Source organism: Microcaecilia unicolor, chromosome 11 (genome assembly GCF_901765095.1).
Source record: "Microcaecilia unicolor chromosome 11, aMicUni1.1, whole genome shotgun sequence".
Taxonomy (NCBI): domain Eukaryota; kingdom Metazoa; phylum Chordata; class Amphibia; order Gymnophiona; family Siphonopidae; genus Microcaecilia; species Microcaecilia unicolor.
In genome coordinates, this window is record NC_044041.1 from 192,382,301 (window position 1) to 192,435,196 (window position 52,896).

The 52,896-nt window shown below is 42.4% G+C and overlaps 1 protein-coding gene across 2 annotated transcripts; it reads right to left on the minus strand.

The window, feature by feature from the left end:
* Positions 1-1,377: 1,377 nt before the first annotated feature.
* SESN2 (sestrin 2) lies at positions 1,378-52,616 on the minus strand. 2 transcript variants are annotated; one of them, XM_030217697.1, is made up of 10 exons: positions 52,127-52,616; positions 14,136-14,201; positions 12,259-12,456; positions 11,592-11,774; positions 10,921-11,136; positions 10,136-10,283; positions 8,710-8,825; positions 8,005-8,195; positions 4,141-4,285; positions 1,378-3,722 (listed from the first exon to the last, which is right to left on the minus strand). In XM_030217697.1, exons 1-10 carry the CDS (start codon positions 52,469-52,471, stop codon positions 3,636-3,638), a joined length of 1,695 nt encoding a protein of 564 aa, XP_030073557.1. In that variant the 5' UTR covers positions 52,472-52,616; the 3' UTR covers positions 1,378-3,635. The 2 variants fall into 2 exon arrangements, with proteins under 2 accessions (XP_030073557.1, XP_030073558.1); XM_030217698.1 differs by lacking the exon at positions 52,127-52,616 and adding an exon at positions 34,289-34,450.
* Between the last annotated feature and the right edge of the window lie 280 nt (positions 52,617-52,896).

Here is a 52,896-nt window from a genome sequence, read left to right on the forward strand (position 1 = left end):
ACAGCCCTCCCATTAGCCTTGTAATAAAATGAGTCCACACTGGTGCACTAGCTGGGTATATCCTGAGGACTGGGTTGAGAACCACTGCCTTAGGCTAATGGTTTGCTCATACCATGACAGTAATAGGATTAACAGCTGTGTTCCATCACACTATCTTCTATTACTGCCATTCACGACTTTGACCTGGTATGTCTCCATGATTCTCCATCCACTATAGCTACAGGCCTTCAACCACCTCCTCCCCTCCCCCAATTTCTTCTGCATTTGGCTAGCAGCACACTAGGTCATGTCAATAGGGAGTTTAGCTCCAGGAAAAAAAAAAAAAAAAAAAAAGTTACCCCTTTTCCTCAAGGTGGCACAGTAACCACTTTTGCTGTGAAACTGGAATCTTTGGGACTTTTCTATGTTGTTCCTCTAGGTCTTACAGGGAGAAGTTACATAGAAAAGTTTGATTTAGCTTCAAAACTAAAAGCTAAATGTTAAAGATCATTCCTTTTTCAGGTAGAGCCCTTTTGTCTTCACTTCCAGACAAATGAATCTCTCTCAGGTGAGATATTTGCACACAATTGCAATGATATCCTTAAAAGTGTCTCTCATTGGAAGTAAGACCAATGCCTTGATCTGCATGCTCCAAGAGACTGACTCCTTCATGGAGATGCTGGTTTTGTTTATATTCTTACTTGCAGGATGAAAAACTGGCACATTAAGCCCAGTGTTAAGTGACCCAGAAATCAAAAAGTAGTAGTACTGGAGAACAGGGAGCTCCAACGTATATCAAGACCCATTACTTTAAGAAAAAATCTCAACCTTGTGGAAAAAACCCGAAAAGCAAAACCTTTATTTTTTCATTGAACAGAATTAGTACAAATTCATACACATACACACAACCCTCCTAAACTTCCTCGGTGTTTCCAACAGCTACAAAAGAGTGAGGGCGTAAGAGAATACACACAAAAATTAAAAATAAATTAAAGAGAACTGAGTCCAGAAACACTTAGTCATAGTGTAAATCCAATGGGTGGAGTGGGTTCCTCTCAAGAGGCTTATGCCCTTCAGCTCTGTAGTTAAAGAGTATCATCCTGGCTGAAACATGGATACTCAGCTGTACCTAAGGCCACAAGCAACTCTCTTCCCACCACCAAATAGCACTTATTCCCCCCTCCCTTAAAAAAAAAAAAAAAAAAGGAGGCGTTCTTTGATAGGTTATGGTAAAACACTATAAAAAGTTTGTACTGAAACAGTCTGCAATACATGAGACTGTTCAGTACCAGCTTATAAACTCAATTTTTCACATCTTCAGCTTGTAAACTCAACAGTGTCCTTGGTGAAATCAGGCCTTCCTCTTTCCTGCTCAGTTCATATTATACTTCAAGTACCTTTTTTTTTTAAACAGCCAACCTGGCTGAAAGATATATCAGCTTTTCCATCTTCCAAAGAGGCAGGATTCCTAAAGGCCAGATACAAATGAGGTTGCTGAAGACAGTTTGTATGCAGGGATTTCCGGTGTTGTACTTACAGAACTGCATTTAGAACAGGACAGGTGCAAAATTTACAGTTAAGAAAAATAGAATTCACTTTCAAAGTTACTTTTATCAGGCTAGCAAGGGCCTATAGTCCCTGCTTTCCAGTGCAGCAGAAAAGAACACTTAGAGAACCCGAGAACACAAGGTAAGATGACCACATTCTCCACCCCCCCCCCCCCCACCAATATGAATCCAGCCAGCCTCGTTCCAGCACAACCTGTAGCTACAAGGCATTCCCTATTTAGTTTTGGCAAGTATCAGGCTACATAATGCAGCCAAATGTAAGACTCTTCTTAGAGAAAAGGGATCTGAAATATGACACAAACAGGTAAACAAAGAGATCCTCCTTCCCTTTTTCCTAAACCTACTGAGCGGGGAAGACAGCGCTAGCTGATGTTTTAAACTCAGAAAGCCCACCTGAAAATTGTCATGGTTTTTAAAAACTCCATGGAAATAGGCTCACTCTAGGATTCGTATAAATATGCATTAAAATATTTATTTGTGAATGCTGGAGAGAGACAGCTCCTCCCTCTTCATCCTCAATCCTCAACTATCAAGAACAGCATCTGGTAATCTTAATCATGCTTTGTAATCAAGGGGTTTATAAGCAGCCTATAAAATCAGCTGCCAACCTCAGACAGCCACACACATAAAATTCAGTAGCTTTCTGTGATCCCTGGCCACAATCATTCATCAAGCAGCAGTCAGGGGTGGGGCTGATGAAGTAGCTTATGAAGACAAAACTGTGCTCCCCTAAACCAGATTTAACATTCATCCCTTCTCCACAGCACCAATCTTACCCCTTCCTCCCCAACAGCATAAAGGCAACTTGCAGCTGCATCACTGTGCAAAACTGGCCTGGCTTTGTGATTTCAGTAAAGGGAGTGTGCACAACAAAGCCTGGCCTATGGGTCACGTGCCAACTATATAGGACAGCCTCTCTCTACTGGCAGTTAGGTAGAGGAGTCACGGGTGAAGGCACAGAGACAAGGTCTGTGAACGCAGCCATGAAGTCTCACCCTCGTCTGCTGGCGAGATATTTAAGAAGTGTTAACTGAATACATTATAGCTGGGGTATGACTGCAGCTCCATGCAAGAAAGACAGCAGCTGCTATTAGTAACCATAAAAAAAAAAAAATTAGATTTGTCCACCCAGAAGCTGGATAGGAGCATCTTCTATTGATCTGCTGCAGATGCATCCCCAGGTGCTAGAAGAGGAGCCCAAACTGGGAATGAGTCCCAGGTTTCCCACCACTGGTCAACTCATCTGGCACTAAGTTGGGTTATTCTCAACATGAAGGGGCAACAGAACCTTTTCTCAGAGAATTAGTCACATTGTGCCTTCAAAGAAGAGACTGTGGAAGGAACTCTGGGCTGGACCATAAGCCTTCCCAATCCCCAGCGTACAAATAGACACATACCAGTGTGTTTTAACTTTTTTTACACTTAAGATTATTTCCTCTTTAGGCAGTTAATTATCTCCTAGTACCAACGTACCTGCCTCATTGCTGGACACTGCCCACTGTTTCTAGTATGTCAAACAGAATGGTTTAATTAGAATCCAAAAATCGAGAGACTAGGCCAAGTAAAGCATCAAACACTGTCTTTGGTGTGGAGAAGTCCCTCATGAATACGAGTTGGAGGTAGGGGGTGTGGATTTGGTGGTGGTGGGGGGACAACTTCTTCTTTGGTCCAAAATGCCATGGGAGAAAACGGGAGGGATAACAGCGGGTCACAAAATGTTGTAGTCCAGTCCTTTTCACACAATACTCTTCATATCAAAAACAAGTAGCAAGATGGATACTCCCTGCTAGGTCCTCCTCCAGCATTTAAAAAGGCAGTGGGCACAATCCCATATTAAGGCTTTCCCTATAAATGCCAGCCAGCCAGCAGTAGACTCTAACATCAGGGAAGGGAGGGCCCCAGGCCAACCTGTCTAGACAAAACTAGGAATACTGGTACAGAGTGAAGAGCAAGCTTTGTGAGGCAGGCCTAGATTTTGGCACGATTTATCTCCACTGCTGTCCGATACATCGAGAGTCCCATGAGGCAACAGCATAGCAACTGAGAAAACTCAGGCTCCACAAGGCATCCTCTGTCTCCCATGCTCCCTCAAGTCATGTAGCGGGTGATGGCTCGTAAGGCATAAAGCAGGGCTGCCTGCATACGGGCTTCCAGCAGCAGTAGATTCACATGCACCTAATACCAGAGACAGAAAGAGTCACATAACAGATCATTTCCCACTGAACACACTAGCATAATTTTCACCCAGCTGTGAGCCAGCAACATCCTCTCCTCTAGAAAAGATGGGACTAGGGAGAGAACCTTGAGAAGGAGAGCAGTGGGGGACCCTCAGCCAGTCAGATTTTCAGGAAATCCACAATAAATATTCACTAGAGAAATCTGCATGCAGTGGAGGCAGTGCTTGCAGATCTCTTGTGAATATTCATTGTGAACATCCTGAAAATCTGACTGGCGGAGGAGCCTACAGGACAGGTTTGGGAATCACTCTTTTGGAGCATAAAAGGCAGCAGTTGTATGCACAAAGACTTTGGGCAACAACGGTGTGCTCAATTGAGAAGAATAAAGGTACACTATGTAACACTTATTTACACACCTTTTCTGAGTGCCTAAAGTGTCTCCAGAAGCCAGTGTACATTCTCTTAGTTGTTTTCTCAGGGTAGCAGGCCACTGTTTTTATGTAGATTTTCAGGCTGCGCTCCAGGAGTTGGTTCACCTCTCCGTAATCGTAGTCATCATATCTGCAAGAATGGGCAGCACCCTGTTAATACAAAGGTTCCTTCGGAATTCCTAACACGATCTTTACCACCAGCATCCTGCATGGAGGCTCTGATGCTGGATTCACAAGGACACTAAACCACACTAATGTCAACCAGGTGGGCCAGTAACACTGTTTTCAGCAGAACTAGATAGAAAAAAACATTTTGGTTCATGTGTTTTACTGATGAATTATTTGCTTTTTCCTCAGTGATGCAAACGGCCTACTGCTAAGTCAGATCACATCAATGCTATACCGATCGGGAATTTGTTTTGGTTTTACTATTGCAACTTGCACTCAGTTCTCTCAGCACATCCCTTCTTTCTAGCAAATGTTATAAAACTTAATTTTTAGGCGCATTCTGCCACCTAGCAATAGCTTCTTTTGGAGAGGTTTAATTCGTCTGGCTGTAACCATAGGAACAGAGACACCCCTCATACAGCCCATATCCCCCTAATGAGACACTTTTACCATGTCTTTTCACACCCAGTCCCTAAACAGACACATGTAATGAAGTGTCTCAAAAACAGCATATTTCCCTTCTTGCATCTTGGCAAAGATGTCAATTTAAGACAACTCACATAAAAAAAAAAAAAAAAAACACCCTACAACAGCCAATCACACATCCAAGATAAAAATCTATTTTCTTTTAAATTGTCCAATATTAAGCAGTTTTTTTGCTGCATTTTGTTGGGGAGAATGGGATGTTGGGTTAGGACTTTATGTGTCATTCATATTAATACCTGATTGAAGTGATACACACACTGCACTCAGCAGAGAAAAAAACATTTTTACACACATTAGCTACCCCTTGAGAAATGGGCTAAGATTTTACAACAGTGAAATGTGTAATTCTATGCAGAATGAGCCATTTTAAAAGTTAGTAAACCAGAATAAAGTGTTTTCGTAAACATTTCTTGGACATTTGGGAAGACTATATACAAGCACTATCCCCTAGGGCTCGAAGCCAAAGTCTGAATGCTGGGGTGTTGGTGGGGGGGGAAGGAAGACTACCTAGGCATTTATAGGTTGCATATTGGCATGATAAAGGATGGACAGTAGACAGGTTCTTGAATATTAAGGGATGGAGGGAAGAGGGGGAGTTGGGTAGGAGGGTTATGAGTTTGGGGTTAGGACAGGAATGGAAATGTTTTCTTGGGGGGGGGGTAGTGTTTTATGATTGATTATAGACGACTTGGTAAAGTCATATATTCTGAAGGGTTTATGGGACAGTGTTATTTGGAAGGTGTTACACAATCTGTACACTGAATTTAATACTTCTGTACAATATATAGAAAGGGGTGGGGGGGTAAGTCTGTAGGTAGGAGGGCGGGGTGGGGATAAAATCTGAAAAATAAATGGAGGAATTTTCCATTACTATTTTCGTATAAAACATGACACTTTACCAATGTATAGCAAAAATGTGTTGGGCAAGTTCTCTTATTTTTTGTCATCAAAAAACGTTGGAAATAAAAGAGTATTTTCACAGGTGACTTACTCTAACTGCTCAAATGGACAAACAGTGGAGATGGCCAGAGATGACCCGTGTCAAGTCCTACCTATGTTTGGTTATATACTTCACACGTTTTTTTATGCACGATTGTTTCTTAAAGTCAAACTTTCTTGGCTACACCCTGCTACTCGGTAACTGCTCAGCATCAAACATATAAACAGCGAGTGACCGACTCACTCGCAAATGCGCAGTAGAGACTTCCTTCTCTGTCCCGCCCCCGCGTCAATACGTGATGACGGAGGGCGGGACAGAGAGGGAAACTGCACCGCTGAGGTTGATACCGCTCCCCCCCACCCGAGGTTGCCACTACCGTTACCCCCCCCACACACACACGCACACCCAGCCCCTCTCTCTGCTACTAAACTTACACATCCATTCGCCGGAACGCAGCACACACATCAGCTGAGCTGCCGTCGTCCTTCCTTCCCTGCCTGTGTCCCGCCCTCGCCGACATTACGTCACAGGAGGGCGGGACACAGGCAGAGAAGGAAGGGCCGACGGCAGCTCAGCTGATGTGAGTGCTGCGTTCCGGCGAATGGATGTGTAAGTTTAGTAGCGGAGAGAGAGAGGGCCCAGGCCGGGTAGAGGGATGGCGGCGGTGGTGACCTCGCGGGGAGGGAGGGGGAAGGAAGGAAAACCCTAATACCAGCCCGTTTTTACGGGCTCAATGGCTAGTTTAATATAAGCCAGACACATATGCCACGTACTATAAAGGAAGAGTTCTTTCCTTTTTCACTCTCCCATCAGCCACATCAATCTTTACTTCTCGATAACAGAAGGCTGATGCAATCCTGGACTTGTAGGAATCATCAGGACTGGAGCAGAAGGTGACTGAAAAAGGAAAAGTGTGAAGAAGCTCACCAAAGAGAGCAGGGCTGGCAACAGAGACTGGGACTGGAATGCAAGTGTGGCATCATGATTGAACAGTGTCTGCTCTGTACCCTTTTGGAAGTGGACATCTGTGGCAGACCTTCAAGCCTAGAAGCAGCAGTATCTGCACTGCTGAAATGCTGCAATGAATGTGATTGAAACCACCTAAACACCATTCTAAACGACAGCACAGGTTATTGAGCCCACTATTGGGCCAAATGGCTCTCAGTTGGCAATGTCTGTTCACCATTAACCCAAGTGGTCCCCATCTCATCTGCCCGCAACCTCGGAGTCATCTTTGACTCCTCCCTCTCCTCCACGCATATCCTGTCGCTTCTTCCTCTATAACATTAGCAAAATTCGTCCTTTCCTCTCTGAGCACACCACCTGAACTCTCATCCATTCTCTCATGACCTCTCGCCTTGACTACTGCAACCTACTCCTCACTGGCCTCCCACTTAGCCATCTATCCCCTCTTCAGTCCGTTCAGAACTCTGCTGCACATCTTATCTTCCGCCTGGACCGATATATTCATATCAGCCCCCTCCTCAAGTCACTTCACTGGCTTCCGATTAGGCACCGCATACAGTTCAAGCTTCTCCTACTAACCTACAAATGCACTCGATCTGCAGCCCCTCCCTACCCTCATCTCCCCCTACGTTCCTACCCGTAACCTCCGCTCTCAAGACAAATCCCTCCTTTCAGTACCCTTCTCCACCACCGCCAACTCCAGGCTCCACCCTTTCTGCCTCGCCTCACCCCATGCTTGGAATAAACTCCCTGAGCCCATTCGCCAGGCCCCCTTCCCTGCCCATCTTCAAATCCTTGCTTAAAGCCCACCTCTTCAATGTCGCCTTCAGCACCTAACCATCATACCTCTATTCAGGAAATCTAGACTGCCCCAACTTGACATTTCGTCCTTTAGATTGTAAGCTCCTTTGAGCAGGGACTGTCCTTTGTTAAACTGTACAGCGCTGCGTAACCCTAGTAGCGCTCTAGAAATGTTTAGTGGTGGTTTTGAAATGACTTATGTCAGACAAGCTCATGGTCATCTAGTTAGTACATCACACAGATTCCACTGTTTGTGCCAGAGGGCAGTCTACACAGAACAGGTAATGACTGCGCTGGATAACTCATATCCTTACAGATGAGCCATTATGACTGCCTAGGTTATCCATTCTGAACAAAAGGAAAAGGGGTTGGTTTGCAGAACTGTCACCACAGTACCTTTTGAGCAGAGATAAAATGGGTAAAACAAAAACACATTTTTGGGAAGGCAGACACGGAGAACAGATTACCTGGACTTGAGCATGACCTACCTGATGCCGAAGACACAGTGGATGTAGTTCCAGATGGCTCGACGCAGCATGGAGGTATCTACACCACTGTGCATGGCCATAGTGTGGTAAGTTAAGTTGTATACCACTTGGAACTTCTCATCCAGGAGTTGGCCCACATCTGGATATAAGCGATTTATTAGGGAGTAGCCATGGTCCTCCCATGTGTAATCCTTTAAAAAAAAAAAAAAAAAAAAAAAAAAAATACCCACCATGAAGTGAAAACAAGACATGTATTAATCCAAGAACTTCCAGGTCTGCACTGACAGACAAGACCAACCAATCTTTCATACACTGCAGACCAAACAAATTAATGCAAAGTGCAGTCTTCACCCTCAATATGAAACCCTCTTATAAGATCTCTCTTGCACAACGTAATAGTGTATGTTGCATCTAGATGACAGGGAAAAGAGGGTTCTAATAGCTTAGCTGAAGTCTTCACTACAATGTAGGTGATTACAGGTTCAAACCAAACACAATCAACTAGAATACAGGTATGTCCTGATTGACCACCTTATGTTTTAAGAGGAGTATGTGGGGCAGTGATCATGGTCTTCCATGCCTGCACTGCTGGCAAACCATGCTGATCTGGGGTGTTCTTACATCAGAAACAGAACAAGACTATGTTTGCAAAAGGGCCTGCACAGTTAATACACCAAGTGCTAGAGCACCTAGAGAGGAAGATACCTGGGCTCGAAAGGTAGGTGGAGTTTGCTCTCCTCGCCGAGTGAAGTCCTTGTATCCAAACTCTGGGTCTTCCACAAAACGCATGATGTTTGGTGAAAGAGTGTGTTCTATGATATCTGTTGGACAACAGAACAAAATGCTAATTAGCAAAGAGCGGAGAAGAATTGAGTGGCTACAACACAAGCTCTTCATTCCCCACCTCTTGCCCCAGCACATAGTCCTGCAGGAACAAATTCTTCTGATCCTAACTCCTCCCTAGCAAGGATCCATTTTTGAACAGACTATGTTTATATACTTATCCCCAGGTTCTCAGTCCACAGCACTAACCATAAGGCTCTTCTGATCCTAAGTCTTACTCTGATGGAAAGCGCTCTCTCTTGTATACAGTACCTGAGACTGAGATTTATCCACCCAACCCAAGGGAACTAGACGACTAAGGCTGCTGACTGAACTTCCAGCAGGGAAGCTATTACCGTGTCCAATACATCTCTGCAAGAAAAAGGTAATGCTAGAAATGCTGCCTGTTGCCAAACCACAGTAGAATGTTACCAATTTCCACATAATACAAAAGAAAATTAAAAGAACCACAGCTGTTCTGACCCCTCCACCAGGTTTAATGCAGTGCTTCTCAACCAACCCCTTCCCTTGTCAGTTAAGATTTCAAGACTATCACAATAAATATGCATGAAAATCTGCATACAAAACTGACCCATTATATGCAAATTTACCACTTACATATTCATTATGGTGGCCCCCAACAACCCAGCAGTGGTTTATTGGACTAGACTAGGGATGGGCAACTACAGTCCAAGGGGCACAACCTAATTGGGTTAAGATTTCTACAACGAATATACATGAGATCTATTTGCATACAATGAAAGCAGTACATGCAAATCAATCTCATGCAGTCAATGTGGAAATCTTGAAAACTCAATTAGGTTGTGCACCTTGGACTGTAGTTGCCCATCCCTGAACGAAGCTATATATCAGCCTCCAAAGAAAGTTGGTGGGGGGGGGGGGGGGGATTTGTGGAGCAGGGTTTAGATGTCTGAAGAGAATTTCACCCTTTAGACCTGGTGAATCAGACAGGGCCAGCCTACCATTGAGTGACTATTTTGAACACAGGGCTCCACTTTCCTGTCCCTACTAACTTATACAAATTAGGCTTCACATCTCTACATATCCCAGAGGTTGCTCCTGGAAACAGGACTTAGGTTTCACCTTTTTCTGCAGTAGCTCAAGGCGAGTTACATTCAGATAAACTGGGCATTCTGCCGTCCCTGGAGCTCACAGTTTAACGCAATGGAGGGTTAAGAGACACCCCCTTTCCCCCACCAAATCAGTCTTAAAGGCTTGTCAACACAAACTCTTCATAGCCTCTTCAGTGGCCATACTTGCCATTTTCTGTCTCGTACCATGCACTCACCTGAGGGGGCAACCAGTAAACTCTCGCTCTTCTCCTTTTCAAAACGAGTCTCCATCTCCTCCTGGCTGGCTTCCTCCTCCAGCCGGCACTCCTGCAACAGCTTCATCCGCTGCATTAGCGCCTCCACCTCCTGCATGGCTTCTAGGCCCTGGAAACCCACAGACAAGAGAGTCAATACTGCTGTGCAGGCCTACACAACACTTCCAAACTGCCGGCTGTCACATGTTGCCAACACTCTCGTGCTACCAGACATCTTAGTGGAAACACTGCCATGAAAGGACGAGTTATGTGGGTCTGACTCAGAGTCCGGGTGTGCATTTTAAACCTTAGCAAAAAGGTACAGATGAAAAAAAAAATAGAGGGACTGTACGCCTAGGTAGCTCAATCTCCCCTCCCCCTAAATTTTACATATTTGAAAAGAAATGGAGTACTTAAAAGCTAGATGTAGAAGTTCTCTAAAATACAGACAGGCATGGGGTTGTGTAAGATCTGGCGCAAAATGTGACCTCCAGGCTGGGAGTCATTGTGCATCTTTACCGTAGTTGTGTAGTTTTGCTTTTATTATACTGTACTTATTTTTTAAATGTATAAACTGTCTGAAGTTTCCTTTGGTCAATAAAACAAATCTGAACTCGTTTATATCACTGCCTTATCCAAAAAGATTCTAAGCAGCTTCAAGTCCTCCCTTATTTGGAAGGCCCTTCCCCCACCCCTCTAAAAAAAAAAAAAAAAAAAAAAAAAAAAAAGATCAGAGGCCGTCCTAACCCCATCAGTCACACACTTACACTGTTGCTGCCGCTGATGCTATCCTCAGAAGCTGGGCTGCTATCACAGCTGTGGGGAGAAGGTGGACGGAAAGCATGCCCTCCTTCCTGGTCAATCTCTGGGTTGATGCTGCAGCCAAAGACAAAGGATGCCAGCGAATGATAATGCGTGAGCAGAACCAGTGCATGGATCAACTCTGCCAGGGACCAGCTGTTCTCACCTGTCTTCAGCAACACCTGGGGAGATGAGACGAATGACTTAATGCTAGCTGCCGCTGAAAGTGAGTCAACCACAGTGCTGGTGTGGCTCTGCTGCTGCACTATGTATAAGGGAGCAGACCGCAGAAAACACAAGCTTCCCATGGCTTTAACATGTGGTGGTGGCAGGAGCAGCACTGAAAAATGGCTGTGACAGTTTGGGGTTCTTTATATCACAGCAGTAACTGTACTAAAGGGTGTTAAACATACAAACAACAAAACAAATGGGTAGAAAGGGTTAAAAGATCTGTAAGCATACGATACAAGGATAATTACAACTATTAAAATTAATTCTAGGGCCCATCTGTTGGCTCAGTATTAATGCCACATATTGCTCTGTGGAACAGCTGGGTTCAGTTTCTGGGCCAGAACTTTGGAGAAAGCGCCCACAGTAAAATGAATACCAGCACAATATACAGTACATCCCCCCTCACCTTGATATGCTCTTTGGTTATAAGCCATGGTTGATGTGCCAGAATCTTGTTGATCTCATTCAGGTTCCTCAGTTTTTGCGGTGCACATTGCAGCCCATGCAGCCAAACAGGATTTCCACCCACCTGCAGGAACTCAGTTATGTGAAGACTCACTAGGTAAGAACACTGGTGTCTAGCAGCCGCCTAACAAAAAAAAAAAAGTGGGGGTCAGTTTCAAAAAGCAGACAGGATTTATTACATTCAAAAAAAAAAAAAATTACTTGGTGTCTGAAGCCGTTTTGGCAGACATCAGAACCTGCAACACTCATGCGTCGTAACTTTGAAATTATTCCAACCTCGACTGCTCAAGTCCAACTGCCTCCAACAGAAAGCAGAATATGAACATATAAACAGGGACAGGTGAAAAAAAGGCCCACTCGGCTGAAAACAAGTTAGGGCTTAGAACAAAGCTCTCTCAACACCCAAAGAAATCTCTTCACAGCATTTGTAACGTGCCAATCCTGCTAATCAAGTTGACTTCTGTGGCAGACTTGCAGATGGGCAAGGGGAAGGTGCTGTACACAAACCCCAGGACAAAATTGGGAGAGATCAGCCCAATAATCCCTCCCCATACTACTTGTAGGGGGGAAAAAAAAAAAAAAAGTTCTCCCTCTCCAAAATTACTTACCATAATGGCTACATAGTGGCGTTCTGGGAATGGTAATGGGCCATCCATCTGCAGCAGGTGGTACTGGGTCTTCCAGAAGGTGCTGAGGTACTCTGGGTGCAGCCCCATCACCATAGTAATATTGTCCACTCGGCCTGTTGCCACAAATGCCTCAATGAAAATCCGTCTGTCAGAGCTCTCTGCCCCCTCCTGCAAAATCTGAACACACATACACAAAGGTGGGTCACAGGTATTACCAGGGACCAGGTCACTTATATACTTAAATTTTGGCACCTAGAACCAGGTGGAAGAGCAGCTATCAACCACTCACCAGCAGAGCAGAGGCTGGAGATGAAGCACAAGTATTCAAGCAAAGAATAAAAAGCAAGCCAAAAAGGTTAAAAGTAACAAAAAACCCACACCCCTAAACAAATACACTGTGGCACAAGTTTACAAACACGTATTCACACCAACATGAGCACAAGGGATCGGCTACTGGTTCTCCATTTTAACCAAGGGGAAAGGATAACACACACAAAGCCACAAATGCAAACTTCTAGAAGGAGAATCCAAACAGATTTTTGTATTCATACTCTGGGAACTGCATCCTCTGAAACACTAAACCAGAATTGGATTATAACACAAGATCCCACCTTCATCTTCTACCTGTAAGAATCCTGTGAAATGTATGGAAAGGAGGGGACCTAACCAATGTACACAAGGTATGCAACCACATACATCTAAAAATTAAAAGGAATTATTCATCTTCCTGAGATATACTGATAAGTATCTAAATCATATCAAAACCAAAGAACTCAAGTTCCTCTTGAAAAATACTTCTGGTCTGAATAGCCAAATCCCTGCGTCAGAATTTATCATGTTTATTTCTCTGTTTATTACCCTCCTCTCACCTACCAACACCCATTCTGTTAGAATATCAATGAAATGCTTTGATGCCCCATGCATACCCACACCCTCCCACTCTGTCAGACTGTCAAAGTAATGCTTTGATGTTTCTCTTATATATACTATCTGCTACCTCATTTGCTTATTTCTGACTGAGGAAGAAGGGCAACCTTCGAAAGCTAATCAAGAAATGTATTAAGTTATGTCCAATAAAAAAGGTATCATCTTATTTTCTTTTCCATGTTTTATTTTGTTTGATTTCTATTGATAACCTCATAGGAGGATGAGAAGAGGAACACAGCCCAACATGCTTCTCCCACACATCTCTACATAAATATACAGGCCACTGTGGTCCCAATTTCCTAACATTTATAATTAAAAAAAAGCACAATTCTACAGTTAACAGCACCCGATATTCCAGTATAATCCATCCGGTACACAAATCCAATTTTGAAGCAAAATTACCTACTGTACCTGAATATATTTCCCTGTTCTCAGGTTTACAATACAAGTCTGCAGCTGAGGTAATGAAGAGTTAGCGGTGGGATTTGAACTGGGCTTCCTCCGATTCTCAGTCCTGGCTGCTTTTAACTAGTCTACTCTGCTATTTTTGAAGATGCCCCTCCCTCATTTCAGTAAGAGTTCAGCGGTTTCTATCTCAATTTTACCCATCAGAGCTTTAGGGTCCCCCAGAGCTTAAGTTACTACTTAAAAGACATAAAAAAATCTGAGAACATGAATCAAAAGAAAATGTTCTATTCCAGGATCCGCAGCTTTCTGCTTCCAAGTAATGCCACACAAACTTTCTTTTTAAATTATTTTTAAAACATTTTTTTTTAAAACAAAGGCGTTTGACTTCCATCTCAAATCTCCAAACAAGATTTTAAGTAAGGCGGGGGTGGGAGAAAGGTACCGCACACATTATACTACCAGTACAAAAGACAAAGTGAGACAGACTGGTTTAAGAAAGTTTTAAATAGTTTATGTCTTACCTCCTCAACAGGAATAAAGGCACTCGGGCCCCGGGCTAGTTGCTGGGGGACCTTCACTCTCCTCTCCTGAAAATGATAGAGAACAATTCAATACCAGGAGAAGGCAGCTGCTTGGGTTTTTTTTGTTTCTAATGCCTGGCTTGTAAATGCAGATGTTTTTCCCGAGGAGACTGGGCATGTTCAGCATTGCTCTTGTTATACAGAGAACAACTGGAAAGCAGACAGCCAACTTATGAAGCAACGTAGAGAAAAGAGCTCAATACTGCTGCTATCTTTATACCTCAGCCTGCTGACTAGGCAGGCCCCCACCTTTCAAAAAGTCTGACTTCACTTGTAGCAATTTCCCTGCCTGAGTTGCATCAACCACAGGACGGTGAAGAAGATTGGTGTGTGTGGAGGGGACCCGCCTACCCAGGAACCTGATAGCATTCCATGCAGATCTGTCAGCTGGTTTCTCATACCGCCCCAAGCATGGGTGAAACACCAAAAAAAACACAAAAAAAAAACCCCATACAACTTCTCACTGAAGGCATGGGGAAGTCAGATAGCATTTGACAGGCATTCAGAGTCCTCCCCTGTAACAAACAAGTGAGCAATGTCAAATGAACCCATTCCTAGCCAAATACTGGACTAGCCACCCTAGTGTTTAGAATGAACCTGGCACTGCAGGGTTCTAAGGCTTCAGGACATCAAAGTTCTACCATAAAAACTGGTCTCAAATGTCAGTGTTCACGGTACAAGCTGATATTTGTCAGATACTGAGCTCCTGGGGTATCAAGCCACAGATTGATAGTCATATAGGGATGTTATTCCTTTAGTATATTTTAAAAAACAAGGGATTAAAAAAAAAAAAAAAACTCAAAAACTTCACCTTGGGTTTACCTACCCCTCGTCCCCTGAAGGTGAATTATCAAATTTGCAATATAAAAATCAGCTGATCCAGTTAGTGCCATGTCCTAGACCAGACACTAGATTAAACAATTTGACTGCCCCTATCGGACCGACCGTTCACTTGTCTATTAGATTGTAAGCTCTTTGAGCAGGGACTGTCTCTCTTTGTTAAATTGTACAGCGCTGCGTAACCCTAGTAGCGCTCTAGAAATGTTAAGTAGTAGTAGTAGTAGACACTAGATTAAACACACTAATTTCTCAATGTGTAGCAACATTCTGGTCTTCCACTTTGCTTACTAAAATGTCAGCACATCTGCCCTATGAAATCGCCCTCACTGCAGGTAGAAATGGAAGCATCCAGAAGCTTGCAATCTGCTATCACTTTAGTCAAGAGATCTCATCTTAAAGTAGAACTCAGGAAGGTTCCATCTACCAAGCACCAGGAATGTATTCCTGTACAGGTTGTAAGCTTGGAATGGATAGGCTATGATAATCAGATTCCTTCCATTCTAAATTCTGCAACAGGTTCTGAATAAGGACAGCAAAAAAAAAAAGAGACTCCACTCCCACTCGTGATTCCTGAATCAATGAACTGCACTCAATATACAGCTCTTTAATAGGAAACTGCAAGGTTTCTTATTCAGAACCTATGAAGGGCAATAGTAGGGGGCAATACACAATACAGTTAATGGAGTTTGTAAGAGGCAAGTGGGGTAGCAGGCATGTGAGGGCTGGTAGTTGAAAAGTTAAAACTGATCCATGGCAGCGCTGAACACGGGAAGGAACAACATGTTTTGGGGAGAGACAGGGCACCTAAAGCCCGACACTTGCATAACTGGGTTATGCGGCAAGACAGTACTAACCCCATGCTAAAAGCCAATTTCTTTACATTTCTACATATAGAGATCCAAAAATCAGTCCATGCATGATGCATATAGATAGGCAAATCTTAGTATTTAAAAAAGAAAAAAAATAGTCGCTGTTTGAAGCTCAGCTTTGATTTCTAACCCTGCAAATTCTGAGCATATTACACTAGGCCAGACTCAAGTTGATACGCCCTAAACATCTGAACTGAGGTATACACTAAGAGATGCTCTTATTTCAACAAATCCACAGCATCCCAATTATAACTAGGGGCAAGTGGAATGCATAATACAATGATACAGATCAGCTCTTTGGGGAGGGACCCCTGAAAGCAGATGACTGTACAATATAGCAAGATGCTTTCTTTATACTAGTGCTTGATAATAAAACACTCCTCGTTACTAAACAGGAAATGCCAGCACAGTCTAAATGCTAGCAAAGTCCTTTATGGACACCATCACATTTTGATTAAATATACTTAAAGGTGTCCTAAGTACTTGAGACAGCAATGGTTTTGACGTTAGGTTATGCTTCTGCACATTTGCTTACACTTCATGCAATAAAATGAAGTTACACAGAAATGTACACTGTGTCCAGAGAAAAGTGACTCTCTAAATATTTGCAACAGCTGCAAACCTGCATGAAATTATAAATTTTACATGCACAATGTCGTGTGGTTTCCTAGATATCCATCTTAATGTTACTGAGATGTCAAATTTTAAACAACACTACCCATAAGTTTCACAGAAGAGCATTTTTTTCTCAGAACTTCAGCCATTAACCTTTTAGCACCATATCCTTTTTTTTTTCAACTGCATATTTTAATTAAAACTCATTCTTTTGACAACAGTTTTTTTTCTTATCAATGTGCAGAGACATCACAGATGACATCAGCAAGTAATTAAGTCATGTGGGAAACAGATTTGTGACTTTGAAAAAATTAACTCTTAAATGGGAAGAAGTATTCCTATGTAATTTGGTGTTGGTAACGCAAATAGATGTCACATTATGCATGTAAAATTTTATTCATTTGGTACAGGTTCGAGGCTGTTAATGCAAAATGTTTAGGGGCTTGCTTTTTTCTGGACACAGTGTAGAACATAACAGTAGAAAGACCAAGTGGAACAAGTTTGGACATTGGAATTGGTTCTCCCATGTCATTTGCTAGACGAGGATTCAATAAAAAGTGAATTTGCAACAGTGTATGTGCATGGCATGTTTTTAGGCAAAGTTCATAGCATTAACTAGTAACACCATTTCAGTTGCTATAGTTTTGGGGCAACTGTCATTAATATATTTTACATCAAGACAGTTTTGTGTTTTGTGAGGTGGCTGTGTTAAATTCAACATTCTCTAGCCAAAAACATCACTACTGTTCAGTACTTTTCACCTGTTTGTGGCATAAAGTAAACATGTTTACCATGGCTGGATGCATACAGCCATACATACTCAGGACAGGTTTGTCCAAAGACATCTTCCATCAGGTAGTAGTTTCAAGTTTCACAGGCTGGAAATTAACAGGTTAGAAGGAAACCCATAAAACCCTGCTCTTACTGCCCCCAAAAGTGCAGGAAGAAATAAGCCCGGCGGGGAATATTAGCCTAGCAAAATTTGGTCTCTTTAAAATCCCGGATATGCTACTTTGCTTATAAAATGTCTAAGCAGAAAGTTGAAACATCCACCCACCTCTTACACATCAAAAATGCATCACCACCACCTACTGTCATCCAAGGCTGGACAGGAGTTAGGACTGACAGATGGTTTAAGGTTAGTCACTGAATACACACACATACTGCCTCCGAATTCAGGAAGTACACAAATCTGAATCTTTGTAAGCTCCCATTTGTTTTTATTGTCTAATAAAAAATGAGCTTTCAAGACCCATCAGATCTCATCTTCAGAAGCAAACATACAACTACCAGCGCTGCAAAGTTTCATATACTGGCGCTATCTTCCCTATCACACAAGAGAGAAGGCAAAATACCTCAAGAATAAAGCAGAACAAAAATTAGAGCTTAAAAAAAAAAGTAAAGGAAACAGACGCCCCTCAACTTCTTTCTAGTGATCTACTACATCTATATCTGATGAAAAGGTAGCACAACCTACAAATATCTGTTAAATCTAGGACAGACAAGACCGCTAGAATGCTGGGATGCAGATAAGACCTCCAAAATTTGAAAACTCCAAATCCCTGAAACAAAGTCTTTACTGCTCAGGCTTCCTCTATACCAGCCTGATGTCTGTCTCCTGCAGATTTCACAGATCAGAAGCAGGATTGCATCAGACAGGCTTATATTGTAACAAAGCCCACACATGTCACTGAGTTTTATAAAAAAAAGTGTTACACTTCAGGAACCTAAAGTTAGAAAGGCAGTATAAAGTTACTGGAGCCAGGCAGCTATATATAAATGCATTCTCTGGAAACTGTACAATATCTGAGCATCCATCACTACAACCAAGTCACATGGAATTTGCTTTGTCCCAAACATCCCTATGATCTATTAACTAGGTCCAAATTTTTAAGTCAAATCACCTCTGGTAAGTATACAGGTTTCTATTACCACTTCTCAAAAAAAGACCTCCATTATAACCAATGTGGCATTTACTATGCAATTAAATTGTGGTGTTAACATTATGTCATAAATCAAAAATGAGTGCTACAATTTCACGAGAGTACAGACCAAGCAAATCTGTCCTGCATTAATAATTAAGAAACAGAACCCCTAAAAACAAAAGCAGCATGAACGATATAAGAAAACATCTCAAATTGCTGAAGAGCAAGCACACTGAAGGGAATAAAAGTATTTCACAAAATCCAAGGGCAGGTGCTAGACCATATTAATATTAAAAGGAAACCTACTACTCGCACCAATCCCAAAAGACAAAAAAAAAAAACACAACATGAGATATACCACCAACTACAGACCCATAGCAGCAATACCCCTTACTGAACAAAATAATGGAAGGACTTGAAGCCAACCAACTAACCAATCACCTCAACAAATTCTCAATACTACATGAATCTCAATCAGGTTTCAGGCCCCACCACAGCACAGAAATGGTACTAATCACAAGACAATTCAAAAACGAAATCTCAACCGGGAAAAAAGTTCTTTTACTACAATTCGACATGTCGAGTGCCTTCAACATGGTAGACCACACTAATCTACAAAGAATCCTCAACAAAACAGGAATAGGAGGAAAAGTACTCAAATGGCTCAAATGATTTCTAACCACCAGATCCTATCAAATGAATTCAAACTCCTCGATCTCCAACCCATGGAAATCGGAATGCACAGTCCCCCAGGGCTCCCCAATTTTCTTCAACATAATAATGATCCCTGTTGTACTTTCATTACCCAATAAAGACTTCAACCCCTTCATATATGCTGATGACAACCATATTCATCCCCTTCAAGACATATCAGGTATCACCACCAAAATTACGGATAGCATAAACACCCTGGAAACCTGGGCATCAACCTTCAAACTAATGCTAAACGGGGGGGGGGGGAGACAATACCTAGTACTAATATCACCAAACACCACCAAATGATTCACACTCATCAACATCATTGGAATGACACTGCCAATAAGACCACCTGAAAATCCTGGGCACCCTAAAGAAAACATGTCTCATCTTTTCCCTATATGCCTCTGAATCTGTAAACTGCTATTCTCTTTAATAACTAAGCCACATTGAACCTACCACTAGGAAGGAAAATGTGGGGTGCAATAAATACAAATAAAATAATGATTTTCAATTTAAGGGATTCCTTGTAAACATCACAGCTCCCCTACAGGCAGGAATCAGAAGAGACTCTTAAGTGATAATTTTTCACACCTGAAAGAGGATGTGTTTTCAAGACTCAAGGCAGTATAGAGGAGGAAGAGAGTAATAAGCTGAGAGAGACTACACCCCAGATGACACCTTCTCACAGATCATAGGACAGGCTAAATGAAATCCTTGGCCCCTTTGCCACATTTTAGAAAGGTTAACTATGTCCTTAGTATAAGATCAGAGCTATGAACTGAGCAATGCCCTTTGGCCAAGGCTGAGAACAATATGGTGCAAGGAGAGGTTTAAAAATACCTGCTATACAAATCCTTTGGAAACATTAAACTTACATTTGCCAATGCAAGGGAAGTAAACCTTCTGCTCAAACAAAAGGAGTGGAGTGGCCTAGTCAGTGGTGTGCTGGAGCCGGCTCGCACGAGCCGCTTGTTAAATTTTGACAGCTCTTGCGAGCCGGTTGTTGTTGGGGGCGAGCCGGCTCCATTGCGGGAGGTAAGCATGGCAGGAGGGCGCCATCACAGGCCATGCTTACCTCCCCTGCCGCTCCGAAGCATGTCCAAAGATGTCCTTCGCTCCCACCCGTCCCTCCCCTCCGTCTTTTTTTTAATTACCTCCGTCAAAGCGCGCGCCATTTAAAGCCCCGCTGCGTGCTGGCCGTCTCCAGGCTTCCCCTGCTTGATTTGGATGATGTCCGTGCCTTAGTCCCGCCTTCACGAAAAAAGGAAATGTCAGAATGAAGGCGGGACTAAGGCACGAACATCATCCAAATCAAGCAGGGGAAGCCTGGAGACGGCCAGCACGCAGCAGGGCTTTAAATGGGTAAAGAGGGAGAAGATTTAGGGCCCTTGATACAGCATTGGAGTGCTTGTGCCTGGCTTCTGGTCTCAGGGTGGTAACTGAAGTGGGTCTAGTAAAAAGGGAAAAACATTCCTGGAGAGTTGTGAATGAAAGGACCATAACAAAAATCACTGCACTCATTTCAACTTAAGAACGAAGAAAAAAAAAAACTGAGCTCCCTGCCCCCCCAATCCGATTCTGAAGAGGAACACTGCCACAATTCCACAAATCCAGGAACAACATGTATAGAATGTTTGTACGTTTGGGAAGCTTGCCAGGTGCCCTTGGCCTGGATTGGCCGCTGTCGTGGATAGGATGCTGGGCTCGATGGACCCTTGGTCTTTTCCCAGTGTGGCATTACTTATGTAAAGAAGGGCTTAAAAGTTGTGTTAGCACTTCTAGCACCTTTCAATTATGGGGATTTAGCTCACACCTTTTCACGGGAAACTCAAGGTGAGTTATGGTCAGGTACACAACTTATTTCCCTGTCCCTGGAGAGGCTTATAGTCAAAGCCCGTACCTAAAGCATCAAAGAGTGAAGTGAATTGTCCAGGTATCAATAGGAGGAAGATATGAACCAAGCTTTCCTGGTTCTCAGCTTCCTGCTTTAACCACTAGGCTACTCATTTGTTCAGCACTAAAATGAGGAAGAGTATCCTAATGGTTGAGCACACCAGGCTCATATTCATGGAAGCCCGATTCAAATCCCGCTGTTGCTCCTTGTTGTTTTGGGCACATAATTCAAAGAATAAGATGAACAGAAATAAGTTAGTTAATGTGGTGATCTAGAACAGTGCTTGGCAGACTTGTACGGTCTGTGCCCTGAGAAAGGCAAGGACAAATCAAACTCGGGTATAAACTTATCACATACCATGTAAAATGAGTTTTATCTTGTTGGGCAGACTGGATGGACCATACCGGTCTTTATCTGCCGTCATTTACTATGTAATACAAAGTATATTGGGCTGAACTAGTATCTCAGTGGCAGCTACAATTCACAAGCATATTGGGGTGAGTTCGATAATTTTCTGCTCCCCAGGCTAAATGAAAATGCCACAGTATTCATGTCCACATATAAAAGGGGACGTCCCAGCCATCGCAATCACTAGCACCTAGCAGCCAGATTTGGACCAGACTGTAGGCTATGAGCTGGGGTTTCCGCCAACATTTCTTGGCTGAGTATTACTGGTGCAATGGCAAAGCTGAGTTGGTAAGGGATATAAAAGAGGGAATGAGGATGGATCATGGCACAACAGAAGCTGGATCCAATTGATTTTAAAGCCTTTAAAAATAAAATTCCCAGTCCAACACACAACCATTAACTGCAAGCTATTTTTTGCCTTCAGAAAGTCTGTAATTGGAGATACTTGTTTAGATAACAGGCAACTCTATAATTTTGGACACCACACAGAGTTCATGTTCCTGCAATTGTGGTTGCTTAATAGTAGCTGTTTACAACAACAAACAAGGCTAAAACTCAAGATCCCTCTAGTCATTTATTTACTAACAAAGCTGAATTGGCCAAGTTAACCACAACAAGAATTGGACAAATCTAATCCTTTTTCCTGTTTAGCTTGATTCCCTCTGCTGGTCTTTTCCTATGTATTTGTCCTTTTTGTTCAGAAGCTTTTTTTTTTTTTTTTTTTTTTTAATCCTCTTATATAGCCACTCCCTTATTTCAATAAAAATTAGACCACTAAGCTGTGTGTTAAAACAACACTTTCAATGTGCCAGAAGATACAGGCATAGCTCTCGGATGATAGAGCAGGCAGCAGGAATGGATTAGAACTAGTAGTGCTCCTAAAATAATTCTGAACTTATTTACACAAGTATTGCCATACTGGAACAGACCAAAAGGTCCATCAAGCCCTGCATCCTGTTTTCAACAGTGGACAATCCAGGTCACAAGTACCTGGCAGAAAAACAGAGTAGCAAAATTCCATGTAGAACCCCAAAGAGTAGCAAGATTCTAGAATTCTAAACAAGATTCCATGCAGAATTTCAAAGTGTAGCAACATTCCATGTAGAACCCCAAAGAGTAGCAAGATTCCATTCAGAATCCCAAGTACATAAGTATTGCTACACTGGGACAGACCAAAAGGTCCATCAAGCCCAGCATCCTGTTTCCAACAGTGGCCAATCCAGGCCACATGCCCCCTAGTCCTAGTATTTTTGGAAAGCGTAAACGCACGCTTCACGTCTACCCGTTCCACCGCACTCATTTTATAGACCTCTATCATATCTCCCCTCAGCCACTTTAGCCTTTCCTCATAGGGAAGTCGTCCCATCCCCTTTATCATTTTCGTCGCCCTTCTCTGTACCTTTTCTAAATTCCACTATATCTTTTTTGAGATGCAGCGACCAGAGATTCTGGATCAGGTACTTTAGGTAAGAACCTCCTCTCTTCTACTGGGTGTTTAGGTATTTGAAAACAAAGACATCAGAAGAGACACTACAACAATGAGCTTTATGTAACAAGGTTATCTTATTGCTAATAAGTTAATATTTTTGAAATGTTGAGGTTTGCACAGAATATGCAAAGTCTAGCCTTTGAAACATCAGCACAAACATGTTCCTCAAATTATTGGCTTGTTTTGTGTTTTTACTTCTATTATTACTTCCTGTTTGGGTCTTTGCTCAGATATCTGTTTTTGAAATCTAAGGTCCCATTTTACTAAACTACAGTAAAATTTGTAGAAACCACAGCTAACACAGGAATATATTGTAAAGCAGCTACAAGTTTTGTGCAGTGCCGAGTAACCAGCATTTTCTAATGCTGGTCCTGCATTAAAGTAGCAATTAGCACACAGTACACCTGGCCACAGTTAAGAGGCAGTAACTTCCATGTTAACTGTGCAAACCAGTTAGCAAGTTACTAACAGTGCACTAATACTTCCATACCCATTCTGCCCATGCTACGCTCCCAACAGAAAAATGCACAATCACATGGTTCAGAACACAGAAAAACAGGCAAACTACCACAAAACACTTCAATGCAGTTCTGTGGTAGCCTGTTTCCGCATGTTAAGTGCTTAAACACACTAATAGAAAAAGGGCCCCTTAAGTTTCCTTGAAATGAAAAAAATAGGTCATGCACCATTTAAGCCCTCTAAAGGGAGGGACAATGGACAGAGTGCCGTGCCTCTGCCTCCCAGATATTGCAGTTGTAGCAGCGGGGTACCAAGCCAGAAAGTACTGTGTTTGGTTCTGGTCACTGTATCTCAAAAGAGATATAGCGGAATTAGAAAAGGTTCAAAGAAGAGTGACCAAATGATAAAGGGGATGGAACTCCTCTCGTATGAGGAAAAGCTAAAGAGGTTAGGGCTCTTCAGCTTGGAAAACAGACTGCTAAGGGGGGATATGATTGAGTGGTGTAGAACAAGTAGAAGTAAATTGATTTTTATTTGTTCCAAAAGTACAAACACTAGGGGACACTCAATGAAGTTACATGGAAACACTTTAAAACAAATAGGAGGAAATATTTTTTCACTCAATGAATAGTTAAGGCTCTGGAACTCTTTGCTGGAGGATGTGGTTTATTTTTTGTCTATTAGATTGTAAGCTCTTTGAGCAGGGACTGTCTTTCTTCTATGTTTGTGCAGTGCTGCGTACACCTTGTAGCGCTACAGAAATGCTAAATAGTAGTAGTAGTAATGTGGTTAACACCGGTTAACATGTCTCGGTTTAAAAAAAAAAAAAGAGGCTTGGACAAGTTCCTGGAGGAAAAGTCCATAGTTTGCTATTGAGACAGACATGGGGAAGGAACTGCTTGCCCTAGGATTTGTAGCATGAAGTGTTGCCACAATTTGGGTTTCTGCCAGGTATTTGTGACCTGGCTTGGCCACTGTTGGAAACAGGATACTGGGCTAGATGGACCATTGGTCTGACCCAGTATGGAAACTCTTTATGTTGAGATTGGCTTTTAGTGCTCTGTAAATGTCTGCAGTTAATGCCAACTCCACTTAATGTCATGATTTGAACAGTCCCTTAAATGTGATATTAAGCGGGTTTGACTGTATAGTAATGATATTCTGGGCAATGCACAGAAGAAAAAACAGTGGTTTTTGCTTTGTGGACAATGTGAGAAACTTTTCACCAGATCTGGGGCAGTGTAGAAAGGTTAGTGGAGAAATGTAATGTCAGTTTTTTAAAGATTTAACTACCATTTATGTCATCTTCTGCAACCAGAAGTGCCTGCAAGTTTAAAAGACCAATTGGAGGTAAGCTTTTGCACATGTAGGAACAAACACAGTGCCTGTTCTGCACAAAAATCAGCCTCAAATATTATATACAAGGCAGCCAAAAAAGCAAACAGCATGCTAGGAATGATCAGGAAAGGGATGGTAAATAAGATTGAGAATATTATAATGCCTCTATCACTCCATGGTGCAACCTCACCGAGTATTACATTCAATTCTGGTCACCATATCAAAAAATAGATATAGCAGAATTAGAAAAGGTTCAAAGAAAAGCAACCAAAATGATGGAGAATGGAACACCTCTCATGTGGGGAAAAGCACAAGAGATTAGGTCTCTTCAGCTTGAAAAAGAGATGGCTGAGGGCAGTGGCGTACCAAGGGGGGGCGGTGGGGGCAGTCCTCCCCGGGTGCACACCGCTGGGGGGTGCCGTGGCACGCGCCTGCTACGAGTTCGCTAAACTTCTTTGCTCGTTCACTGCAGCTCCCTCTGCCCCGGAACAGGTTACTTCCTGTTTCGGGGTAGAGGGAGCTGCAGCGAACGAGCAAAGAAGTTTAGCGAACTCGGAGCAGGCGTGCGCCATGGCACCCCCCCGCGGCGTGCACCCGGGGGGGGCGTACATCGGCGCTCCGCCCTGGGTGCCATCCAGGCAAGGAACGCCACTGGCTGAGGGGGAAAATGATTGAGGTCTACAAAATCCTGAGTGGTGCAGAACAGGTAAAAGTGAAATCAGTTTTTCACTCTTTCAGGAAGTACAAAGACCAGGGGACACTCAATGAATTCACTGAAGGAATGGTTGGGCTCTGGAACTCGCTGGTGGAGGATATGATGTCAGTGGTTGGCGTGTCTGGGTTCCTAGAGAAGAAGTCCAGTCTGTAGTTGAAATGGGGGAAGCCACGCTTGCTCTGGGACTGGTGGCATGGAATGTTGCTACTATTTGGGTTTCTGCCAGACATCTCAGCAGCATTTGATATTGCGAATCACTCGAACCTCCTTTTCCTGCTAAATGAGATAGGCATTACTGGGAAAGTGTTGAGCTGGTTTGAATTATATCAGAAGACCAGATCATACTGCGGCCCAGGATGCAGGGTTCCCCAAGGTTCACCGCTCTCATCTTCTCTAATATCTGCACGAGTTCACTAGGAAACTACTTGTCAGTCAGGGGGAATCACTATATTATCGAACACAGATGATAGTCTCCTTTTATGCCCGGAACTGGACAAATCTGAGGACATTCCATTAGGCACCACATTTCTGTCACTGATGGCTGGGCTACAAAATATTTCCTGAAACAAGCAAAAAATGAAAAATGCTCTGGTTTGGCGAGGTCAGTTCACTTCCAGCAATGTCAATGTAGGAGAAATTCTAAAAATAGAAGATCACTCAAGGGTACTTGGTGTAATTCTAGATTCAGGTCTGAGATTTGATAAACAAAATCAAAAGATTTTCTTATAAACTCAGACAACTAAGAGCAATCAGATCGCTATTTCAAAAGGAGGACTTTTAGGATTCTAGCCCACACTGTTTTGCTACCACAATTAGACTGCTGCAATTCGTTATACCTTTGGACCTCAAGCAAACTGCTCACCCATCTACAGTTGATGTAAAATACTGCTTTTCAGAAGGTTTGCAGATTGAGCTGCTTCGACAGCGTGTCATCATCAATGTGTGATCTCCACTGGTTGCCAACTTGTCAGTGTATAAATTTCAGGGTACTCTGCTTAATTTTCAAATCTGTTTTCAGATCAAATTCAGAGGGGTTGCGTGAACTGCTCGTTACCGCCATCCCATAGCAGAACTTTAGGTTTTCTGAGAACACTGAAATTAGGTTTTCCATCACCAAAGTACATTCGCTTCAAAACCATTGAGAATTCCTTTTCCTTTGCAGGGATGAGACTATGGAATATATGTTACCACATCTAATGCATATATCCTCCTCCTGCTTCTCCTTCAGCAAGGCCTTGAAGACTTCTGTTTGACAATAGCTAGGTATTATGTCAACAGTTTCAGACTGTGCAACAGATTTCTTCTTCCTATTGTCATTCCTCAAGATATCACTGCTTTATATGAAAAGCTTCAATTTCCTTATCGTAAACCGCTATGAATCCTTTATGGAAAATGGGTAGTATATAAAAGACTCCAATAGAACAGAACAGAAAGAAAGATACTTGGAACCTGGATTGGCCACTGTTGGAAGCAGGATTCTGGGCTGGATGGACCACTGGTCTGTCCCAGTATGGCTATTCTTATGTTCATGCACAGAACAGGCACCAATGCTTTCATTTTTGTTCCAACATGTACAAAGGTTCTATAGTAACTACAGCGTTTTGTGTGCATGAGTCCGTCAGGCTCTCTGATTTGCATGCAAGTTCTGTGCATAAAATTTGAATACATTTAGCTTGCTGCATGCCTTGGTATTACAGTTGCGGTAGATGCAGACATCTGCTTGTCCAGACACCACAATAGAGTGGCCACCTAGTGGTTAGTGCACCAGGCTAACAATCAGGAAAGCCCAGTTCAAATGCCTAAGATCATAAGGATCACCAACATTGTCTGGGTGTAGGGCATAGACATGTTGGTCACTGCTGATCTGTGCAGTTGACTGATGCTTTAGTCTTTGGAAAGGTGCTCTGAGGAAGAACAACATTTGTAACAGAATCTGTACCTCTTGAGCAGCTTTTTTGTGCTCTTTCAGGGGTTTCTCTCTGAACCCCCAACATTTTCTCAAGTAATGGGGTTTCATATGCAAGGGACACTGCCTGTTTGGGTCCTCTACCTTGTCTGGAAGTCATCTAACCCTCCTGGGGATAGAGAAATACCTAGTGTACCTGAATGTAACTCACCTTGCCCTACTACTGAAAAGGTGCATTCTAAATCCAGACAAAATTTCAAAGAGATAGGTTTTACTACAAAAGGTGCCATTGTCCTAATTTGTTTTTTGGATTGTGTGTGTTGATCTTATAAAACTCAGATATAAAAAAATACTAGATTCATGACTCACCTAAAAACACCCTGCAGGTACCATTGTGCTTCCCCACAAATAAATTGCACAAACAGCAACCAATAGAAAACTACGCTTAAATCATGTCACTATACATAGCAACTATTAAGAAAGATGTAGAGTTGTATCACTAGCTTTCACAGCAGAATTTACAAAAAAAAATATGAAATACATATCTAAATCACAGCCCTGTAGAGATAAGTGGGGCAAGTGGAAGGGGGTGCATGGTAGCACAAGGGACAGCATGCAGCTAAGTACAGTGCTTTAACTGCAGTATACAATCTACACCCACTCAGGTCCCACCCCCTAACATAGCAATTAGCGCAGTGTCATGCCACAGCAATAACATTTACCATGTTTATTAAGAGCAAGTACACTAATTCGTGCACTTTAACAGCTTAACACACTTTAGTAAGAGAGGACCCCTAAATGTATTACATAGAAATTTATATTTATGACATTTAAGCTCTTTAATAAACTTGTGTTTTGTTCGAGGCAAAGAGGCCAAAATGGCACTGGGAGCAAGTTCCTCATGTCTTGCAGTTCGGGAGGTGGCATGACCGTGTCTGAGCTCCAATGGGAAAAAGGAAAGGGAAGACAGACTCTGAACCTCGGTGCGATTCCCACTGCAGCTCCTTGTGACTGTGGGCAAGTCACAAAGGTACAAAACACTTGATTGTGAGCACTAGGGACAGCGAAAGTACCTGCATTTAACAAACATAAATCGCTTTGGTTATACCGCAGAAAGGTGGCGCATATCAAATTCATGACCCTTTATCCAGTCCACACAACTTTGGATGGGATGGGCTCTGCTCCACATGAAGAATTGCCACCGATTCAGGAAGATCTGTGGGTAGCTCTGCAGATCTGAGTGTAGGCCAAGCTTTGTTGAGTTTGGAGCAGAGACTGGTGCCCCCAAGACACAAAGAAGTGCAGCTGTGGAAGTGATGGTGTCAGTGGGGGAGCAGGCTGTGTTACCACTTCCTGGCATAGAAAACACCTGTTTTAGGGGACGTGGAGGAAAAAAAAAAAAAAAAGAACAGTCCCAAGCTATGGTAACAACGAAGGACATTCACCCTGTGTTGAGTGGTGGCTTCGGTACAGTAAAATAGCCATTGATCTTGACGCCTTGTGGGAGGCCAAAAGCAGGGCCTTTTTTTTTTGTTTGAGGGGGTACTTGGTGGTACTGAGTACCGGCACCTTTTCAATTGTCTGCTAAAATTGACCCATGGACCCCAAGTTTTAATGACAGAGCTCAGGCACTACACACCAATTCTGCGACTGGTTGCAGGGGGCCTGGCTATTGTGGGGTGGGTCCCTCAGTGATCACCCCTCCCCTGAAGGGTGGCCTAGAAGTACCGGCACCTTTTTTTGCTAGAAAAAAAACTAACTGGTGGAAGGTCTCTGAACACCTAGAAAGCTTTTCAACCTTTGAATGTTAAGTCTAATGAGGTACTGACCAAAGCAGAGGTGCAAGCAGAACCCTTTCAGCAAAGTAATGAGACTGGTGGTGAAGGTGGAAAAGCAGATGGGAGAATTTTAAGGTGGTAGAACTTTGATAAGGACTGGGAAAAATCTGTTACAGCTTCCCTATGTTCCCATCTTGTGATACAATGTAACAACTTGAGATTTATAAAAAAAAGTTATTCCAAATCTACAGGCCATGCCTCCTATAGTGAAAAAGTAATATTTAGCTTTGAGTAGCAGGATCCAAGTTCTACACCAGTGCAGCAAGATGAAGGTTTCAGATATATTGGATGTGACCCGCTTCCTTTTAAAGCTCATCATACAGAATATGCAAATCAAGTCCATGCATATTCATTGTGGATATCCTGAAAACCTGACTGGCAAAGGGTACTCCAGGACCAGACTTGGGAAACAGTGCTTTAGGCTACTCTTTTTGTTATGTATTTCAATACTTCCTAAATATTGTGGTCTGTTGGATTTCATTTTTCAGTTCTTTGACTATTTCTGATTTGCTGTATTCAAGTATATAGCTTGGACCCCCCCCCCCCCCCTCAAAACTGGACAGAAATGAGCAGCAGACATGGCTTTGGTTAACAGGGCAGCTATTCATACGAGTCAATGAAAAAAAAAAAGTGAATTTACAATGCACCTTGGGAGATTAGCCTAGTGGTTAGTGCAGTGGACTTTGATCCTGGGGAACTGAGTTCGATTCCCACTGCAGCTCCTTGTGATTCTGGGCAAGTCACTTAACCTTCCATTGCCCCTGGTACAAAATAAGTACCTGAATATATTTAAACCGCTTTGAATGTAGTTGCAAAAACCTCAGAAAGGCGGTATCATCAAGTCCCATTTTCCCCTTTTACTAGGGGCATTAAAATCTGGGCTCAGTGCATCTAACATGGAACTTTCCCCACACGCTAAGCCCAGTATTTAGGGCTTGCTTATTTTTTTTTATTTGCAGGTCTTGCCCTTAGCATGTAAGGCTTGGAAAAAGGAACTAACAGGAACACTTATCACCTCTTAAATAGGAGATGGTAAATGTTCTGGTGTTAGCTCAGCATTAGCTGGTTAGTGCACACTAATGTAGATGTGCTAGCTAGTTAACGCATCTGTGTCCGTTCTTCACTCATGACACATGGCCCTCTAACAAAAAAAAAAAAGTTATATATAACTGTTACATTATATATATATATATATATATATATATATATACACACACACACATTTTTTTAATAGTTAACATGCACCAACAGAAAATGCTTTAATGAGGTTTGCAGTAACCAGCTTTCCATGCCTTAAGTTCGCATTAGGGCTTAATGCCCTTAGTAAAAGGGCTCCTTTGTTGCATCTTGTTCACCTCCAGAACAGGTGATTGTTTTATTGAGCTTTCAAGTATCTTGGGGATAGTTATTGAGAATCTTTCAAAGATGATTTCATTGAATCATCTGGAAATCCACCTTATAGCTTCTGATTTTTCTCCCATCAGGCCCTGTACATATATCTAATATAGAGAAAACTCCTCCACACAAACATGGAGGGGGGGGGGGTGTCTACCACTGCCTATTGGTAAAACAGAGGATAACATGAACAAACCAACAGCATTACACAAGAGGTTCTTGCTAATATCAGGCTTCCAGCCATCAGATTTAGAAACATGGCAGGGGCAAAAGGTATTTAGAATCTGTGGGAAGGCCAAATTTTCCCTTGTAACTTTTAGAAATATAACCTGTCACTCACTCTGGCTAGTGCCTTTCTTCGGGGGGGGGGGGGGGGGGGGAGGAGGAGGAATGTGTTGGACTGTTTTCAAAATCAGGGTTAGGACTTGGTATCGTGGCCCTCCATTCACAGCCACACAGGTAGTTTTTCAGATCTGATTTACTCACCCTTCTAAAACTGTGTTTAAAGTCAAATTATAGTCCATGTACAGTAGAATAGGTTCTTGTCAAGAAAGGCTTACAAATCAAGCTGGTACCCAAGGCAATGCAAAGTGAACGACTTGCCCAAGGTCACATGGAACATCACTAACAGTCTTATGGATAGAGCAGTAGGCTAAGAACCAGGTAAGTCAGGGTTCAAATTCTTGTGACCTTGAGCAAGTCACTTATCCCTCCATTGCCTCAGGTACAAACTTGAGCTCTTCAGGGGCAAAAAAAAAATACTTACTGTACCTGAATGTAACCTGCTTTGACAGCTTTCAGGTGGTACGTAAGAAATTAAAAACTGCTGTAATCGTATTCATTCAGTCCTTGATGACTGCCAACAGGGCAGGTTTTCAGGATATCCCTACTAAATATGCATGAGACAGATTTGCATGCCCACTACGTGCACTCTATGCATCTCTCTCATATATGGTACATCCTGAAAACCTGACCTACTGGTGGCCCTTGCGGACAGAAAGAAAATACGAAAGCATTAGTGAGATAAATGGGATTTTAAACACAGGTTCCCTGTGTTATGCTGCTGCTTTAAACCACTAACCACTCCTCCACCCTGATCTTATATCCCTTTCACAGCTCAGTCTGAAGCTATAGGCCTCTGCCAGTGGCTCATGTATCAGGATCCTTCTGGGACTCTAATCATAAGCTTCACGTCTAGGCACTAGCTAGCATTGCTCAGTTATGACCAACTCACCAGTTCAGGCTAGGTCCAAAAACTGAATACAGGTCCTTTGCACTACAGCAATAGCCACAGGGCCAGCCCCATCCTCTCTCAAGGTTAATACTTGATAAAGTCAGTGGCAAGCTATACATGTCTCAAAATCACAGACATGGAAATCCAAGCTGCCTTAAAAAAATTCATAGATTAATAAATTCATTTCATTTTTTGTATGAAAAATGTAACATTAGAAAGCAGCTTAAGAGGAATGGCAGACGTTTATTTCATTCTGGGGTTTTGTTTTTTAAAGTTTCCACCACTATATTTTGTTTCATAATGGTATATGCTATTACAAAACTACACAAATACGCATCCCTAAAAGATATTGAGAATGCAAACCTCATTTAGGGCTCCTTTTACAAAGCTGCACTAGCGATTCCCTCGAGGCAAATGTGAAGCCCATTCAATTCTTACGAGCTTTGTTGCATTTGCTGTGCTGGAATCGCTAGCAATGCATTGTAAAAGGAGTCCTTCATGAATACTTCAAGTGTCTTGGGAATAAAATTATGAAAAACACACTAAAATTCCACTACTTAAAAAAAAAAAAAAAAGTCCCATAAAACATACAACACCGATTACAAGCTGAAGGCGGGGAGACCAGCTAATCAAATTGTTTGATCCTGTACTTATAAACCTTGTATTAGAATGCTCCCTACAACACTTTCTTAAACCATTAGAAATATAATGAAAATGTATTTAAAATTGAACTGATACACAAGTTAACATGTTGCTGACTGTCCCTCTTCAGTCAAGGATATTGCTACATAGCTCAATTCAGGAGCCAAACACTCAAATAGCTGTGTGTCTTATAAAAATAGATGAGCATGTTCTCACAGCTATATTTATGTCATTAACCTCCTTTGCTGGAACAAACATTCACGTGTCAGAGATGTAGTGATGGGTGGGCAAAGGACCCTCCCATCAACAATAGATTAGGTGAATGAAGCCAACTGGGCAACACCAAAAAGTTGCATTGCCTAGTGCCCACACACATTAATCTTGTGTATCCAGGACCTGCTTTTGTGAGGCCCAACTGTCATGTGTTACTCACAGTACACTTAAAATTATAAAAAGGCCAGAGTCCTCTTTAAATATTTCAGATTTAGAGTAAATTTTTTTTGTTTAAAATTGTGGTACCTTTCATTTAACTACAATACAAAAAAATCATCCTCCAAAGCAGAAATGCGTTTACACTGACTGTTCAGCTGTTCAAAAGCTTCACAAACGATAATCCACTGTACTGTTTTACCTGCCCATCTGCCATGTGTTCTTGGAGATTAAGAATCAGAATCAGCTATTAAAAAAGGGACCTTTGCCTTCTGCTCTGAATTACCATCTCAACCAGAAGGGATTTTCCCACTGGGACAAGGACAAACATTGAAGCAACACTGTCACATCTCTCTATCTGCCTTTGGACACCCATCACTAAAAAAAAATTGCTGAAAGAATGGGAGGGGGAGCGGGAAGATGGACCTGTTCGGACATGCCCTGTCTAGTCTTGCAGAGTTCATCGGAGTCACAAATTACTTAAACTAAAGTTTGAACAACTCAAGAAAAAGCGAGATAAGGAGAACAGTGAAGTATTTCTAATTACAAAACGATAACATCACCAAGAGTTTGGGACAGTAAGGTAGTTGCAGGTCAGAAGATAAATGTGTGGGAAGGGGGGGGGGGGGAACAAAGGATTCCACCTCCTCTCCCAATACAGACATTAGATAACACTAATCTAGATCCCAGTTGTCAATACCAGCACACACAAAATAATAATGCAGCCATATACATCTTATGCCTATAAGCCCAAAGAACGTTATTTATCGCTAGAACAAGAGATCAAATAGTAAAACATTTTGCTTATTTCCGATCTGACGAAGAAGGGCAACCTTCGAAAGCTAATCAAGAAATGTATTATGTCCAATAAAAAAAGGTATCTTATTTTCTTTTCCATGTTTTATTTTGTTTGATTTCTATTGATAACCTTTAAGAGTGGACTAACACAGCTACCACACCTCTCTGCTTTAGCCAGCAAATCCGATTCTATAGTCCCCTTTAAAAGGTTAAAAATGTATAGTCTAGGTTTTTCTATCAGGCTCAATACAACAGCCCTCAAACGAATCCCTCAGGTCTCGATTTGTCAGAATACAACTCCTACCGTACTTTTTTTTTTTTTGTAATACATAACGGAGGTTATCGAGGGCGTCTATAGGTTTACTGGTTTGTAAACAGCAGTATGTCTTCCTCTCAATGCAAAGAACCAACGAGATCACCCACTAAATTACTTATTCCTTGCACTCTCTCCTTTCCCTCAAGAAATGCATCTCATTCCTAGTTTGCAAGAAGCAAACAAAAAACAACCCCCCTCCCCACAAAAAAAAAAAAAACTTCCAACACCCGGCTCCTAGAAGTCACCTTTGAACTCCATCCCCTCCTTTAGGTGATGCAGGTTACCTTGTTCGTGACGGCCGCATAGTCCTGGATGCCAGAGCAGTGGCAACTCCGGCTGCAGCGGTAATTCGTACCCGCTACCCTCATGCCAGTAGAGGGAGGGGGGGCTTGGAAGCAGATGTTATATTAGACAAGCCCCGATGACTCAATTCTCGCCTCCCCACAACACAGCGAGAATGAGTAGCGAGCTCCAGCAACAGCTGCTTTTTCCAGCCTCGCACGAGACAGCCTGGTCCAATCAGAGAAAGAACCCACTCTCTCCTCCCCCTCCGACGCTAACTCTGCCTCTTCAGTCATCACGTGGGTTCCTCAGAAGCAGGAATCCTGGGAGCGGTAGTTTAATAGAAGAAGTCACCGAACTCTAATCAAAAGCAGCCTTTACTAATCAGGTTTTGTCTTAAAAACCCAGGAAATGTTTAAGATGGCTCAGGGATCGATCAAAGGCGTGGGGCACTTCAAAGCATTTATTACGCAGATTTTTGATTCTTGGAAAATTGGAAGAGTCTGAAAAATGTCACTCATACCGAAGAGCGCCAACATTTTTACAGCATAAGACGAAAACAAAACAAAAGACAATATCTCTAGATATTTGTCTTAACTGGGGACTCAGAAATTTTGCAGGACCGCGACCCTGAAAGCTACCTCTAGAGTCTCAAAATCCACTTTACCACTTTTCTCCAGGACTAGCAAAGCTATTACAACTTCGTACTGCACAGCCAATAAAATATTTCACATTATATAAAAATGGTTGTCTAAAGGTAATAACCACAACTATAGATAGGCATATATTGTGTAAGCTTAATGTAAACTATTACAGCTACTCCTTCCAGAATAGGTTTCTTAACATTACATTTTGTTTTTCTCCTTTTCAGAAAACACTTTTGCAATTGTGATGATTCAATATTCTAAAAATGAGTCATTCTTGGCAATAAAGAAGTGCCTGTTGTGCAAAAAAAATGTTTGCAGTCTGCCTGGGCAAGCTTACAGTGATCTCTGATTTCATACAAAATGATCTAATTTTAACTCAACTGTACAAAGCTGAGAAAAACAAATATGCGCTGAGGATTAAGAGGTATATAGCAAGTTCGGTTTGGATTCAAATAATTAAACTAGCCTCAACAAAATCAAGTTGCAAACGACCACCATCCAACAACAGCCACTCCTGAACTTGTAAACGCTAAGCATTCTGTTAAAATAGTCTGCTGAAAGAAATGATTGGGGGGGGGGGGGGGGGGGGGGGGAGGGGACACGGAGGGCAGTTCAAGAAAACAAAATTATGGTAGGCAGTGCAGAGTTTAACAAGCGTCATATTCCATCTGGAACTCTAAGAGATCGTACATGCTTTATTGCAAAAAACGATATCAAAGTACCCAAAACGGGTTTGGGAAAACTGAGGTCTCTTAGTGGTGATATAGCTAGAAATTAAAATGTGCATGTGGAATAGTAATAGAACAGCCTGGTTGCAGGAAAATAAAAGTCAAACAAAATATAAAGTGATAATTTGAATGTAGCTTATCCAGTAAAAAATGTGACTTAACATTCTGCCCATGGGATAACATGTGGAAAATGAAAGACAGATGTTTTATTTAAATATGAAACTTCCAATAACAGGCAAATTAAGCATCCAAAGGACTTTGCATTACAAGATATACCACTGAAATAGGACAGAGGGAATTTTTTTCTATATCAAAGAATTCACTAGCATATTCCCACTGTTTGTTTTCACCTTATACAAAGTATAAATAAGATTATCATCTGCAGAATGTGGCTGGAACAAAAGTGCACTAAACACCTGCAACAGTCTCCTGTAAAATCCCCATATTTTTAGGTCACTTTGAACTTTGCCTGATCATAACCTTATTGATCTTAACTATGGTTTCTATCATCAATGCATTTCCTTAAGCATCTTGGATAGGTACAAAGTGACCTAATTTCTAACATAGTAGATGACAGATAAAGACTTGCATGGTCCATCCAGTCTGACCAACAAGATAAACTTATTCTCTGCGATTCTTTATATGTATACCCGACCTTGATTTGTCCTTGCCATTTTCAGGGACAGTCCGTAGAAGTCTGCCCAGCACTGGCTTTGCTTCCCAATTACCCGTGTTGCTTCCTAATCACTGATAAGATTCTGTGGATCCGTTAAGATTCCGTGGATCCATTTCTTCTAAAAAGAGGATTCCTGTGTGTTTATCCCACTCAGTTTTGAATTCTGTTACCGTTTTCATCTCCACCACCTCCCGCAGGAGGGCATTCCAAATTACCACTCTCCCTTTGAAAAAATAGTTCCTGACATTATTTCCGAGTCTGCCCCCCTTCAACCTCAATTCATGTCCTCTAGTTCTACTGCCTTCCCGTCTCTGGAAAAGGTTTGTTTGTGGATTAATACCTTTAAAATATTTGAATGTATCATATCACCCGTTTCAACGGCAACAGACCGAATACTTGCAGATATCACTACCAACAGAGTATACTAACAAAGGGAGAATTATGTCACAATGATAACCAGCTGCCTATTCCTACATGGAGGTCTACAGAAGGATATATCAATAAAGCCTACATACTGACTTCCAATTTGTAGCCCTTATAAAAGGGCTGAAATAAAAATGGAAAAACATGATCATAAAGTATGCAGCTGCAATGATAAAAATCTGCTAGGCTGCAGAGAAAAGGGAAGCCGTTAATAGCAAAGTCCAGAAAGCAGAAGGAACTGCACAAACAGCTACTACTTCTGCCCGGCAACAAGGATTCCTTTGAAGTTACAAACTGCTTGCCAATTGGGCTAAAAATATCAGGACGACACCAATGGGTAGCTAGAAGAATATAGGAAGCGGAACATGATTGGCTAGAGTCCGACTTAATGTAGCAAAGGGACACAAACAATAGAGAATCTTTGCATCACAGCCTCACAAATCTGTACAAGAGGGTTTTCATTCCATTTTCATGATAAATTCCTTAGGCATCTTACAAAAATTTGTTAAAGGAAAATATGCCACACTGTCTCTACTAGGGTAATACGTATTTGAAAATGTAAGCAAGCTTTGAGGACTGACAAAATTACCTTATTTTCTTTCCCATCCTTTAAACTAAGGGCTTCTTTCACTCACAGCTTTTGTTCACATATTTAATGTGTGGAGTGGGAACGTGGAATCAAGACAGCTGCCTTGTTTTCACTTGGGTAGGATTGAACGGTACATGTTAGAACATGAAGGGTGAAGCAAAACATTTGAAACTGCCAAGCAAAACCATTTGCACCATTGTAGGTAATTTACCTAGGTCAGCTGGGTAGAAAGGCACCTATTGGCTTTTATATAATAAAAGTGCAAATACAGCAAGCAGCAACAGTGCCTACATTGAAGGCAGATAATAGGTCTGCTCAAGAGGTGTAAAAGTGTGATTATTTTATTTAATTTTATTGCATTTGTATCCCACATTTTCCTACCTCTTTGCAGGCTCAATGTGGCTTACAATACATCATGGATAGTGGAAATATAATAGAAAAATAGGCATTTAGTGTGCACAAAAATTAGCATATTTTACCAAGGATTACCTCATATTCTGGCCGGACCAAGCCCTGACAAGGCCTACAGTAAAAGTAGGCCCGGGATTGGTAGCATGGAATGTTGCTACTATTTGGAATTCCAGAATCTTGCTATTCTCTGGGACTGGTAGCATGGAATGTTGCTACTATTTGGGTTTCTGCCAGGTAATGGCCACTGTTGGAAAGAGTATACTAGGCTAGATGGACCCAGTATGGCTATTCTGTACTTCCACACCTAACCTAATTTTATAAAAGCCATTATACACTAAGATGACTTTTTAAAATTCTCTCTATAAAGTAGATTTTATTCCTTAGTGGTGAGATGGAATAGAATGCCCAGGGCTGTGGAGTTAGAACAGGTAACAATTTTGGGTGGAGTTTGAGTTGGTAAAAATGTACAGACTCCAACTCCAGCTTAAAAAAACACTTACAAATATTATAATATGGTAAATTTATCATTTTATACTATCCAAAGACATATGTACAGAACAAAAATTCCTAATATCAGTAGGAGTTGGAGTCAGAGTTGAAGGCCCTGCTCTCCTCTGAGTGAATCCCATTTATCACTAGCTTCTGTCATCTGTCAGTCAACCAGTTTCTCATCCAGTTCACCACTATAGGTCTTAACTTCAGCCCACTCAGTTTACTTTTAGCCTTCTATGAGGAAGTGTGTCAAGGGCTTTGCTAGAACCCAAGCAGATTACATCTAGTGTGTTCTCGATCCAGTTCTCTGCTCACCGGGTCAAGGAAAACAAATTCATCTGGCACAGTTTTCCTTTGGTAAAAAAAAAAAAAAACATGTGGCCTTCAATCTTGTAATCCACTGGATTCCAGGAAGTTCTCTATCCTTTCCTTCAGCAGTGTTTCCATTGCTTTTCCATCCACCAAGTGAGGCTTACCAGCCTTTCATTTTCCACTTCTATGTCACCATTTTTGTGAAGAGGGACAACATCCACACTTTTTCAGTCCCATGGAGGACCCACCACAAGTGTCTGAGCTCCCTCAATAATGGACAGTTCCAGCAGCCTAAAACTGATTATTGATCCAATGTGGATTTTCCAGGCCCATCACACTAGCTAGGTGATTTTAAAATTGCATTATTTTTTCATGATTTTTGCACTGGGATTGAGTACAGTTAGGTCTGTTATATTCACTGTGGAACATGTGTGCATGCAAGAACTTGTTAGTGTTTAAATGGGGGAGGGGGGGGGGAAGTAAGCCACACAGGGCCCATATTGCCATTTACTCAACTGGGTCAGTGGGTTATCAAAGACAATTGTCTTCCTAATTAAATATTTACTGATCTAGTGCCTTGAAACAATTTAGGGGCAGCTCAAGGCCAAGACTTGCTATATTAAAGAACAATTTTAAGCCAAAGGGCAATACATGAAGTCTTCACTGGCTGGGACAGATTATGAGTGTAAAAACGACAGTAATATTTTAGCACAGAGTATTTTAAAACCCACCCCATTGCTTTACTACTAGCAAAGTATTTGGGTTGTGATACAATCATGAAAAGGTATTTAACACGAGGAAAACAAGAGAGTTTTCCAAGCAAAGGTAGCCTGATGTATTCCGATTGGTTCTTTTCCCCATTTTTGCCCCCCCCTTTTTTTTAGGAAGCCAATTGTGTGCCACTTTGAATGAATGTGACCCAATGACAACAGAGAGACCATGGCCAGCTATGAGCCAAGTGAAGCTTCTGTGACTCGCATCATTCCCTCAACTTATTTTAAAGGATGAAAGTTGTATTTGTGGGTGGCCAAGGGACTCATGGAGGAGTGGCCTAGTGGTTAGGGTGGTGGACTTTGGTCCTGGGGAACTGAGGAACTGAGTTCAATTCCCACCTCAGGCACAGGCAGCTCTTTGTGACTCTGGGCAAGTCACTTACCCCTCCCATTGCCCCATGTAAGCCGCATTGAGCCTGCCTTGAGTGGGAAAGCGCAGAGTACAAATGTAACAAAAATAAAAAAAAAATATTTTCAAAGCACTTAGCCTTGGAAGGCTAAGTGCTTTGAAAATAAGGCTCATAGTAACATAGTAAATGACGACACAAAGACCTGAACAGTCCATCCAGTGTGCCCAACAAGATAAACTAATTTTACATGACTCCTGTAACAAGTCCGACGTCCAACTATTGCATGCTGTTCTATCAGGTCTCCCAGGGAAATTTTGAGTTCTTTACTACAAGCAATGTATTTTCTGATTAACTGTTAGAAAAACAGGGAGATTATGCAAAAATACATGGAAGTGAGAGTTCTGAATCATGAGGACCACAGTCTAAATGTGAAGTTCCACTATTGTATCTTTCAGGGGGCACGTTTATACTTATTTTTTTATTTAGAACGCAAAATACTGTAGGCCGGGTGGAGTTCAATTATTTTGCCTTAGGATGCAAGTTAATTGAATTAAGCCCGGCCAACTTATCAATAGTGGAAGGACTTGAATTTAAAAGAGCTGTATAAGCAATATACTTCAAGAGATCCTGCAAGTAACACCATGAACCCTATACTGATGAGAAAAATTTTGCAGAACTTTTAAACTGGTAGACAACCAATGAGGAAGGCAACATTAATGGATTTGGATTCAAGGAGTTCTACAAGAGATCAGTTTTTACAGCTGAGATTTATGTTTGGCAATGTATACTGTTAATATTAGGAAGACTGTATGGACCAAATCTGTCTTTACTTCCCATCCACTATGTTACTATGAAATTTCATAATCTTGTATTCCCTGGGAACAGCCATGATACGACAATTATCTCACAGATCTTGGATCCAATTGGTATAAAGCAAGAGAAATATTAGTTACTTACCATGACCTAAACAACTTCTAGCCTATGTGAAGCAATTTGTGACATGGCTCTAGGCTTGACTGTCCTTGTTGGCTGGCTGTGAGCCACATGATGTGCTTAGCTGATCACTTACAGTTGATGTTCTGCCTAAGTGTCTAAGAACAGTTCAGCCTGAGAGATTGACAATCAGTCTGTAGCAGCAGCCGGCACAATTCTTTGACCTTCAGCAGGCTCCATAGTGTGGAAGAAGCCTGGAATGCTCAAAGAGCACATCTCTGTTCCTTGTCCATTACCTAATCCAACATCATCTAAAGTCAATCAGTTTACTAATATTGACAGAGTGTGCGTAACAGTAACATCAGACACATTGGGTTCATGGATATTATGCCTATAACAATAAGAGCATGAAAAATCCAGGCTCCCACAGCCTGGTACATAGTCAATTGTGCTGTTGGAGAAACAGCTGAATAGCTACTCATTGGTTCACTAAGCAGCGTGGGGACAATTCTACAACTGAGCGCCTCCATTTAAATGCTCCAAGGACATGCAGTAGGAGCTTGTTCCGTAACAGAATCTGGGCATCTAGGTTCCTTTATAGAATACTAGCTTAACTCGGTGCTGGTATGCCTGACATTTGCACCAGCCATAAACACAGGTGCATAAATGCGTCAGGGACATGTGTTAACTTACAATCAAACATATAAACGGCGAGTGACCGACTCACTGCAAATGCGCAGTAGAGACTTCCATCTCTGTCCCGCCCCCGCGTCAATACGTGATGACGAGGGCGGGACAGAGGGGGAAACTGCGCCGCCGAGGTTGATACCGCACCCGCCCACCCGAGGTCACCGCTACCGTTACCCCCCCCCCCCCACACACATCCGGCCCCTCTCTCCGCTACTAGACTTACACATCCATTCGCCAGAACGCAGCACGCACATCAGCTGAGCTGCCATCGGCCTTCCTTCCCTGCCTGTGTCCCGCCCTTGCTGACGTTACGTCACAGGAGGGCGGGACACAGGCAGAGAAGGAAGGGCCGACGGCAGCTCAGCTGATGTGCGTGCTGCGTTCCGGCAAATGGATGTGTAAGTTTAGTAGCGGAGAGAGGGCCCGGGCCGGGTGGAGGGATGGCGGCGGCGACTCCGGGGGGGGGGGGGGGGGGGGAGGGAGGGAAGGAAGGAAGGAAGGAAAACCCCAATACCAGCCCGTTTTTACGGGCTCAACTGCTAGCATTCTATAAGTTATGCATGTACTTGAGAGTCTTGCCCCTCTTGCAAATAGATACTATGTAAATTATGTATTTGCAGAATAGTGCTTAGGCGCCCTGCTGGTACTTTCATGGGTAAGTGTACTCTTAGGCACATACATGCAATATTCAAGACATTTATATACAAGACATTTATATACCTAGATGATATAGTAATAATACTTGTTCAGGGTAATTCTAACAGTTTTAACATTTTTCATTGATCCAAGCAAATATCTACAACCACCAGAATGTTCCAGTGCAAGTTTTGTCTAGTAACCTATGCAACTTTGTAAGTCTATGTCCAGGAGAAATATTATATAAATGGCAAGCACCCCTACCTATGTAAAGCTCCTGCATGTCTCCAATGCTGTGTAGTGGCAGGTTAAGTGTGGATACAGTAAACACAGAATATGATGACCTAAGACTTCAAGGCCTGTTTTTCCTACCCTTAATGATCTAAATATCCTCAGTGCTACCACCATGATTTCTTGTATTCTCTTTCTTTTATTTTAAGTTTTAAAATTATACAACCAAGAATACAATGTATACAGAACAAGCTGAAACAAGAGTAGGGAAAAAAAAAAAAAAAAGTACACAGCTTTCATTATAGTAAAAAAAAAAAAAAGGAAAATCAGCTTAAATCCACAAAAAAAGGAGGCTAAAGGAAAAAAAAAAAAGAAATTAACTACACGTAGATTACAAAGAGCAGAGCACTACAATAACCCCCATTAACAGTCCTACCATTGAGGAGGTCGCCACAGAAATCCCTCTAGATGCCAAAAAGGCAGATATACAATATGATGGGTCCAAAAAATATGATTTTCAGTCAAATAAGTTACATTTTTATGGAAATTTTAAATAGAAAGTGGTCTCCAATTAAATCCAACTAGAACTGGGGTATCTAACCTCAGCCCTCGTCAGGTTGGGCTTTCATAATTTCTACAATGAAAATACATGAGATCTCTTTGAATGCAATGGAGGCAGTGCACACATATAGATTTTATGCATATTCATTGGGCAAATTCTGAAAACTCAAGTGGATTGTGCCCTCGAGGACCGAGGTTGGACACCCCTGCACTAGAATGAACAAACTGCCTCCTTCACTTCTTTCACTCCAATAAACAATTTCTCCTTAGTTTTAAAATAATACTTCAGTATCCATTCTCTGTCAGCATTAGTTGCAAATGTCACCACCAATATCCCAAGAGAAATGTCAAAATGTTCCTTCTGAGAAATTAAGGCCTTCCAGAAAGTTCACAGTAATATCAGCGCCATCAAAATCATTAACGCTTACATTCAGGATAATTAACATAAAAGGGGTCATGGATTTGATATACCACCTTTCTGTGGTACACAAATAGATGGAATTTTTTTCTTGAACTTAAATGCAATACTTCCAAACAGTATGTTTTATACGTATCTCCAGGTGAACAATTTTGTGCCTATGGAAAATTCAGAAGTCTCAAGTTAATACTTCCTGCATCGCACGGCTAGTAAAACCTGCAATAATGCTTTCTGCATAGGACAAGCTCCAAGGGTCTGTGGGGCCCAAGCTACCTCATACACACCTTTCCCCAGGAGTGGGGCAGAGAAATTTCTATACAAAGGGGAAGGTTCAGGTTGTTACAAACTCTTTCAGGATGACCTGCCACACAGCTCTTATTTCTCTTCACCTTCCCTCCTCCCCAAGTTATTTTGTTGGAACAGCAACCTCAGTGAGGAGGAAGCAAACAGAAGCCAGGTCTTACAATAGCTCTTATAATTTTTCTGGCTCCTAGGAAACAGGAGATAAGAGTTGTCTGGCCCTCCCACCTCTAAGAAAAAAAACTGCTGCTTAAATCTGTCTGATTAGGGTAAGTGTGTGTAGGTGAAAGGTCTTAGCCTTGCTGCCTGCAGTAAAAACTTTCCCCCTGCAGTTTACCCTCCACCACATCTTTGAACAGCAAAAAAAAAAAAGTATGTTATTTTAAAAGAAGGAGATGTTGAATCTGTAGAGGCTGTTAAGACCTCAGCTGAAATATTGTGTCAAATCCTTAAGGCCATTCTTCTAGAGCCTAGAAAGATACTGTCAGACTGGACACAGCCCAAAGAACGATTACCAAGATAGCAGGGCTTGAAACAAACACTACAATCTAGGAGAAAAGCGAAACAGGAGGCACGTGATAGAAACATTAAAATAACTCAAAAGGTATAAATAAGCACAAAAAGTAAACCTTTTTCAGAAACCACCCTTGTAGTGTACCTGCTTATTTTGGGGGAGGAGGGGGAGAGGAGGTGGTAAAGAGCAAGAAATATCAGACGTGGGGACAGGGCAACCAATTCAGCATTAGCACCACAAAACTGACATTCCCAACCAGTGTGCTCTGGAAAACCTCAGCTACGACATGAAATGTTTGTTATGCTGAGAAAAGCAATAGGGTAAATGATATTTAGAAACTCAGAATACAAGGCTTAGCTAGAGAATTGTCTTTAAATTTAATGTTTACATCAGTTTGGTGGCCCTCTGAAAATATGACGATTGGTCACAGTTGCCACTGCTAAGAGCAAAGCCCTGATCTCATTTTCACAACCCCCTGCATTGCTGCTTCCAATTGGCAAAGGGGTGTGGAGTGTTTTGTCTTGGGACAATTTCTCCAAATTGATTAGTTTTGTCCATTACCACGATAGGAATGAACCTTACTCCTAAGCCAGGGTATGTGGAGTATGATCTCAGTCTCTCAGATTTACCGTTAACATTTGCTGTAGTGCTTGCATTGTGCAAGAGCTTTTTTCTAGAGTTCGTAAGATGAAACATATATAGAGACAACTTATCCAGGTGCACTTGGGCGTTCTTTTTAATCATAAAGCTATGAGAATATAACATGTCCAAGCAAAGTAGACAAATTAAAATTGGTCAGACTACATGGGGTGTTTTGGCCTTACCTGCTATCATTTTTACTACGTTAAGCTGTCTAGCAGCAAACCTTGCCAAATGAAGCTGGAAATGTGTATGTGCACCACCCATTAAAAACAACAACAACAAAAAAAGTCTTATGCCAAAAGAGAACTCAAAAGCAACTATGAGGTAAAAGACATGAATTTAAAAGTCTGTGCTTCAAATATGAAAAGCTTTTTGGCTAGCACAATAGCAATGCAATATGGAGGATGTAGGTTCAATTCCTGGGCCAGGTTATCTACTCCCAATGTTGAAGTTGAATTTGTAGCCCCTGAAATACTGTGTGTTTTTTTTTTTTTTTTTGGGGGGGGGGGGGGGGGAGAGATTTGGGGCCCATGTGTCAGGAGCCCTGGTACATAGCGCCCAGCCAAGAACTGATGCTGCACTGACAGTTTGGGAGAAGATATAAAACGGGAGAAAACCATCCTCAGGTGGCACAAATGAAGGTTAGCATAGCAGACCAACAAAGGCTGGCTCCAAATGAGCTCAAAGCGCAAAGAAGCCTGCGAGAACTGGTAAGTCATTAAAGATAATAACATATCAATATTCCAAGTCACTTTTCTGGATAACAGCACTTGTTATCTGGATAAGTGCTGCTGACTGGGATATTCACAAACACTACCTGAAATGAATATCTTTAGAGACCGCCTCTGCTCTATGGAAGGAATTTAATAAATGGCGTCGAAAATTTGGGCTCTGAAAAAAAATTGAGCACTAAGCACTACTTTATAAAGGGTGTGCAGTCTTTATAGAACAGTGTTCGGTGCCGTACTTACACCTGCTAAGTGTAAATGCCGGCACCCAACTTAGGTACGCTTGAGGCAAAAGTTGTAATTCCGCATGCAACTTTTTGAAACGCGTCCGACATGCCCCTGGCCAAGCCCCCTTTTCAAATATGCGCTATGAGAGTTAGGTGTGGAGCCTAATAGAATAGTGTGCACATGCAAATTAACTTCAATAATTAGCAGCACCAAATTATTGCTAGTTAAGGGCTTGTTGATCAATTAAGTTGTGCATGTAACTTTGGGCACCATATATAGAATCCAGGGGGGAGTATATGGGTAGTGTTGGGCACAGCCAGAGCAGTCCTGGAACGTATATGGATAGTTATAATATTTCAGCTGCTATCTGGATAACCTCCCCACCCCTCTTTCGCACCATTGCTTCCCTTAACCTCTCATCTTCAGTTGCAGATCCTTAGCCTGCATTCTTAGTTCAACGTCTCAGCAGCTGATTCTTCACTTTCTCCCATTACTAACTGCGAGTCTTACTGAAGGGTTATGTTCCTCCCTCCTGGATGCATACTCTGGTTTGGCCCTTACTTAAGGAGCCTCATATTGATCTTTCCCTCCCATCCAGATTTCCTTCTAAGATACTTCAGAAGCTAGTCCACATTCAATTGGTGCAACACGTTGAACAAAGCAACATTCTCCAGCCCCATCAGTCCGGTTTTTGCCAAAACCATAGTATGGAAACCTTCCTAATGGCCCTTTATGACTCCACTTGTACTGCACTAGATCAACACTCCTCTGTCATCATTGTCTCTCTTGACCTCTCTTCAGCCTTCAATCTCGTGGACCACACTATTTCTGCAACATCTCCTCTCCATCAATATCTCTGGCACTGTTCTCTCCTGGTTTTCCAGTTACCTCACTAGTCATTCTTTTCAGCTCACATTTAACTAGTCTACGACGCTTCCCTACCCCTTCACTCTGGTGTACCTCAGGGTTCCATTCATGCTCCTACTCTCTTCAATATTTTCCTCGCTCCACTTCTTTCTTATTATTCAAGATCACTTATGTATGCCGCTGTTACAGGCATGACATTCAAATCTTCTATCGTGTTACAGACTTCTTCTATTGCCTCTCTCAGTGAGTATCTTACTCATATTTCAATCTGGCTAAAGTCCAACCATCTTTTCGTGAACTCTGCTCAATGTGAAATCTATTCTATTTTCTATGCCTCTTGATTCTGCTCCCCCTTTTCCTCTATAGATGCTCATCCTCTCTCCTACAAGGAATTCATCAAAAATCTAGGTGTTCCTTTCGACTCAAAGCTTACTTTCAAGTCCCAACCAGACTGCTATTCGTTCATATATATTTTTTTTTTTACACTCCATCACATTTGCACCATCCATCATTTCCTTTCCAATAAGCTTCTCCACCAGCTCATCCTGGCCCTCATCATCTCACCTGGACTATTGCAACTCTTTTTACAGTGGTATTCCTTTTAGTTCCTTCAAGCACTTACAACTGATCCAATCTACTGCAGTCAAATTACTTCACAATGCCCAACAGTTTCATAATGTCACTCCCACTTAGAGCATTCATTTCATGTCACTACAGAGGTCAAATACAAAATTCTTTTTCTGGTTTACAAATCTCGCCAACCTGCAGCTCCCTCTTATCTCTGCAATCTCCTTATCCCTTATACTCCACTATGCTGTCTCTGTTCAGCAGGCCAGAACCTTTTGATTATTCCTCCGCCTTCCTCTCTACACCATAACATCTCAGAAAACTTTTAGATATCTGGGCCTCAAATTATGGAATTACCTTCCCCTCTGTGTTAGAAATCAGACCACAGCTGCGGTCTTTATAAAAGTGTCTTAAGACCCACTTACTCTCTGAATCCTTCCCCACCCATGACTAAATAGCAATCTTTCCTCTTTACTATTTTGATTCTTCTTTCTCCTCTTAAACTGTCCTGATTTTAGCTTTGTGAACTGACTACATGCCTATGTGCAGTATATCAAGAGAAATGAATGAATAAATACATAAATAAATCAATCTTAGGACAGATAGAAAGCTGAAAATCCTGACCATGGTGGTGGCTGAATATTGACCCATGTTTTAAAGTAAAAGAGCCAGGCAAAATTCTTTCACAGCTAGTGGAATGGTATGTTGCTGTTCCAGCTCAATATGAGATAAGAGACAGAAGCATGCAGGAGAGGTGGGGGGGGGGGGGGGAAGTACTGCGTAGCATTATAAAATTTTCTCTTCAATTAGCTGGGGCGGGGGGGGGGGTAAGTAAAATCAGTCAGGTGGTGCATCCATTCAAAGGGTCCTGATAAGACCTGCACATCTTTATTTTGGGATCCTTGGGCCAGTATCTGCCTCGAGTCACCCTCACTGAGCTGGATTCCTGCATTAAAAACTTACAGGTACATGCCTACCAGAGAAAATCCCAGCCTATTTGGCCTCCTTTCTCCATCTTCAGTAGCACTTTCAGGTACCGTGAAACCATAGGGGCCATATGTTCAAATCTCAAAAATATGAACACGCAGGCTATTACGGTCTGAGGGTACCTGACAAATGTCATGAACCCCAAACAAATCAAGCCATTGTAGGTAAAGCAAACATTCACCAAGAGAATATGCATCAAGCAGTCAATAGCGCACCAACTCAAGACAAGACAAGACCAGCTCAGTGAGGCTGATATAATGAATCAAGTTCCTTTTCTTCAAATTCTTTGGCTTTTTTTTTTCTCTCCAAATGAACTGTTTTGGCCACAACCACACAAAATACAAGTTTCATTTCTTCAGTCCAAAGTATTTTTTTTCTAAAATGTTTTAGGGTTAGCATGCATATTTAAGATGACTTGTGAAGAAGGTGCCTGCTGCCTTTTGTTTTCGGAGAAGAAGGTTGAGAAGGGAGGGGGTGATGCCACTTCTGAAGAGTGCCGCCTAAGGCACCCGCCTCAATTGGCATAATGTTAGGGCTATCCTGCTAAAGTGGATAATGTATCACATAGAACATGAAGAGATGCAGTTGACAAATCCAAATAATATAGTTTTAACCCCATGAAGCTACGAGGGTTCTCAAGAGTGTCACATGAAGACAATCCTATGTGCTCTCTCAACCAACCTTGCCCTTAACCTGAACCCTTAAGAGAACTCCCTTCCACCCTCTGCAGAACCTGCTGTGAAAAGTATACCAGCATACTGCACAAATCTATTCTCCGGCTCTTTGGAACAGTGAATTCTCTTCTCTAGTATTTGTATGACTAGAGTTAAACATTAACTGTAAACCTGTACAGTGAGCAGCATACACACCATGAGCGTTATATTTAAAAAAATCTCATATACATCGTCTTTTTTGCCTCCTAAATCTTTCTGCTCAAGCTGCAGAAAGGTGTGAAGACAGACTTTTGTCCTGTTCTAATTTTTGAATCTGCATTCAAATGCATTTGTAGTCCTGTTTCATCCATCTGAAATCAGAATTACAAATGCCAGTCTATGAATCAGAAAAGGGTATCAAAAAGCTCAAACGGACCTAAAACCTCACTTTAAAAGCCTGATTACTTGGCAGTTCTACTAATCTGTAGCCAGTACCAACAATGAAGAGCAAAGAGGACCAGCTTGGACTTATACCACATAAATCTCAACATTCTGCCCCCCCCCCCCCCCCCAAAAAAAAAGTGTCGCTGGATCGGTGGTGTTTGCTACTTCTTTATATCCTTACTAAGCCTTTACCATTGCTCCTATATACAACAAAACATTATTTGTAACTAGTAAAAAAGCCCCGTTTCTGATACAAATGAAACGGGGGCTAGCAAGGTTTTCTTCAGAGTGTGTGTCCCTGCCCTCTCTCCCTCCCCCTCCCCCCTCCCAGTCCAGTCCTTCAGTGTTAAGTTTCCTGCTGTTCTGTGTTTTTGTTACAGAGAGAGTGAGGGCATCTCTCTCCCCTCCCCACTCTGAGTCCTTCACTGTGTGAGATTTCGTGCTGTGCTGTTTTCCTTCACTCATGGGGAAACCGGATATCTCTGGCGCTTCACACTTCCGGCTGGAGGCTTCATAGAACGTTGGTCTTGCCTTTTATATATATAGAATTTGTGTGCTTTTTTTTCTTTTGTTATTCACTAAGAGACCCTTTTACAACGCCACGGTAGGGCTACTGTGGCAATGGTGTGTGGCGTGCAGTAGTTCAGGTCTGTGCTGCACGCCATTTCTGGTACTCAAAAAATTTTATTTTTTTTTTTTAGCACTGGGGCAGCACCGTGCTCTGCCTGATTACCGTCGGGTAACGGTAAGGGCTACCCCGGGAAATGGCTGCACGGCAAGCGGTTAACTTACTACATGGCCATTTCTGGGGTTTTTTTTTTTTTGTTTTAAACATCCTTCTACCACCTGCAATAAAAGGGGTCCTTGGCACATGGCAAACCGCCAATGCAGGGGTCTGTTTACCGCATCTTGGTAAAAGGACCCCTAAATCAGCTTTCTTCACCAAAGCCACACACAGTTAGGTCCGTGCACACAATGTTTTCAATTAGCTTCCCACCACATACCATTCTTAAAACAGATCTCATGCTCATATCTGCTATACATAAATGGATGTGTAACTCCTCTGTACCATCTCCTATGTCTATGATTTATCCGTATGGCTGATTTATTGCATTTGCAGGCTCAATGTGGCTTACAGTACAACATGGATGGTGAAAATATATTAGAAAATATACATTTAGTGTAACATAAGGATCTTAAGCAGCATGATAATGATAAAACATAATAGTAGGATAACAAGCAGATAGTGTAAGACACATAGTGTTACAGAAGAATCACTCTGTTTTATATGATTGTCTCACTATAATTATTTTTTTCTATGTATGTGCTATGAATATTTATTGTAACTCACCTCAAACAATGATGATGCAGAGTCAAAAAAAAAAAAAAATACCTGGATTGTTAAGGCTAGTTTAGGCAGCTACACCCATAGGGCTCGTTGTGATAATTCCTCATTTTCCTGCATCTATGTTTACCATAAACACACTGCATGCACTCTTAGCATGCAATGAACGGACACTCAATGAGTCAAAGGGGGTCATAAACATTTTCCCTCCCTCCCTTGCTGAGTTCCAGCTCTGTGGGGCTTTCTGAGGTCTTACAGCCTGCCCATCCCATTGCCCTTCTGCCAGCCTGTTCTAAGTGCATGGCAAAACCCTGATTATTTCCTTCTTCAGGTTCTACCATTCTGGTTTAAACATAAAAACATAGAAAAATGTAAGCAGATAAAGACCATATGGCCTATCCAGTTCCGATTTCAGTGCTGTTGCATGTCTATCCCCACCCTGTCATTACCACTAGAGGAACATGTGGGTATGTATGTCAGTGAGATGGACACACGTAATGGTACAAACCAAGGAGGTTTAATTGATGGGCCAAGCATGCTCCCACCCAAAACCTATTATCTAGCATGAAGTCAGTAGGAGGAGCTTGCTGCCATATTGAGTCATCCAAAACAATAGCAAATGCTTATTAGAAATAAGGACTGCCTATGAGTGGCTTGGTGTGGACCAATAGTTTGCTTTGGTTTGAGTGTATCAAGATGGTGGCTACAGCTTCAGCCTTGTCACATGATGCTATCGCCCATCAATTAAACCTTCTTGATACACACATGTAATTACTATCAAAGGGGAATGCAGACCATGGCCCACAGGCAATTACACCCCATCCCTCCCTCCCCATGGGTTTGGCATCTCTTGCTCCCCTTCTCAATGCACTCTGTCTTTCCCACTCCATGCGGGTCCACCATTGCTCCCTCATTTTTTTCACTCCCCTGGAGTCCTGTAGTTTATGTGAGTTGCCAACAATGGCAGCAGCAGCATGACAAGCTACCTTTGATCAGCCCCTGGGTCTTCACTTTGCCATATATTGCTTGCTTAGCTGCAATTTCCTGTGGGCATAACATGGCAGAGGGAAGATTCAGGGGCTGGCTGAAGGCGGCCTATCATACTACTGCTGATATTGGTGACCAACAAACTTTACAGGGCCATGGGGGAGTGAGACCGGTGAAGGAGCAGTGCCAAGCCATCAGGCGGGGGGTGGGGTGAAGAAAGGGATTAACCTATAAGATCAGGGGCTGGGTATTTTGGCACCCTTAATTGCCTGGGCTAGAGCCTCACCCGGTGCAATGGTTAAGCCAGCCCTGCTTACTGTATACATATACTCTTTTGAGAAGGCCATAGGGAGTAAAATCATGCACACACATAACAAGTTGATGTATGCAGGCACACATGTATCCAGAAATGTCTTATAATGTTTTTGTGATATTGCTATCATGTTTTATCATCATGTGATCCAAAATCCTTCTATAATACCAAATATCTATTCTCTCTTACCTCCACTATTCATGATCTATTGTAAGCCACATTGAGCCTGCAAAGAGGTGGGAAAACGTGGGATACAAATGCAATAAAATAAAATAAGCCACAGATTTTCAGGCGTGGGGAGTAAATGCATCTCCATTGTCCCACAGGTAGCTCAAAGTTGCAGAGTCGGCACAATTGCAACCCCAGATAACGCTTGTGCCCCTCCCCCCCTTTACCTGCACAGTTTGCAGCAGCTGGGAACTGCGCTCTCTGATTTCGGGGAAAGGACAGCTCTCGGATAGTCTAAGAAGCAGCAGCAGCAGCTGGTGCAGCTCTGACGGCTCCGCCCCTTCCTTGGGTCCGTTGGGCGACAGTTTGGTGTCACCCAGGCAGTCCCGAACCGCCTGACCCAGCCTCTCCATAGCTTCCTCGCGGGCTTTCTGCCGTCTGCTGCACAGTCCCGCCCACCTGCCAGAATCGCAGCCCCTGAGCAACCCCCATGCCGGGGCGTCCGTTACAGGGTCTCCGCCGCCGTTCATGGTAAGGGGAAGGGAGGGCCTCCGGTTAGCAGCCAGGGACATAAGTTGGCATTTCCGTTGCTCTGGTACAAGCGAGCAAGGTCTGTCTCTCCGGACGGTAAGAGAACGAAGCCCCCTCAACCTGCGCTCACACGAGAAAAAACCCCGAGCTCGCCGCCACACCCCCCACCCGTCACCTATGCACTCCTCCTCCTCCTCCCGAGGCGTTTAGATTGAGAAGGCGTGGTCACGGGCGCGTCCGCTCTTTGGCGTTCTGGGAGTCGTAGTCTTTCGCCGCTCACGGGTCTACCAGGGAGCCCAAGCCCTCCCGTCGAAGGACCACCGCTCCCAGGAGGCCGTGCGCGCGTTCATACCCCGCCTCCTCCTCGTCACGGTTTGGACGCTGGTCTTTTTCCCGCTTCCGGAGAGGGCGTTCTCTGGTTGAATCCAGAAAGTTCTGTAGTGGAGCGCAGGTGACAGGTGTCAGG

Bases quoted from the DNA above. Each gene is read 5' to 3' on its own strand.
- SESN2 (XM_030217697.1), bottom strand. From the start codon at position 52,471: ATGTCCCTGGCTGCTAACCGGAGGCCCTCCCTTCCCCTTACCATGAAC. The intron at 11,137-11,591 runs GTGAGGGGGGAT...TCATCTCCCCAG, and splicing joins TAACCAAAGAGCATATCAAG to GTGTTGCTGAAGACAGGTGA. The intron at 8,826-10,135 runs GTGAGTGCATGG...GTTGTCCAACAG, and splicing joins TTTACTGGTTGCCCCCTCAG to ATATCATAGAACACACTCTT.